Below are 72,089 nucleotides of genomic sequence, written 5' to 3' on the forward strand. Positions count from 1 at the left end.
AGAGTCCAGTGTAGTTTCAATCTGCTTTTTCTACCTTGTTTCAGGAATAAGCAAGTCCTGGTGGTACCACTGGGTTTCTAACCAGCTAAGTCTTCTTCTTGGTATTGGACCCCAGAGCTAGGGTGCCCAGTATGTGGTTTGAACCTCTCACTCCACCGGGAGGATCCCTCTCCTCTTCTGTGTTCCTTCCCAGGGAGCACAGGTCCCGACCTGACTGCTTTGCTTCCCTTCCTACCTGATTCCGTGTGGATCTTTCTTATAGCCTTGGTCGTATGTCTTTCTACCAGTCTCCAGTTAGTTTTCAGTGAGAATTGCTCCAAATGTAGATGTATTTTTGTTATATTCATGGAGAGAGTCCTCCTACTCTGCCATCTTGATCTCCATGAGTTTCAAATTATTTAAATATCTAGCTTAATAGAAAACAGCTGGGTTCTCATATCTGCTCTGCATATATTCTCTGGAAAACTCAACTGTACACTAATGAGCCTTTAAAAGGCTAATAATATTCTGATATTATTGTAAAGATAGTTTTGACCTTATAGACTCCCTGAAATTATCTTGGGGACTCCACACTTTGAGATCCAGTGCCCTAGAAAGAAAACCTCCCTTCTCCTGCTAGGATGAGAATGAGTTGATGGTCTATCTATACAATCTGGGGAAAGGGTCTTGGGAGTCTAAGTACTATTTATACAGAGGTTCATCCAGTCTTCCTGTTCTAGGGTTCACCTTTCATCTCTGTCCTCTATCCCCTCACCTTGGTAGCTGGTGTATTTAATTCCTGAGATTTACTGGAGCATTGATTGTCTTGTTTTCATTTGCACCCTCCTTTACAAACTTTAAAACTCCACTAAGTCAATGTAGTGGTTTTAAAGCATGTCTGAAAGTACTTTAACACTCTTCCCAATGAAAGATCTGGAGAGGTCTATGCTTTCCCTTCTTCAGTATGAGTGGGTAGACCTCAATGACTGGTTGACTAGTAGAGTGGTCAAACAAGCTAAGAGACTTCCAAAGCTAGATCAAAAAAGATGATAAACCTTCTACTTGGTTCTACTAGGACACTTGTCTTTTGATCCTGAGTTGCCACGTAAAAGGACTATCCTGCCATGCTCTGAGGAAGCATGTAGAAAATTCATATGCAGGTATTCCAGCAGACAGCCCAAGCTGAGGTCCCAGCAAACAGTCAGCATTAACTCCCAGACATGAGTCACAAAGCCTCCAGATAGTTCAAGTCCACAGTTGTTGAATCATCCCAGGTTTTGAGTCTTCCCAGCTGAGGTTTCTGTCATTATGATGAAACAAGTCCTCCTTGTATGTTCTTTCCAAATTCCTTACTTGCAGAATTCATGAGCATAAAAAACTAGTTGTTTTAAGTTGCTAAGTTTTGAGGTAGTTTGTAACACTACCATAGATAACCAGAGTAGTCAGCGACCACTCACTCTTCTGTTCTCCATCTTCTAGAATTTTTCATCATCACTTAACCATTGTCTTTTTATGTTCTCTTTGCCCTTTTGTCTTTTTTGATGGTTTAACTCCTTTATTCCTTTACTGTTATTTTAGGGATTTTGGCAGCTGTGGAGAGGAGTACATGTTTAATTTACTGTCTTTTAGCAGATAGCTTTTTCAAGAGTCTTCTATCCCATTAAGGTGTATTTCAGGATTGTTTTCATTTTAAATATTGCTTGGCTGTAAATTGGTATCTCTGTGAGTGTGTACACCTGTGAACTCATGGAATATATTTATTTGACCTTTTGAAGTAAAAGTTAGAAGAATGAGTATGACATGAAAACAGTGTGTTTACTGTCAACCATGCCCATGGTATGTTCCCCCACATTCTTGGTACTCGAGGATGGTATATTGAATTGCTGGACAAACAGTTACAGAAATACTCAAAACCTCTGGCAAAATGTAACCACTCAGTAATATTTTTGTGGGCTGAATTGTGTCTCCTCAAAATTCGTATGAAGACGTCCTAACCCCAATACCTCAGAAAGTGACTTTATTTGGAAAGAGAGCTTTTAAAGAGGTGATTAAGTTAAAATGAGGCCATTAGGGGCTTAAATCCAATCTTACTTGTGTTCTTAAAAGAAGAAACTTGGACATAGAAACATTGAGGATGGGCACACACAGAGAAGAGACCATGTGAAAATGTATCTGCAAGCCAAGGAGAGAGGCCTCAGAGGAACCCAGACCTGTTGGCATTTTGATCTTGGACTTCTGGCCTCCAGAACTATGAGAAAATTAATTTCTTCTGCTGAAGCTACCTTGTCTGTGGTGTTTTATTATGGTAGCACATAACGAAATTCTCAAACTAATACGAGTGTTAAGCATTTCTGCTTTCTCTGTGGGTTCCCACACCTGACAGATAACAGAGGATCAAATCAAATCAAACCAGCTTAAATCAGGCCCAGTGTTGTCTGTCGAGCCCTTTGGGCAGGGTGATGTGTAAGAGCACCTCCCAAGCAGTGCTGGAGGGAATCAGTCTGGAACTATCTGCTGCCCATCCAGGTAAGACTGGGCTGAGGGGGCTAATGCATTCAATTTGATCTTGTCTCTTTTCCTTAGTTCAGGAAGAGATTAAGCACCCCAACAGACTCCGTAAGCAGAAATATCTAACTTGTTTTTGCCAGTATCCAAGGCACTTCGCTTTTTAAAAAAAAAAAAAAAAAGCCATCAAGATTTTGTTTCTTGAGAGTCACTTAGTATACTACTGAGGAACTAGCACTTCTGAATTAAAATAAAAATCCGGAGTGTGACTAGAGAAAACCCACAGAAGGAGAAGGATAAGAAAGACCCAAGGAGCTCTGATCCTTTCCCTCACAGGGCTCTTCTATCCCCTTCCAGGAGCTACCACCTCTACATGCATGGGCGCTCTGCCAAGAAGTCTTCCTGTGACTCCAGTTTGTCAGCACAGTAAGCTTTTATTCAGTCCTCATGTTTGGATTTAATACCACTTTGTGAAGCCTTCTCAGCTCAGGCACACCATCACCTCATCCAGCCCTTTCTTGGAAGGATCAGTTAGATACTTTTATCATTGATAATATGGGTATGATTGTTTAAAGACAATGTGTATTCAAAATGTAACTACTTTTTAAAAAACTGAATTTAGTATTTAACTTCAGCACCATTCAGTTCATTTTGAATTAATTTCTTTTTACAGGGAGGTCGTCCCTAAGTTTTGGACTATCTCCCATAACCCACAGGAAAGGGACATCTTATTTTTGGCTGTCATTGGTCTACAATGGTGTTTGCCTGTCTCAGCCATACTGGCGCATTCCTACCTGTCTCAGTCATTAAATTCTATCCTTGATACCATCCATGAAATACAGACTTCCCCAAACGGATTCAGTTGCATGTTCTAGAAGATACTCTCTGTTCCCTCAATCTGACTCACATCCAAGCTTCTTCAGGTCCTTGGGCTTTTTCTGCTACACTGAGCCTCCCTAGAGTCTGGTAGAGGGAGAATTTTTGATACTCTTCCAAACCACACTGGGTCACGAGAACTCAGCAGGGCTTTCTGAAGCTCTCTCTCTCTCTGGTCACTGTTTCTGCTCCACCACTGCAGTATGTCATTAATTTCTAGGACTTCATTTAGGAAGCAAGGTTCAGATTTTTTCTGCTCTCATATCCCTCAAATTATGGTGGGTTCTTTCAGTTGAGAGAGGGCAGTTATCAGGGGCATTCACTAGTCTCTGATTCTCTTGCCTCCCTTCTGACTACTCAGGCAGCCCAGAGAGCCTCCTTTCTGTGTGGAAAATTCTGCCATAAGTAGTTTCTATGTATTTCTGATCTGGACTTAGAAATACTAAAGCCAATAATTTGAATCCTTGGTTCCCCTGGGTTGTCTGTGACAGTCCCTCTTGTGTCCCTTCACTCCCTGAAACACTGGATACAAATTGTGGCTTCTTTCTTCTGTCAGGTATAGTGTGTGTGTGTGTGTGTGTGTGTTTTCCTTATTTTTAAAATAGATTTTGTTTTTGGAGACATCAGTGTGCTCTTTGTGCTCTTTCCTCCTGGCTGCCTATAATTCATATATGACAAGGAGCAGCCACAAGGTGTCCTTGAGCATGTAAGTCAGATTCTGAGGAAGGCAGAGCAGGAAACTACAAGGAATCGAGATCCCAAATAATTCATGGAGCAAAAATCCCTGCCCTGGACTGCCTAACCCCAGACAGACAGCCCTGACTCTGGACTCCGTTATGTGAGAGATACACCCTTTGTGTTTAATCCCCTTTGTGTTTAAGCTACTATTATTTTTTCTTTATATGTAGCTAAACCTGCTTCTCACTAATACTGCTACCCTGATTCATTTCAAACTTGAGTCTATGGGTATTGAGTAGACACGAAGGTAGCAGGACATCATCACTCTTGCCAAGGAACTCACAAGCTGGTGTGAGGGGCAGAAACCTGCAAAACTCACTGTGTCACAAGGTAAAGTACAGGAGGTGTGGGAGAGATGTGCAGAACACTGGAGGGGTTCAGAGGAGAAAGAGGTGCATCAACTTTATGGAGCAAATGTGGGCAGAGACTCAGCAAAAGACGAATCTTGTAGGGAAAGAATAGCTTTATTTGAGTGCTGGAGACAGGAAGGGAAGGGCTTTCGCAGCAGGATGAATAGCATGAACAAAGGTGATTTGTGTAGTATCTGTTCAAGAAATGCCGTGTTATGTAGATTAGTGACATTCTTACATAGAGAAGAGTAAGGAGAGGTGAAGTTAGAGAGTTAGGTTGAGGCTACTTCTTAGGGGGCATTGAATGTCCAGGTTAAGGTATTGAAAAATAGTAATAAGCTTTTCTCTTTTATTTCCATGTACTTGATTTTCTCTGTACTCAGCCAGAGCATACAACTTCCTTGGGAGAAGAGACATTAGAATTCTTAAGGTTGAAATGCAAATGAAAAGCAAGTTTTAATATTTAGCTTATGAAATCCAAAATAGGATTTAGCAACAAGACAATAAGCTTGAAAGCCAAGTTCTTTTCCTAAAAGGAGGACAGCTTTCTGAATTCTTTTATCAGGCTGAGAACAGAGCCCAGAGGCTGCAGATCACAGGGTTTTGCTACAAGGTTTAAAAGATGCCCCTGTCCCATTTGTTGTCTAGGCCTGAAGGCTTGCTGCCCAAATAAGAATCAAGAATGTGGTAGAATCGGGCTTCCTAACCTGTGTTAACCAGTGGGTTAGAGGCATCTCCTGACCCTTGGTTTTCGGGAACACCTTGCATGACCTGAGGGGGCCTTACCCCTTGGCTGGTAGCTGTGGCTCCTGGCTAGTTAGCATCAGAACATGAAAAATTTTGTCTGGGGCCTGAGCAAAATAGAATCAAGCACTCTCCCTGTGCTTGGCTTAGGAGATGCTCTGCATTTGAGCATGAACTTCATCAGCCAGTTGATGGGCAGGGTGTGTTGCTGCCCATTGTGAACACATTATAGCCTCTGATGCTGAAGGGAAATGCAGAGGTGTTGGGGAGCTCATCTTCCAGGTGCTGAGGAGCATGGATGTGACCTGAGGGCCTGAGGTCAGGGTTCAGAGGTGGGGAGTCCTGTTACAGACTCCCAGTAGACCCGGTTATGGCTAATTTCTATATGTCGGATATTTTTGCCCAAGTGCAGCAGATGTACCATTTTATGGTGCCCAAGCTATAGGGGGAGTGACTGCTTTAATAATGCATGTGCCTTCTGCAAATTAACTTTACCATTAGTTTGAATACTTGGAGTGGGAAAAAGTTTGATTGGACTTGAGGTGCTTTTGCATTATCACCCTAGATTTCAATGTTTTTGTCCATGAAAGGAAAAAAAAGAACTGATAGAGTCTTTTTTTTTAATGTCATTATTTCAACTATTATGTTTTATAAAATTCCAAAATTTTGAATGGTTGTAAAATATTTGATGTAGAAAATTATTTTAAATTTTATCACTCTTTTGTGAGATAAACGTTCTCATCAATGTCAACTTTCTAGAATTTGGAGGGGTCGTCACTAAAGACTTGATCAGAAATTGCTTGTGGCTATTTTAGGGATAGAAGCTGACATAAAATTTATGCACATAAAGTCAAGTTCAAGTTTCTCTTAAAAGACTGGAAAATATTTGTGTTTTTATACAAATTCAAATTTTAATAACTTAATACTTGGCGATTTTATTCATTACAATTATATATTCTAAAAACAATGTAATGAATTTTTTTCAGCAAGACACATATAGATGTCCCCAAATATCCTCCAGTTTACTCCAGTGTGCAGAACAAATAATCAAGTTTTATGTCTGTTATGAAAGGAACCAGAGCATTGACAAAGAGAAAGAAAAGTCTGACGTCCCTCTGTCCTCTCCACAGGGGTTAGGAAAGAAGGGAAACCAGGAAGGTCAGGCATCTGACCTTACAGAACTATCCAGAGAGCTTTGTGGAAGCCCAAATGACTGGTTCTACTAGTAACTTTCTCAGTTATGCTATGGGACACGGCAAGATTTAAAAGCAGCCTTGCAGCATGGAAAGTTTAGATGGTGCCCCAGCAGCAGTGGTGGGAATGGACAAGCCTGTAGCAGCCCTTCTGGTTTCCTGTGGATTTGGAGTGGTAAGCAAGGGATGTAGGAATTCCTTTTTGCCCCAGGAAGGGGATATGAATGTACCAACTGTGATGGGACCTGACAGAGGCCGGGGTACAGAGATTACCATCTGTAGGGCCATCTTGACTGCGGACAAACAGCTGGGACCACAGGCCTAGAGGTGGAAGATCTCATATCACCTCCAAACAGCCAGATATGGCCAGTTGTGTTACTGCGCAAGGGCTTGCTGCCTGATGCACATAGAAGCCAACACTATGGCACTGGCTTTGAGAAAAGAAAGATCTTTGAGGTTGACCAGCAAGGAGACGGGAGGCAGGGTCAAATCTAATTCCCTAATCTGGGGCTAGGTCAGACTTTTATGAGTTAGGGAAGGATGGGTTAGAATAAGGATGTGCTGGCAGGACTGATTTTGACTGGAAGGACTTTAAACAAGACGATTTATGGTAAGATATGAAAAAGGACTTTAACACCAGGTCTTCCTGAATCACAGACCCTCCTTCTGAAGTTCCAGCTTTCCAGTTCTGCTTGTATCCCAGTGCTTGGTTCCATGGTGGGGAGAAACTTTGGTTCCAGGTGTTATTTCAGGTCAAAATTTCCTCTTCTGTGCATGCTCTAGTTACCTGACTCACAGTTTAGGCTCAGTGCCCCTGCAGGATAACTTGGACATTCTGTTATTATTTTGTTATTATTATTTTCAGCATTCTGACATGTTATTCTATCATAAATAGAGTGAGTGTGAACTAGACTATGTTGATATTGCACCTCTGGGATCACGCATTCCAGCCACTCAGCAGCAAGGATCACTGGATTCAGAGGATGTCATGACGGTCCCAGGCCCCCTCCTTGCTCTTGCCAGGAGGGCACAGTAAGTCCCTTTTATCTATACAGTGACCACCTCAGGAAAGTTGGAAGTGAGGGAACAAAATCTGAAAGACTGAAAGTTGGTTAAAAGATCTGAGTCATCCAAAAGAGATCAAGGAAACTAGCTGTGCTATAAGGCTAACTCTGAATAGACTGGATATTTAAATGTAATCATTTAAACTGACTGTTTAATACTAAAGGGCTTAAAATATTACTAACTGCAAATCTAAGTTATCCATGCTACTCACCTAGGTGGAAGCTTGATGAGGAAGATAGGTCAGTCTTACAGAAAGGAAAAAATACTCAGCTCTCTGGCCACTTCTGAATGCAATGTGAGTAAATGAATATCTCCCCTACCCAGATAAAAGGTTTCAGCTTCATCTGGTAGGCAGTGGGTGACTTTAAGCTTTTGTTGGCAGTAGCCGCTCTCTCTGAACTGCAGACTAGCAATACACCTTCTCTTCCCTTCTTGTTCACCTGAGCCTCCCACCTCTTCTAAGATGGACACACACTTCTCCTGGAATAATACCCTACCTTTGCTCCTCCCAACTACCCGAATTAAACTCTTTTTAATAAAAATGATAAGTTTTCCTGTTAGGAGATAATTTGGCCTAATATGCTCATTAGACTTTTTATTTTAGTTCTCACTATCAATCTTTTCTTCCTAAGTTCTAAACTGTACTAAAATGCATTAGGTAACAGAACAGTGATGAATCCCCTTACATAAAGTGGCTATAAGTAGAGATCGTTTTTAAAAAGCTGGCATTGAGACATCACTGAAAACATCCTCCTAGATCTGCGGAAAGGATTTTGGAAATGGCATGTGATACATTAATTCTAACTTACTGCTTCCCACATACCATAGAATAATCTTTTTTTTTTAAGCTGAAAATATTGGATGATTATTTCAAATGTGAAACTTTTTCAGTCATAAAACATGCATTGTGAAATGCCTGTCATATGTATCTCTTCAACTGGTAATCTCTAAGATAAAGACAAATAAACATAAAAGCAGAAAAATGAATGTTGTGAAGGAGCCAGGCCTCTCCCTGACGATGCTGGTGTGTCTGGGCCTCTCCTGGCACTGACATGACACTTAGGATTCTACCTCTTGACTCTTCTACCTGCTCTGCTCTCCTTCTCCCTGGGATGCATCTTAATGTGTGCCCTTTCTCTTGGAACACTCATATTTTATTACATATTGTATGGTAGTCATGTAGTAAATATCTTTGTGATCTAAAAAATGTGCTATATTTTTCTTCTTTTAAAAAAGGAAAGAGTGCAGTTAAGATGCTCAAACTTGAATTATATACAGGAAAATGTGACAATTACTCATGAAAGCATAACTTCTCTACCATTTTTTTTGCCCTAAATTTCACCACTAATTGAAATGTTATAAGGAATAGCTGGTTCATAAAATGTGATTAAATGAAGAGACACAGATGCTTAGTTTTTAAATAAAAAATGTCAGCCCCTTAATGTATGAGAGAATCCTAATTTATAAGGTCCTCCTGTTTTAGCAGCCTGCCCATCTCATTTGTCTCCTGGGTTTTCTTTATTCTGAGGACACAACAATGCTGTTATTTTAGGGGAGAGACCTCTGGTGTGGTAGCAGTGATGAGACTAGGGTGAAATCTCATATTGATGATACAATGCTTTCCTTCATTCGGACATTCTTATCCTTGACTGGAAAAGGGACAATATGTTCACCACTTGAATTAGTTATAAGGCTTTTTTTCTCTGAAAAAAAAAAAAAAAGGGAAACATTAAAGTTTTAGATGGTAATTATTCTTTGACTCTGGACATGAGTCTTTGGAGAAATTCTCTTTGGCGAATGCAGTTCACTCGCCCGCAGTGGAAACAACCATCAAAAGCTTTCATAAAAAAGCTAATAGTGTGGAGTAATAACTACTTTGCCAGGGCATTGGGGGAATTAATCAGAGAAGTTCTGTAAGGTGGTTTAGAGACGAAAAGTGCAATATAAATGCTAAGTAGCCACATATTTTTCTGGGAAGAGGTGCAGCAAATGTAATCAGGGCTCTGCTCCAGCTCAGCAGCTCATGGCCAGCTCCACACTTCATAGTTAATATTGACAAAATCATGCACAAAACTTGCAACAGAACAGCTCTTTTTCCTCTCTACCACAACATAAACAATTTCCACAAAACTTAGGGCAATTCAAGCCTCTGAAAGATGTTGCAGAATTGTGAAGGAAAAAAACAGTCATGTGATATTTATATAGTAGGTGCTCAGTAAATATTTGTTGATTTGATTTGATTTTCGCATTGCTTTTTAGGACTCCTTTATTTGTGTGCTTTTCTATTCCCTCAGGATGATACTAACACTAGATGGCACTACGTTACCGCAGAAGACTGGCCCTGGTGGTGGTGGTGGTGGTAGGGGAATGAATCTCTAATTTTGTAATTAGCCAAGAATGTAGATAAGCAGAGGTTTAATTTGTCATTTCCTTCTCATTTTACTTGATAAGAAATCATGACCTTTTTAATTTGGAGGACAGTGGGGTGCCTGGGGACCTACTGTATTATTTTACCTCTGCATAAGGCAAATTCAATTTGATTTAATTCTCACTTTGAGGCATGGAACGCCAGGCTGCTGCCAGCCCTGTTTCACAGTGTGTGGCGTTGGTAATGGGCTATGACAGCATCCCTCCTGCTGCTAACTCTGTGTCACATGAGCAGTCGGAAGGTGACTGGAGATTTGGAGAAATGGAGGTGCATGATTGATTCTCACGATGAGAATGTGCTTTCTAGTCTTTCCTTGTCTGAAAGCTAATGACTGTTTAATTTTCATTAGAATAAAAGTATTGTGTTCTCATAGTCCTTGGAAATTCCCATAATGAGCTAAAATGTTCCTTTGCCCTTTAAAAAACAGTTTGTAATGATGCAGATTGTTAATATGATTTTTAAAATAATTGAACAGGTAAGCCTTAAGGTAATGTCAAAGAGCAAGTGCTAGCAGACAAAATTACTGTCTTCCACAATAAACAGACTTATTTTTGTGGGAACAGATACTATTTGCTTCAGCTTCCCACTGTTTATAGGTGTTGTGAAGAGATGTGTTTTAATTTGTTAATTACAATATGATCAGTTTGGTGTTTAAAATATTCAAAAGGGGTTAAATCCTTTAAAGAACCCAGAGAACAAAGGAAATGAGTTCTTCACCAGAATAAGGCCTTTAAATGATTGTATTACTATGGGATACACAGTTATATTTATGCCTTATTAAGGCCGTCTAGGGGTACTCAAGAAACGAGGAAGGGGGAATTCTAGAAAAGAAGGCAGAGAAACTACTCAAGAGGCTAGAAGTAGCTTGATCCAAGAGAAGGGACGAGGTTTGGGTATATGTTAATGCCACAGTTCTAAAACTGTGTGCGGGGACATTCCAGGGGACTGCAGCAAACTCATGGGGATGTCCTGGGACATGGTGATTTTTGAGAGAAACAGAGCAACATCTGTCAGAGACCAAGCAAATTACTTGAGAGTTTCGCTACTAGATTGCTCTTACATTCCTTTGGATGACATATTTTTGCAAAGATGGGTTTTCGGAGGTTGATGGGATAAAAAGCAAGTATGGTTTAAAAATCAACGTGGAATAGTGAGGATGGCAGTATCTGATCTGATTCCAACACCTGAGGAGTCGTGCAGGGTCCAAAAGGCACATGCACTTTGTTTGTAGGTCATTGTGGTTAACAAGTAAATGAAACTTTTTTTCCCCTTCATTTCATGTGCATTATCTTTTTGAATGGCTACTCAATTGTTAGGACATAAATACTCATTTGTTTTTTTGGATCTAACTACTTTGTAAAAGGTACTGTTGGGTATTATTTTGGCATAAGGGTGCTGTGAAAAAATTATTCAGAACCTAAGGGTGCCATGACCTTTTGGAAAGTTTGGGAAGTTCTGGGCTATCATTGTAATGACTCCCCTGTCTTCCTTGAGGAGTGGCTGGCATGCCCCTGCCTCAGAGCCTTTGCTTTCACTGTTGTCTCCATGTGGAACCTGCTCCCCCCAGATACCTGGTGGACTGAATTCACCACTTGCAGTAAGTCTTCGCTTAAATCTCACCTGCTTCTCTAGGCCTCCACTCCCCATCTTTCATCCCACACCCCGTCTGCCCTCCCCAGCGCTCACCTGCCCTTCCCTTATCCTGCTTTCGAACTTCATGTACATCACTTTCTAAGGTACTGAATTATTTAATTATTTATTATTTTCATTGTTTACTGTTCATTCCTCTTGCTAAATTGCAAGTGTCATCTGGGAAAAGTTCTTTGTTATTGTATTTATTGATGAGTACATTTTAAAAAGTGTTTAGAGGAGTGCCTGGGCACATAGGTTTCTTTGTCAATATTTGTTGAATGAGTGAAAAATTGTCAGTGGCATCTCATGCCCTAAATCCATATTTCTGTGTATGTTTATTATACATAAAAGTGTACAAAAATTATACAGATAACAATACCTTAGGAACGCTTCCTTGCTCAGAGTTTTTTTATGGTTCGTGTACTGGAAGAACAGTTTACTGACTCACTGTTGCTGTTATTGTTGCCTAAGTAAATCCTTATGTTTTTGTTTTATAGAATGAGGAAGCAAATGAATCAAAAGATTCTATTTTTGCTTTTCCTAGTTCTCCATTCTTTAAGATTAATTTAATATATACCAAATCTGTACTTATGAAATCCTTTCCATCATCTTCTAGTAGAGGTGATCTTTAGTTTTGTGAAGGAATTAAAAAGTATTTGTGAGCATTCACTTAAAGCTTGAGACCTCTCGGAAGTCAAGAAAACCTCACAGAGTTAGGCACCAGACTCCCCATAGTGAGAGTTGGAATCATTCCAAAGACAAGAGGGAAGGAGTTTGTTAAACTTGGTTGATTCAAAGTAAAGAGATCCCACGTTGACCCAGTGTATTCGTTTTCTATACTGCGAGGACAAGTTACCACAAACTTAGTGGCTTAAAATAATTCACATTTATTATCTCATAGTTACAGTGGGAGAGAAGTCTGCGTACAGGTTAGCTGGGCCCTTTGGTTAGGCTCCTGCAAAGCTGCAGTCAAGGTGATGGCCAGGCTGCACTCTCAGCTGGAGGCTTCCCCAGGAAGAATCTGCTCCAAACTCATTCAAGTTGCTGGCGGAATTCATTTCCTGAGGCTGAATGACTGAGGACCCCTGCTTCTTCGTGGCTGTTGGCTGGAGGCCCTCTTCAGCCACTTGCAGTTATCAGCCACGTGACTTTCTCTACAGCCAGCATCTAATGTGGCTGGCTGCTTCTCTAAGGCCAGCAAGAGAGTCTCTCCATCTGCTAAAATGAAGTCATACAATATAACAAAGTCATGAGAGTGACAGCCCATCACCTTTGCTTTATTTTATTGGTTAGAAACTAGTCGTGGGTCTCACTCACACTCGAGAGGAAGAGATTTTACAAAAGCATTAATGTCAAGAAATGGGAATTCCTGAGGTCTGCCGGCTACACTGGGGTAGCAGAAAAGGAACAGTCTTCATGGGGCTCATGGAACTCTTCTATAAGAATCCTGACCCCTATTTGCCTCCTCAGCTACATTTTAGACTAACTCCCTTTTCCTCGCCTATATTCTCCATAAGAGCTATAGAAAGGCCAATCAACTGTGCTCCTGATGTGACCTCAGAGTGAGGGAGCCGTTCAGCCTGAGCTGCTGTCTGTGGCCTTGGAGAGCCACGCCCACCCTTCACCCCGCCCTGGCCACCATCGATACCGATACCGTTGCCAGCCCCCTTATCTGACAGAGGCGGTCCTGCTTTAGACTCTCTGCTGCAGAAGCTCTGGATCTGCTAAAAAATAAAGGTTCGAACATACATTTCCCTCCGTGAGCATTAGGCTTAATTATCTTACATTTATTTTTTGGAAGTTTAGTTGTCACACTTGTGATCTAATGAATGTGATCTTTGAATTAATAATAATAGGTTATGTCTAGCAAAGCATGTTTAGATATATCTAGATTATGGGACCTCACACAATACATACTTTTAAAAATTACAAATATGAAAAAAAACCTATAAGAAACTGTACAGCTTAACGCTGTTCTTAACTAATTTGAAATGATACTCTACTTATTGTTAACGTAGGGAGTGGGAAGATGCTCTCTTAGATCAAAGATAGATTGCAGTCACAGCAGTGGTGAACAGCAAGGTGAAGTCATCACGCAGCTACACTGGATCACCCGTGAAAAGACACTAAATCTTTCACACCTCTCTCCTTCCTTGCTCTCAGATTTTCTGAGCAGTTTCATCCATGAAACAGGCATCAGTCCCAGGAAAAGTGTGTGTTTGTGCTGGGGAGGTTGTTTTGTTCTCACTGACTTAAAAAAAGTTTAGACAAAACTATGACTCTTATTTATTATGCAGGGAGATATTAAATGCATATTAAATAACTATATTTTACTTAATTTGACCATAAACCGTCACTAAAATACAGTGTGCGTTTTATTAAATATTGGTAACCAACTAGTTTTAAAAAATAAGAATAGAGTTTGCCATTTTGGCAAGAGAATTCAAGATTGCTTTCTCGCATTAATCTCTACAAAATAGTTCCATTCACTTGATAAATTCTACTAATTATAAAACTGAATTATAAAAAGAAAAGAAAAATGCAAAATATTGACAGATTAATTTATTATATTTACAGTGAATATATATAGTTTCAGTAATAAGAAAAATTAAATGTTATAATAAAGAAATTAATCTATCAAAAGACATGTGCAAGCTATGTAGAAGTAGGAAAAAAGCCATTTTTTGAGGTAAAATGTTGAAGTAAAATTACTTTGAAGTCATATTTCATTGCAGAAGAATACTGGAATGTTTTTCACGGGAATCATAAATCCATGGAAACTGAGGAGTCTCATTTTTGCTTTGGTAAAGAGAGCTGCGTGAAGCTTTGCCTACAGGCATGAATCTACATTTATAAAAAGCTGTAAAAAGTTTCACTAAAACCCTGTTTTAATCATCTCACCTTTCCATGGATTTCCTTGTAATATGAATGAACCCTGTACCTATGGAGAGCCTCAGTAGGTAGTCACCCAACTCTATGGTCAGGATTCAACTATTCTAATAAGTAGATAAACATTTGAAAAATATTTGTGACACACGGCTACTGTCTTGGGTGCCATAGAGAAAACACATGTTTTTTCTCCATGGCCTCATAATACAAAATATCATGACATCTATCCTACCTTTCGTTGTCAGAATTCAGTATTCAGAACATATGTGCACATTCTCTTTAGAGGAATGTTTAGTTTACTCTGAAGGTTTTGTCGGCTTGATGTAGACACTATAGGAAAGAACAAATTCTTAAAGCCTTTGTGCCCAGGCTGGGGGTGCTTCCCAAAGCAGGTCAGTGACTGTCTGTGAGAGAGGAGTAGAGTTTAATGAGAGGCAGGCTGATGGCCACCCCCGGTGTGGGGAACCACACTGAGAAGGTCCAGCAACCAGAACAAATTTAAGTCTCCCTCAGAGGCTTGGAGAGCTTGTTAAAATAAAGATTGCTACCCCCAGTTTCTGATTCAGTAGATCTTGCTGTGGGGTCTGAGATTTGGCATCCCTAATGATTTGGCATCATCCAGATGATGCTAATGCAGCTGTTTTGAGGACCACATTTTGAGAAATAGTGAGCTAGAGGGTCAAACCACCCTGGTTTGGTTAGAAACTGGCTGCTTCAGAGAGAATAGGAGGTGAGGAAAATCAGAAGAAACACCTAAAATGAGCGTGAGGATCCTGGGACTTGATGTGAAATGCTTTTTTAAGGAGCCCGTGGCTGACAGTGACCGTGGGGACAATCACTCCCTCCCCTTACATGCTGGCAAGAAAACAAGTAATTGCTCACATGGGGAAATTCTCATTGTGCTACAGGTTTGGAGTCAGCCAAGACTTGAGTCTGAATTCCTGCTCCACCTCACAATGCCAGGGCAGGTTATTTAACCTCTTTAAAGTCACAGAGGAGGTTCTCAAAAGCAACAGTATGATAGATATTCATCTCTCCAATTCAGAGGGACCCCAGTGAGTGTGACTGCAGCCTGTCGTCCCTCTGCCCACCCCTGCTACCAGGGGAGGGGACACATAACCTGACTTGGTCATGTTGGGAGGCAAGACTCTACCTCTATCCATCCTCAGTTTTCAGTTGGGACTCTAAAGAAAATGGATTAACAAGAGACAAACAGTTGATTAGCGCATGCAGTACATGTCCTTTGCGAAGAGCAACTCAGATGGTGGCTTAGAGTGCCAGCTTATATAGCATCTTTACCAAAGAACAATAAATTTGTGGAGAAGTGACAGGACAAAAGAAAGTGATTTTAGGCTTCCAAGGGCTGAAAACTGTGGGAAGGTAAATATATGGAAGGAAACTACCTAGTAAGATTTATTTGCAGGTTCCCCTGATAGGATAAGCTCTTGGTTGTTGAGAGTTTGTCTCCAGTAAAAGCAGAGTTTATATCCTCCTTTTAGGCAGAAAAGGAGGAGGGAGAGAGCGAACTTTCTCTGCATTTGCTGCTGCTTAATTGCCTTCAGATCAAAAAAACATTTTGTATCAAAGAGGCATATTTTGGGGTGACATAGTCTGGTTTCCTTCAGCCACATAGATGTTCTGCTAGGAAGGAGGAGATAGAATCAATGGGGGAGACAAAAACGAAAAAATGGTTAGAATTTGTTGATGGTGGTTGTCCCATCAGTGTCCCTTTGCATTAGTGGCAGTGTCCAGTAGTGGTAGCATTGTTTCTACTGCCAGAATGGCTCAATGCCTCCACCTCATCTGAGACTTTGCCCAAATGTCAACTTCATGTGCTGTCTTCCCTAACTGTTCTTACTTAAAAGAGCAATCCCTCCATCCGACTCAGAACTCTTTCTCCTCATCCCAGCTTTAGTTTTTCTTTTAGCATCATCTACCATGCTGTATATTTTTCTTATTTGTTTTTTGTCTGGCTCTCCCATTAGAAGTTGAGTTTCATGAAAGAAGAGATTTTGGCCCTTGTTCACTATTGTACCCTAGTGCTCAGAATAATAGGTGACACGTAGTATTTGATAAGTATTTACTGAATAAATGAACACTGTAGACCTGTATTACTCTCCAGTAGATCCACTCTTTGCCTAAGAGAGCTAAAATTTATTTGTTGCTTGCAGTTACTGACTGTGGCTAGCATAAACAACTGTTATTATAAAGGGTTTTTTTTTTTTTTGTAGTTTTTAGTTACTTTAAAAATCTTTTCATTTACATATTGGGATTACTGCTATACTTCCATAAAGAAAAATTATCAGCCCAGAATTTTCCTTATTAACCAAGATTTGGTGAGATGCAAATATGAAATAGCTTTCTTTCTTGTCTCCATTTTTTTTTCTTTTTGCCATCAAATATGTGCTGTTAAGTCTTTTCCATCATCTTGAACAGATCTCATTGCTTTGTGGATACTTTGGGGCATGAAATTCCAGTCCAGTTTAATTGAATCAAGTTAAAATTTCAGCCTAATATCCAGTAGAGAACTCTTCTCCGCCAGGCTTGGCTTGGGACTCACAAGACCTGTGCAGGTTAGGGGACTGCACTGGTGGGAGGCGTGGCTTGCTTCTTGTCTCCTTCTATACTTCCTTCCCTCTGTTGGGGCTCCTCCTTCCTCCAGGTTCAGGAGGAAGAAGGGGGGAAGGGCCACATGTCTCCTATACAAAAGTGCTGTGCTTCTCTTTCAAATGTGGGGTTCTTAGTACCTATTGTCCTCAGTTCTGGGCTTTAGTTAAAATTTTGAGATGAGAGAACGAGTATTTCAGTATCTCACTACAGGCTGATAGCAGCATGTCTCCAAGTCACAGTGTAAGATGTATTGTGTCTGGGCTGCTTTAACGTAGCTAGTCCCCTCCTGGCATGTAGGATCCAGGCAGCCTCAGTCAGAAAAGATGCCTTTGTCCATCTCCTTCCTCCAGATTCTTACAGAGGACTCTTATTCTTTGGGACAATATAGCTCTTATTCATCTTCTATAAATGTAAACCTTATCAGAATCATAACAACACATTTTCATGATATCTGTAATTTCAGAATCTTAAAAATAAAGCTAATGCTTTGTATCTGATTGAACCATAAGATGGCCATTCTTGTAGGTTACAAATGACTGAATATTGTCAATTTTGTGTAATTCAGTCAATTATGTTAGTGGACTTCATCCCTAATTTGAATGCAATCATAAAGCTTTAGCATTAAGCAGTAGTGACTGTGACAGTGACTGAGACATTGTGTTATTTACAAGAGAGGCAGACTCAGATTTTATCTCTGTTTACTGTGAGTCAGTCTTATCTGAAGAACACTGGGGGATATAAAGGGAGTTAATCTCTTAGGTGTGCCTCGTATGTTCTGCAGTTACAGAATGTTTACAGATGCATGATCTCATTTGCTCAAATCTGTTCTCTAATTAGGCTAAATACTAAAACATTCAAATGATAAATACCTTGAAATGATAGTAGCATTTCATACTATGGGTTCAAGGATATTATTGTATAGTTTTGGGGCTTTATGACTTCTGAGGCAGGTCATCATAGTGGAGTTGAGAGTTTAGTGTTGGCTTGAAGATGAAAATCTTTTGTGGGTAACAGTAAAAGGAATTAGTTAATAATAATTTAAAATGCTCAGACCTATTTGTCAATATCTACAAATAAGGTGGTCTCCCTCCTTATTCTAGTAATGCCAACCTGGGGAAATACATTGGTGTGGATTTTTCAAGAAAAATTAAGCTCTTTCATAAAGTGAATTAAAACTTTGTGTCCATGTGAATTTGGAGCATGTGTCATAGAGTAGCAGCTCTTTTAGGTTGAACACTCTAATATATTCATTGTAATTGTTTTAGCTGTTCGCTTTCTTGCAGAGAGGAAAGCATGAAAACCCTGATGTTGTGTCCTTTATTCTCCTCATCCTGAAAGAAGCCATGATGTCATGTTGATCAGTTTGCTATGAATCCCTTCTATTTGCCCTTGGTAATGACTTTTTCTGACCCTCCTTATTGAGTCTCTCAGAGGAGCTGTCTCAGGTTTCTTGCAACTCTGCCTCAGCCTTGGCTCTGCTCTAGTCTTTCAACAGAATGACCCCTAAAAGTCCTGGGAAATGCTAGGGGAAAGAGGTCAAGGGATGTTGGGTGGGGTCCGAGCCAGAGATTTATAACAACTTAAAAGAAACAAAAGCATTACATTTAATTATATACCTCCTGGTATACATCTGTCTTTTGGATGTGACATGACATAATTAATGTGTAAATACCAACTTGAGTGCTTGGCACAGAGCAAGCAGTTAATAACTGTTGTTGTTTTTATGTCTGTCTTTAACTAATAACCTTTGACCTGCAAAGATGGTTTAAAAAAATATTAGGTAACTCAGTTTCAGCCATTATGATGTTGTAATGAATTATGCTGACCTAATGTCCTTGCTTTATGTGGTAGCTCAGATAGTATAGCCAAAGTATAAATGTGAGATGACTCTAAATCAAAGATAATAATTCAAAGGACAAGACTGTTGTCACACCACTAGGATGGAAGTGACTTTTCCAGCTATACCTTAACTTGGATTAATTTTCATAAATAAGCCACATCACATGATCTCAATATTAGTGGCAAGGATACATCTTGATGGAGCTCCCTACCAACTTGCTAATGTTTGCAGCTTCTGAAAGCTATTGTCTCAGTTTCACTGCTGCTAAGGTTGCTACTGTTTCCCTGGACTTATAGATAATGTTCTGCTGAAATCCAAGAAATAACTTTTGATAGGTTTCCAACTTGGCTTAATACAATGCATGCCCTATTGTGCAGACTGTGGCCATTTTCAAAGGGTTATCGTGACACTGACCGAGCAACAAAGACTGACTTCTGTGGCAAAAAATGAGCTAATATTTGTTTAGTGCTTTGCAGGCTGCAGATGACTTCTCATAGATCCTTACATCAACCCCATGAAGTAGACCCAGCAAGTATTTTTATCTGTCTTTTATCCATAGAGTTGAAGACTACTGTTTGAGGATGTTATTGTTTTCCCTTCGGGTGAAATGTGCACATTCAGCTTTTGAGTGAATTGATATGGTGGCTAGTTCCAAATTAAATGGCTAAACTTTGCCTTTTTAAACATCCACCTCCTTAGGCAACTACTGTGTATAGTTGAGATGGCTGTCATGGTATGAATGTTTTATGCATTGATGCTTTGCGCTTTGAACCAGTTTCTTCCAACAAGCTATCCTATTGCCCCCTTGGAATGACAAAACTTCTTCACAAATTTTACATTAAACACAGAACTTTTTACTGACATCAACTATGATATTACTGTAATCTCAAGGCAGGCATGGTGATTTCTGGTCAACAATTCTGGAGAAAGGTCTTGTCAAAATTATAGTAGAATCACTTACTTAGTATTGTTTTTTTTTTTTTTTTTTTCTTTTAATTCTTTTAAGTCCCTGACAAGAAGAGTGAGTACCTGGTAAATATTTGCTGAAACAAATGAGGGAATGAATTGTGGAAGGCATCATTATATACTAATTTATATTCCACATTTGAAATTGACCATCCTATATCCTGTGCATAGACCAAACTGGACCGTTGACCAAGTTCTGGATGTTACCTAAACCTTCTTGCTCCCCTGCCTTTGGTCAGTCCATTTCCTCCACCTTGATTGCCCTTTCCATCTCTATCAAAAATCTACTTATCCACTGGCCTGCATCAAATGCCATTTTCTTCCTGAAGCCTTCTTGGCTTCTCTGTCACCACAGATGGAAATAACTGTATCTCAGCTGCTTCTCCTCGCACATTGCTTATGTCTCTTTAGGTCCAGAGCATATTTTCTTGTATAACAGTAAAACATACACACACACACACACAGAGAACATCTTTCTTTTTAGAATTTAAGTTATCTGAGAACAGACTGTTACATTTATCTTTGTAACTCAGACATACATATACACACATACATGTATATATTTTAGCATAATGTCATGTATACTAGTTTCTCAGTCTTCTTTTGTTGAATGAATAAAGTTTACAGGGAATTAACTTTTCTTCCTATATTGTGAAACCTATAAATCCCCCATCTTTTGTGAAACTTTTCAACAAAAATGCTGACAAATAGAAAATGCATTCAGATTTGATTTTCAATGAAATTTTGAAGCCACTGATGGAAACATTAATGAGTAGTACAATGGACAAGGCTCTCTGGGAGAACTAAATTTGTAGACATTGAGCAGATAAACCTAGTTTGATTAGTTGGGGATGAACAGAATCACAAAGAACTATGAATATTTAGTCTAAAAACCTAAGGAGATAGCATTTTTCTTCTGACAAGAGCGAAATGTTTATTAAAAATTTTTTTCTAGTTTAGAATTCAGCATGTGGCTCTTACATAGTCTCAAAAGTATTGAACTCCCAAAGTCAAAGCAGCAACAACAAAAACAACCTTAGAATATTATTTCTAGTTCAGGTGATAGAGGGAACTAAATATAATCAACAGAGGCTTGGTCTGGGGTGGGGGTGGAACTGGAGCCTCAAAGAAGCTGGAGCAAAGGTGTGGAATGCTGCAGTTATTTCTCTTGTACTGTTATTCCAGGCAGTTTCCAATTTGGGCTGATTATTTATAGATGAAGCTGCAGTGTGACAGGCAATTCCCTGAGTGGATCCTCAGGCAGTGAGGTTGGGATGCAATAGGCATGACACTGCAGATTTCCTAGAGCAGCGGGAAGGAGCTGCAGGGCAGCCATGAACAATACTCCCCCCAATCCTTCTCCTTGTTTTTTTCCTTTTAATACTATTTTCCCGGAGGGTTTGCAAAACATTTACTCATTTAAAAAGGTGTTATGGTAAATTCCCCAGCTGAAGATTCATTCCCGGCAGAGACAAGTGTTATAGCCCGAAGAAATCTGGGTTACTGATTTGGAAACCAAATAGTTCAGGATGAGTGAATGGATAAGAGTAAAGAGGCTGCACCTAAAGGGAATCCCTTCTGTCTGCAGCTATCCTGCTGGAGGATATTAGGATGCAAGCAGGGGCAGCCCATGGGTTTGGGTTGCCAGGTAACCCGGGTATCCACAGATTTCCATTTTACTTTATTTCTGATTCGGGAAAGCCGCTGTTTTTTATGCAAAAAGATTAAAGAACACCGCCCCCCCCCGCCCCCACTCCACACACACAAACACACACTCAATCGCATTCACCTGTTGGTGGCTACCGCGTTTCAAAAGACACATTTGTTTTTAAAATCTAAGCTGTTACAAAAGCATCGGGAAACAGAAGGAAGAAAATCAGAGTTCGGTAACGTGAAGGGTGGCAGAATCCCTGCTTGGCATTCAGGCAGCTAGGGGAAAACCCCAAGCTTTACCAGGGCGTGGGGGGTGGGGGTAGTGGCGGGGGGGGGTGCGGTGTTGGGGGGGATCTTCTCAGTCCTAGCCTGCGTGGATTAATACTGCAGCTTCAATTCAGGCTCTTCTGTTCCTTTGCTGTGAATTTCCCTGTCCCTTGAAAACACCCAAGTCTTACTAGGGAGATTCTTCCTGATTGCTTGATTTTATTTAATTTTTGAAATTTATTCTGAACACATCCTTTTCTAAAAGAAAAATCAGCTTTTTTACTGGTTAATTTAGAAATATAGTAAAACAAACAGGATATTGTCTTCGCTTCTCTCTAACAGAAAAGGGATGTGTAGATTTAAAGCTTAAAATCTTAGGTTAAGCGTTTTTCTTCCTATTTGATGGAAAAGAAGCCAAACTGAGTGGTTTTTGAAATTCTGTGGAGCAAAGGCTAAGCCTGCAGCTCAAGTTGTGGTTAGAAATGAGCTCTTCAGATAGTACTTATGTCTTTGGGTTGTGACTGGATGTGCATGTGTGTGGTGTATACAGTTGGGGTTCCATTGTACACAAGTGCCCTCTGTGAGGACACCTTACAGGAAGCTCTTCCTTACTATGGCAATCAGCATGAGGCCAAGCTATTAAAGGTGATGCTAATATTTCTCCTATAAGGCTGACAACAGTCCAGGAAACATGACAGAGAGAAGTTTCTACAGCTCTGGTTGTTGAGTATGAGTGGGGCTGGAAAGACAGATCTTCCATCTGCTGTCTTTTAACACAGCCTGTCTGGGAAGTTTGTCCTTTAAAATTTCAGTCATTTTTTTCCCAAGCTCTGATGGGATGAAGGCCAAAACAAAATGAGCCTCGGTCTGACTAGCTGCCTTTAGTCCTTGGGATAATTACCCTTGACAGATCAATGAGATCATTTTCTGTCACAGAAAACCAGATATTTAGAAGATTCAGCTGAACTGAGCAGAGCACAACAGCTTAGCGTTTAGTGAAATTCTTCAAGGTGCTAATAACCATCTGTTAAGGTAATTTTGGTTGGATTAGCAAAGCCTGCTAACAGACAAGGAGTGTCACCAATGGCTGGGTGTTTTGAGATGTCTTTAGCCATTGGTCCTTTAATGTTAGGGATGCTTCTTCGGTTAGTTATAAATTACTCAAGGGGAACTGCAATTTCATGGCTCTAATATGGGACAAATTACAGTATATTACAAAATGTTATTTCTTCCTCAACATTTCTCTAGAGATGAAATCTGGCTAAGAACAACATGAAGGGTAATGTAGACAGGGAAAAGATGTCACAAGAAAGCAAAACGTCTTGAAACGGTATTCAGGTGGGGGTGGCCACATCACATAGTCCTCTAGGTAAAGGGGATGATAAGCAGTAATTATGGCTACTTCTGTGTGTGTGTATGTATTTATGTATGTGTGTGTGTGTATATATATATATAGAGAGAGAGAAAACATAATATATATAAATATGTTACCAGGAAGAGGGGAACAAAACTTACCTTGGTTCTTCGTCACCCGAAAAAAAAAAAGGATTTTTAACAAGGGACAGAAAGCATGATATAAACAGAAGATTTTATTAATGAGGTAAAAAGGTTGTAAAATACAGTACACCCCTGAGAATTGGGGGTGGGCCAACCCAAGAGAGAATAAAATGGCACCGCTTTGTTTTTTCCTGTTCTTACATTCTGGTTTAGGGGGCTTTTTCGTGGCTGATTGATTGATTGGTTGGTTCACGGCTCAGGTTCTTTGAGTGCTCAGGCTGATTGACAACTCACGTTCCTTGTGCTGAGGCATGCTCACCCCTTTTATGAATGTTTTTACCCATGATGCACACAGAGAAACCTATGGAAGGGGGCTCATACTGCAGTGTTAATTACACTATACTGAGCCTTGGGTCAAGTTAAGCTGGTCCTTCTCTCTACTGTGCAGCTGGAATGTTCTATTCTAGCCAGCTTCTTTGCTGGCCCTCATTTAGAGAAAGTAAAAAAATTTTGGAGCTCCTTGTCCTGAGCGCAGGTATACTATTATTTTTCTGGGTTGCTCCTATCCCCTTCCATTCCCCCTGCTGGGTGCTCATTTTTATCTAACTGCCTAACATAGATACTTATGGGCACAAATATGAAGATCTAAGCACGTATATACACCCTCACCTCATTTTTAGCATGCATGGACACCACTACATTCTCCTCAATTCCTTTTCAGATTTTGGATTCCATTGAAATCAGGGAACTGGAGTAACTGGCATGTCTGCCTGTGGAGTAGCCAAGTTGGTTAGGATACACAGTTTTTTTTAAGCGAAGTATGGTTTATTTACAGTGTTTGAGGTGTACAGCAAAGTGATCTAGTTATAGATACCTATATTTATATGTATATTCTGTTTCAGATTCTTTTCCATTATAGGTTATTTCAAAATACTGATTATATTTCCCTGTGCTATACAGTAGGTCCTTATTGTTTATTTTATATATAATGATGTGTCTGTTAATCCCACATTCCATGTTTATCCTCCCTGCCCTTACCCCTTTTGTAACCATAACTTTGTTTTCTATGCCTGTGAGTCTGTTTCTGTTTTGTAAATAAGTTCATTTGTATCACTTTTTTTTTGAGATTCCACATATAAGTGATATCATATGGTATTCCTTTTTCTCTGTCTAATTTACTTCACTTAGTAGGATAATCTCTAGGTCCATCCATGTTGCTGCAGATGGGGTTATTCAATTCTTTTTTATGGCTGAGAAATATTAGGATATACTTTTAAGCGCATGGGCCGTCCTCAGTAGAGGTGCGGTTTATTGGCTGGTGAGAGAGGAGGAGAGGTGGGGAGAAGAGCATCGCGAGATCTGAGGTCGAGGACGGGTTCGTCTCACAGGAAGCAGACAGGCTGGCCCGCAAGTTGTGGAAATGCCGGGGTCAGAGCGAGCAGATTCAGAGACTAAAGAGTGACTTCCGAGCAGACCGACTCCACTTGCCCACTGTGGCTTCAGGGACCCCCTGAGGAACGGCTTTTTAGGTTAATGAAGAGGTCCTCCCCTCTTTCTCCAGCACCTCACCGTCACCTTGATGGCCACACTCCGCTTTCTCTCCTGCCGGCCGCTCGCGTTCTGTGCTGAGGGCAAAAGAAAGGGTGAATAACTTTCGTTCCAAGGTGAGTACATTGGCGGTTCAATTCAAAGCGCCCCCCTTCACTTCCCCCTTTAGGGGCTCAAATCAGCAGAGAAATGGCTTTGTTTAGAGTTTATTCTTAATTCCTCAGAAGCTGAGTGTACAGCTTCACAGTACGTGAATGTGGTGTGCTGGCTGTCAAAGCCAGTTAGGGTGCGACTCCCAGGGATGCTCCCAAGGTTGTGTCTGTTCTGCCAGTGATAGGATTTATATTTTGGAATGTTTTTGTCTTATTTATATGTATTACACTGTTTATGCAGCTAAGTTGCAAAAATGGTATTTGCTCTGTAGTGATTTACAATTTCTTGCCCCGTTTTAAAGCAGCCTCTGGTTTTGATGTCATGTGATTCTTAAAATCATGTGGACAAGAAGGAAAAAAGATATTTACAGCAATTTTATTTGGTTTGCGCTCCTGTCTGGTTTCCTTAGCAAGCTCTTGGTTCACCCTGTGCATGGGATAGAGATAGATGCTGAAGAAAAATGCCAATGGGCTGCAAGTTGTCCTTGTTCCCCAGTGACTTGGATGAATGTCAGAGAGCTCTTTCCTGTTGGAAAAAAAAAATCGCTCAATCCAAAAGCTTTCAGGAGCATTTTTAACCACGCTCCATCCTTTCTGGGAAATCATGTACCACAGGTGCCTAGAAGCAGAGAGGAAACAGTAGGGCTAATGAAACACCCATCTCCTCTCTTCATGTGCGTACAATGTGCTTTTGGGGAATTGATTCCACATGTGTGCTCTTTCACAGATGCCAATGGGTCGCACCCCTCAGGGAAGATCAGGAGACTGAGGAAGAGTTTGAGAAATATTTCCTAGGGAGCCTAATACATCTCAGAAATCACAGAATTGTTGTGTCAGAAATTATCTTTTAAAAAATCCTTCATAAAGTAGAAAAGAAGCGTATTTTGAGCTTCCCTGTTTAGAGGTCATTTGAAACTGCAGAAACAAACATTTATGGTCTAAATATGTCAATTGGAGTAAAAAATGTTCCCATTTCTTATAAATCCGGCATAATTATAGGAAATGAGAGCACATACTTTAGGGTCTTCGGCCCCTAAATGAGGCTTTGCAGGTTATTAAAAGTAGAAAGAAATATGGTAAGTCTCTTTCTAGTTACTCAGTGCACAGAATTATATTTGCAAGGACAGCTGGTCAGTGGTTGACTTACTAATCAGCTTTTCCCATGGATCCTTAATATTTCTTCCTCCACTTCTCTTCCTTCAAAAGCAATGAAGTTAGATGTTGGAGGAGTACATATGAGGAAGGTCTTTATTATTATTATATTTTAAGCTTAGAAAAGGTAGGTATTAATTTTTAATAAAAATCATATTGTGTTTAACCAAAAAAATTTTGCGGTCTTATGACTGTGCCATCTGAAGTCTCAAGACTTCAAAGTCTTGACTTGAGTACACACAGTAATTAGGAGATATTACTAGGTTAAGTAGAAGCTGTGTCTCTTAATGATTCAAAATTGTTCAGGGGGTACAATTGCTAGAGAAGAGGGAGTTCGAGGAGAGGATTTGTCTCTAAAAGCTGCTCTCCCGTGAAGGTCATGCTATTGTTACAGTGAGATGTGCTTGTGTTCTTGTTAGGAATGTTCTTTATGCCTGCTTTGTATCAGCCTTGTTAAGTGAACAGTGATGTATTTATTAAAATAATTTCTGCTCATTGGCTAAATTAAAGCTAAATACTAAACCAGTTTTGACCCTGACATTATTGGTTACTTAGTCTCCTTGAGGTTCAGTCCTGTCCAGTACTCATTCTAGTTATTGGGCTGATGTCTCTGGGTGCCCTGTGCTGGATCCTCTTTGTCTGCCTGCTCTTGCTGTATAGCTGGACCTTCACACTTTGCACCACTTACGTCCTGATGGCTAGAAACCACATTCCCAGCCCAGACCTTTCTCCTGAGCTTCTGATCCACAAATATGACTGAGGCCTCACCAGCCTCTCAGACTCAGTATTCCCAAAGTGAATTCGTATTCTCCCATCTTCAAATCTGCTCTCATTTCAGTGGAAATAGGGGTACCACTTTTGGCTTTTCCCTCTCCCTCATCTGACAAACTCAGTCAGTCATCTAATCCTGTAGATTCTGGCTCCATTACTCTTTCAGACCTATCGCCCCCTCTTCAGTTTTGCCACTTCTACCGTTGACTCCTTGATCTGCTTCTGACCCAGGCTACTTAGTTTGGTTCAATATTCCTGGCCAACCTGTAAGGGGAGCATGAACATTCCTCTTGACTCATCGTTGGTTTCTTCCAAGCAGTGAAAGCAACTAGTAAACTAAGCTGGGCCTTGTGGATATGGTTTGCTATCTGTGGGTTGTGTTGGAATCCTCTGGAGAACTGACAAAGCCACAATGTCCCAGAACTTCTCTAACACATTGACATTTCGCATCTGGGACCTTCCTCTGGGCAGTCCAACAGAATTCCCTGCCAGTATATGAAGTTCTGCTCCCAACTTCTTGTGTTTTCATATTTAATAATAATCCTTATTTAGCATCTACCCAACTGTTCCTTGGGTATAACCTCTAAACACCCAAAAGTCCAGATGGCTTCCTTTCAAATGCTTTGCTCTGGGACTAAAACTTGGTAAAAAGTAGATGCTCCCTTTTCATTATATTTCTCTAATGTTGGTTGCAACTGACCCATCTTTTTTTTTTCCTGTCTTCTTTCTCTTCCTCTTCTTCCCCCTCTTCCCTTACCGTTCCTCTTCCCTCTCCTTTCTTCTCCTCCTCCTTCTTTTTCTTTTTCTCCTTTCCCTTCCCATACTCCTCCTCACTTTGTTTTGTTTTTGGTTATTACTCATTTCTGAGGTACTTTTAGTTTTGCTTTTTATTTTAACGCTCATCCTTCTCTCACTTATTGTCCTCTGTTAAATACTGCATACTCCGTAATTTTCTGTTGAATTTGCCTCCATTTTTATCTTCCGTTAAGGCTACCTCATAACCTGAGATTCTCTTCTTTCAGTGATGTTAATAATTGGTCTTCCTAACTTGAGTTTTGCACACCCCAACTTCTTTGTTTGTTTTGTTTGTTTGTTTGTTTGTTTTAAGGAAAAGTAATCTTTCCAAAATGCGGAGCTGATTAGGAGGCTCTTTGTCTAGTATAGAAGCCCCTTTGTCCCTGGGCCCTCCAGTCTGTCTCTCCCACTCTCTTTCTTGCATTGACCGTCGCTGAAACTTAACGTTTCAGCTCTAAAGAATTATCTGTGGATCCTTTAATAGCTGGTTTGATCCTTCTGGAGTCCCTGATGCTCATGATTTCCTACTCTCTGTAAGGCTCTTTGCCATCCTCCACTGCATCCAGTTGCCTTAAATACACCTACTCAGTTTTCAAAAGTCATCTCAAGTGTGAACTCAAAAATCTTTTGTTTTAAAGACTTTCCTGCTTTTGCTTTTCCCACTCTCCCTTATAAGTCCCCACTATGCCCTGTATATTCTTCTCAAGAAGATTAGGTAACACCATTGAGCCTAGTAGACTCTAACCCTACATGGTCCCTGCTATTTTCCAGGCTCCATTCTGAGCACTTTACACAAACACTTGCTTAGTCTGTCTCCCTTTATGGGCAGGAAATGTCTTAATAATATTTTTAAATTATTAGCTTTCAATTATACAAATAAGACATGTAATCAGAGGAGAAATACTGATTCCTACCACGAATTCTAACTACTTGTCATACACTCTGTTTACCATCTGCTTTTGTTTCTCAGACCCATTTCTCTAAAGCTCCCTGTCTCTCACGTTTTCAGGGGCTACTTTTCTGTCATTATTTGTTTTCTTTCTTGCATCTTCTGCTGCAGTGGTGAAGAGCTCATATTGCCAGTTTTCAAATCGTGGCTTTGCAACTAATTAAGAATGTGTCTTTGGGCAAATTAATTGACTACTCCATGCCTCAGTAACTTTATCTCTGAAATAGCGATACTTTGATAATTAAATGAGCAATACAAGAAAGTATGTGGACCAGTCCCTGGCACAGTGTAAATGCTGAATAAATATAATCAGATTTATTAAAAACCATTTGCAACATCATATAAAATGCCTTATTATCATGTATAACAAATACCCCTTGTGCTGTTGTCTCCATCCGGCTACTGCCCTATTTTCATCTCTGCTTCCCAACAAAATTACTCGAAAGAGTTGCCTGTGCTTGCTGTCTTGCTCTCATTTTTCTTCTTAACTCATTAGAATGGGGCTTTTAGCGAAACCACTCTACTGAAGCAGCTCCTATCACGCTTACCATGGTTACTAGTGATTTATACCATGTCAGAGTCAATTGTCAGTTCTCTCTCATTGTCCTAATTGACCTCTCAACAGCAATTGACATGGTTGATGACTCCCTCCTTGAAAAGGTTTCTTCTTTAGGCTTCAGGGGCTCGGTACACCTGATTTTCCCCCACCTTTTGGGCCCTCCCTCAGTTTTGTTGCTGGCTCCTGTCCTCTTCTCTACCAGATCCCTGAAAATGAGTCCTCCCAGGCTCAGTCTTAGGTCCTGTTCTTTTCTTCATCTATATTCTCTTCCTATCTGATCTGACTTGGTCCCACAGCTTCAGATAACACCTGTATGTTGATGAATCCTCAAATTTATATTTCCAACCCAAATCTCTTCCCTGGGCTCCTCACTCAGATATTGAACTGGTTACTACTAGGCGTTACTACTATGAGGGATGCCTTAATAGGTAACTAAGATGCAACATGCCCAAAATAGAACTATTAACTCCTCTTCTCCAAAGTTGTCCCTTCTGACCCCACCCCAGGTGAATGGCACACCATCCATGCTAGCTTTAGCCTAGGATTCATCCTGGATTGCTTTCTTACTTTTATTCCCTATTAGTGGAAGTGCCCATACTCTCTTTGCGTTATTTCTACAGTCCCTGAGTCTAGTTTTCATTCCTCCTTTAGTCTTCCTGATGAATCATTCTAAAGCATAAATCATATCATGCGATCCTTGCTGAAAACACCCTAAAACTTCCATTAAGCTTAGAATCAAAGCCAGTCTCCTTGACATGGCCTAGAAGGCCTCACATGATCTTGCTCTTTCCTGGATCTGGTACCTCATCTTCTACTTTCTTCCTTGATCTCTTCACCGTAGCCATTGGCTGTCTTTGACCTTGAGCATGCTGAGCCCATTCCAGTATCTGTGCCTTTGCGCTAGTCTTTCCTTCTATGGTGATACTCTTTCCCCAGATCTTTTCATGGGTCCTGCCTTCTTGTCATGCAAGTTATCAGTTAAAGTATAGAAATAGAGATCAACGAAACTGCCTATATTTATTTACAATTCTTAATTAAAAATAGCTCTTTTGCTAATCTGTATTTTTAAAAATAACTTGTTATAAAGTAGAGATTTAACTTAATTTTTCCCCACAGTTTAGCCAATTATTCCAACACTATTTATTTAATAGGCAAGTATTTTCTCCACTGATTTGAAATGCCAATAGTGGACACCTAGACTGCTTTTACTGGCATTTCTTTTGAAAGAATTGGTAAGTGTACTTAACCCAGATCTGGACTTCACAGAATAGCCAGCAAGTCCTATGGTTTGTGGCCAAGGTTTATATTTAGCTGAAAATTCCTGTCTCCAAGAAATTTTAATTTTATGCTGGCATGTACTGTCCAAAGGAATTTATTTGTGAACAACTATGACTATCTTGTGAACATTGTGAGAAATGTCCAAGTTAAATAACTGCTAACTACCTCCTTATCTGTAAAATATTTTTCTAGCCCCTTTAGCTCTAGAACTTACGATTCTAAGCTTGGGCTTTTAAAATCTTTTCCCATGTATTTTGAATGAACTCTGCCCACATATACTGATAATTCTATGTGTACATACTGCATTCTTTGTTTTAGAGATTAGAGTATAGAAATTCAACCATTTCTAGGTATTTCTTTTTCTGGAAAAGCATTTGTCACCATTAAAGACTTAGTGTTTGAGGCTCTGAACTTTCCCTTATACCCATCTTTGTTCCCTTTTTAGATCAGCTGCTACATTTCTTTTTTAATATATGACCAGACAAAATGTTGATAATAGTGGGTACCCTGGGAGTATGCTAGAGTTGTGCAAGCTTTACTCTTTTGCTCCTTTTAATGCTGAAAATTTCTGATCTTTGGAAGAAAATTGAAATGTGAGAATGTTAATGTTTGCTCAAGGTCTTTTTTTTTTTTTTCCAAATAGCTGTGCTAAATTTGTACCTTATTTGGACAATTTCCTTATTGAAAGGCTCAGAATGCTCTACTATGTGACTCCTCTTTTGCCCTCTAAGAAAAACGTCTTAACATTTTAAATGGAAATAGCAAGGCTATTATGTGGGAAGTGTGGTTGTAGAGCAGAATATCATTTTGATAACAGAAAGCAAGAAAACTCCTGAACAGAGCCTGGCTTCCCTATTCTCAGTGCTAAATAAATGATGCATTTTTCAAAGCCTGTATCTTTGGATTCAAACCTAGGTTTTGGTAAAGAAGGAAGACATTTCAACTCTATTATTGGCCTTCAGATTGTCTCTGTTTCTCACCAATTCTGAAATTGCAGTCAATTAGGTACTTTTTCTTGTGACAGATTGGAAACCAGAAGGGAGCTTTATGAATTCAAACAGGGAAATTTGAGCTAAAAATGTCTTTAAAGCACTCCTTTGCACATTTTCTCTTTAGAATTTGCAGGGTACATTAATGTTTTATATAAGTAATTATAAGTTTTGTGGGGTTTTTTGCCATGAGGTGTGTTTTATTTTCATTAGTCATCCAAATAATTTTCTGTAATATCCAAAGGAAAACTGGAGAATTTGGCAGTCCAAGTGGAGGATCCCTCAGAGACCTGCAGGCCAGTGGCATCGTCATGGAGTGCCCGGGTTCACAGTGCAGCTTGTCACTCATGTCCATCTTGCAGGTGGCTCTTGGTTCACATCACGACTAGGGTCTTCAGATGATGGGGGTGGAGAATTCTCCAGGTTCTTAGGAAATTTCACTTCGCTTACTTCTCCTGCCCGATGGTCTCTGGTCTCTGGTTGGCAGGGTGTTCTTCTCCTGTGTCTCGGTCTTCTTCAGCTTGGCCTTGTTGAAGCTGGCCATTTCCCCATGCCTGGCTTTTCTGACATTTTCTGTTCCGAGCTGAGGTCCCGATGCTCCTGCTCGCTTTACTGCAGCAAGAGACCTATGCAGTCTTTTAGGCTTAGCTTTATGTAAAGTTAATGAAAGGCATGCTTTATTTTGAATTCCTAACTTTTAAAAATTTTAAGTATTTTAACCACTTGTATTCTGTTACAAAATTGGTAGACATTGGAATGGGACTTCTTAAACCTGGATTCCCACATTTTCTCCTTGACTATCAGTCATGTGTTTTTAGACTTGATTCTATGTTGATGATCTATGATAGTACCATCTACATTTCTCATTCTAAGTCCGTGGGGTGGAAATAATATATTTCTTGTTATGGCTGGGCATAGTTTTTTGATCTCTGATAGGCAGAAGTCCCATTTCAGTATCTTCATTTTGAAAAAGATATCAAATCCAGTAAGTATCAATCTGGGAAAATAGTGCTTATATTTGAAACATTTAGTGGATGTGGGATATGGTGGACACCTTTGGTGCCCTACTCAGATCCCCTTTATCTATGAATTTAAATCTCTGGTTCAGAATCAGCTTCTAGAAAACCTGATCTATGTTGTTTGGTACCAGAATAGGGGCCCTAGGAAGCAGACTTTAAGGGATTCTGAAGTTGAATCAGTTCCTAGGTGACTAGTAGAGTCCCCATCACTGGTGGTAGGTGAGGTACTGATAGTCCCTGGGAGGTAGCAGCAGTTTAATTGTTAAGCCTTTTACTTGTGGTGAACTGGGATGAGATATAGGTAAAAGGAGATGCACTGGATTATGTAATATCTCTGGCATTTGAGAAGTTTAGGAGCAATCATACTGTAAGGACTGAATTGGGTGCCTGTTGCTGAATGCCCTTCATGCTCATGGCAATCAGTCACCAACTCAAATGAAAGTGTGAGAGTCAGAGGGCTTCCTTGGCAGCATTTTAAGGCATGGCAGCATTAGAGACCAGGCATGAGACTTAATTGTAAGAGTTATAGAACTTTAGAGAAGGTTGAGTTCTCAACCTAGGCAAATCTTCTATGACAAAGTCAGTTCCCTATTAGGGAGGGAGTAGGAGAGTAGGACTCTGAGATTTGGGATGGAGATAACTGGGTAGATATACTTGAGTGCCTGGAATTCCCAGTTTCCTTTGAACTCTTGGAGCTGCGTTAGTTTCCTTTGTTGGAAGACAGTGTCCTTCTGCTTGCTTGGAAACTTTGAATATGATAAGAGTACCTATAGGATAATGCTGGCCCTCTCAGAATCTGCCCCTGTCTCTCTTCCTATCCACCAGAACAGTAACTAAGGTCAAGTGTCAGCATGACCCATTGACGGTCATGGAGGAGAAGTGTTATTTGCAAAAGAAGCTGCAGAACTGGTCAAGAACCAGGAGAGTGTGCTGAGGTGCTGGATTAAGAAAGATGGAATTTAAAGCTAAATAAAGGAGATTTTTTAAAACTAGGAGATGTTCTCTTTTGAGGCAGGATTTAACACCCTGGCAAAGATCCTGGGGTTAGTTCTATTACTCTGCTCAGGTGTATCTTGAAAGCTTCAAAAAAAAAATGATAACCCCCACTAAGTTGGATAGAAATGCCAGAATTACTGTGACCAACCATGGAGAAGTTGCAATGAAGCCCCTCCCCTGGCTCACACCTGTGACTTCATGGAAGGTCCCCTACAATCAGCTGGTAAAGGTGGGAAAACCTGAGCTTGGTTTCTGGATGACTAGGCCTGATATATTGGTGAAAGTGAAAATGTACTAATGTTGCACTTCATCCTCATTCAGGGGTGGTTTGGAAAGATTGATATGAGAAAATACTACCCATGGGCAGAGTGTAGGACAGTGCACTTGGTCATCTGCTGTGTGGAAGGAGAAGTGGCATAAGGTAAGGTCATACATGGATTCATGAGCTATGGCCAGTGGCTTAGTTGATTGGTCAGGGTATAAGCAAGATTGAATGGTAGGAGAGAAGGAATTTTTGTAGAGGCATGTGGATGGACATATGGGAGTAAACATGAAGTGTGAATATCTTTGTATTACATACTAACTGACAACAGAAGGCATCTACAGGGAAGAATCAGTACCAACCAAGTGGGTAGAATGACTCAACCAGTTGATATAAGCCAACCTCTATTCTCAGCTACTCTGGTGCTCGTACACTGAATGAATATATGCTCATATGAATGAAGTAATTATGGTGGGAGATACGAAGGCTGTGATGGACCCGTTAGCATGAGGTCTCTCCATTTGGACTTACCTAGCTGCTGCTGAGTAGTTGACCTATCCACAAGAGTCTGATGCTGAACTCCCGATTCGCCAGTATTCCTCTAGGTGAGCACTCAGGCACTTGATGGCAAATTGACTAAATCGAACCCCTTCTACCTTGGGAAGAGCAACAGCTCATCTTGACTGGGATAGATATTCTGATTATTTGTATTTTCCATCTTCAAGCCTTCAGTCAGAACCACTACCAAGGGTTTACCAAATGTTTGACTCAACAACAAGGGATCCTGCATAACATCATGTAAAACCAAGGGATATACTATATAGAGACAAAGGTGTGCAGGAAGCATGTGGTCATGAAATCCACTGATCATACTTCATTGCACATCATTCAGAAGCTGCTGGACTGAAGTGTCACTTGCATCTTCCAGGAAACAGAGGCTGACATAGAGCAGGACTGCAAGAGGGTATTGGAAGTGGGTATAATGCCTTTAAAATAATTAAAGTGGCAAGAAGCAGAATTGGGCAGGGAAAGCTTTCAGACCATGATGCCATTTGACATTTATGGGGAAAAAAAAAAGAGAGGAAGGAGGAATGGGGAGAGTAAGCCAGACCACAATGTATATCTGCCAAAATCAATGGGGCCCAGAGCAATGGTTACCCTCTGAAGTCCCACACTGGGCAGAGATGCTTAGTCATTGGCTGGGGGCAGCTGACAAGAGTGTGGCCTTGACTCAAAAGCTGAGGCAAGAGCTTGAAGGTGCTAACAGCTGGAGGCTGTCACCTAAATGTATTTTAAACAGCAAGTTTTTTCTTGAAGGGTGGTTTGAGTGACACAGTTCCATGGCTTCCATAGTCTATACTTTGTGCCCTCTGGATCCAGTTGTGCAGGGAGCAGCTCCTTCAGGGTTCCAGTGGCCTCTGTTCATGAGGGAAACTTAGAAGAGGGAAGTTAGGGATGGTCTTCATCCCTCATTGCTGCAGTTGATCTTGGGGCTGCAAATGGTACTCATGGTTGACCTCGTACGCTAGCCATTCTAAATTTCCTTGGTTTCAGTTATCATTTCTGCTGGTTTTGGTGCCTTACCTGGAAGTGTGACCCAAACTCTCATTCCTGAGGGGTCTGAGGCCCCAGTAATTCTACCCTTCTCAGATTGGGGCTGTGACACTTGTCTGCTTACAGTCAAAATTGGAGAAAGGAGTGGCAAGAGATGTCCAAGTGGATCACTTGAATTCCACACCTGTTCCTCCTTGTCCCCACCTCCACCTGCTAGTCAGGTCACACCTCTGGTGTGATGGTGACCATTCTTTTTGTCTGTCCTGATCCCTGGTCACAGGAGTTTGAAGTACCCAGGTTGCAGTCTTAGCTTGTAGTTCAATGAGCCCTTTGTTTTGTTCCCTCACAAGAGTGTTCCTCCCCTCCCCCCTAATTTTTGGGCAAGGACTGTGAGCCTGCAGAGCTCAGAGCTGTGGGAACAGGAAGCACAAAATGCCCCAGTGAGACTTTGGGAATGAAGGCAAGTAGGGCTATTTCTGTTTCTATGCTTTGGTCCTGGATCCATGTATTCTTTTTAGCGGAAAATAGAGGTCTCTGATTCAGTGTGTCTGCATCCTAAAGGATGATGCCAATTCTCGCAGAGTATTGCCTCTGAGCTGGCAGTCCTGTCCAGGGGATACTTACACAGTGGAGGGCAGGGGTGAATCTCATGGTTGAATACCATAGATTTAAAGAAAAGATTGCATTCTGAGAATATGGCTTCCAGTTTCTCTTCTCAGAATGGACTGATCCTCAGGACATCTATAGCCAGAGAGGAGATGGAAAGTTTTGTTTGGATAATCAATGTCTGTATATTGATATTTAGAAGTACCTTGATAAATGTCCACTTCTCTGTTGGTGGAGAGATCTCTTTTAAAATCAGATTATCTGATATGTCTGAACATTTAAAAAATAATACTGGTAGGCATTTGACAGATATGATGGGCATATGGAGAAGAGTCAAACATAGTACATAGAAAACCAAGAAAATAGGTTTTTAAAAATACCACTTGCCAACTTTTAAATTTATTTGTTGTATTTATTGTCTCCTACTGGGCTGTCAGAGCCAAGGAGCCCGAGAACTTTGTTGGTTCACAACTCTTTCAGATGCTTAGAGTGGACCTAAGATGCTTCAGGAAGTTGAAGAAACAACAGTTTAATAGTTGAACAAAAAAACCAAACCATGTTTAGGTCTGGGAAAATTTATGTAATAAATGAAATCAAACCATATTATAATGTGATTTAATAGTCATATACTACAATGTTATAAATTATAATATATGATTTTATATTTGTATTCTAATAATACAGCGTGTAACATAAATTTTAATATAACTAATTTTAATTACAGAATGATTTATGAAATTTGTATAATAAATGAAATAATGAAATAATACTACAGTACTTAACTCTATAGTAAGATTTTTTACATTATTCCAATAATATGATGCCTACTCTAGAGTGAAATCTCAGTTATCATGTTACTGTGTTTGGAGTTTTGTGGAAAGGTGGTAGGAATTTGAGAGAGCTAAATCATCTGCCATATTTGGAAGTCAAGATACAGTATCTAAAATTTTTAAGTGATTAAATGGTAGAGTGAATATATTATTTAGAAATTGAAAGCAAAAGCCAGAAGAAACACTTCAAGGAGTTGAAAGTGTTCCACCCAGGGAAGTTGAATGGACATTTGGGAGAAGTGAGAGAAGTGAGTGTGACTTTTATTATGAGCCTTTAGCATATTTGATTCTTCAACTCTGTGTTACTTGGATAAAAATACCAATTAATTAAATCAGCCTTCTGAACAGCTCATTTGAGGAAGGTACTGTGTAGGTGTTGTGATCATCTCAGGCTTAATCCTAGATGTATTAGTGACAGTGGACATTGGAATGGTCTGTGCCCCTATATCCTTCACAGAACGAATCTTCTGGGTGTCTGAGTGCATAAGGCAGGGGTGAGTACTGAGGTGGGGGGTTTTGAAAGGTCAGCAGAAGGCTGAACATTTGACAGTGGCCTGGGAGCTGAGAAGGGTGTTTCCAGTAACCATAAAAATGCTGAGATATGTTCATAGAATGTATATCCACAATTCTTTCTGTGGCACAGAGTCTAGTTTTCAACTTCTTAACACCCTCTGATGTCTTAGAGTGTGGTAAGCATCATAGATATTTGTTGAATGGAGTTGAATTATTTAATAAATGCTGAGGAGTAAAATCTACCTGGAGCTTCTTTTGTCTTTCCAATATCACTTTGACCTCTTTAAAAATTAATTTAGTTACAGTAATAATAAAATATATAGTATATAGTAATATATAAAATATAGTAATAATATAGTAATAATAAAATATATTTCATTAATCTAATACAATCTAATCATATAACAGTAATGGAAAATGAAGGCAGTCTTTTCAACAGGGCACAGTAGATATGTAGCTTAATATATTTATTTTTTAAAGCATTTCTTTATGGGTTACTTATTTGCAGGCAATATGATAATACAGCTTTGAAATTACAGGCATACCGTGTTTTATTGCACCTCATTTTTTTTATTGCACTTCACAGATAATTGTGTTTTTTTACAAATTGAAGTCTTGTGGCAACCCTGCATCAAACAAACCTATTGGTGCCATTTTTCCAACAGCATTTGCTCACTTCGTGTCTCTGTCACAATTTGGTAATTCTCAAGGTATTTCAAACTTTTTCATTATTATTATATTCATTATGATAATCTGTGATCAGTGATCTTTGATGTTACTATTGTAATTGTTTGGGACACCCTGAACTATGTCCATATAAGATGGTGGACTTAATCCATAAATGTTGTGTATGTTTTGACTGCTCCGCTTACCAGCCATTCCCCATCTCTCTCCCTCTCCTTGGGGCTCCATATTCCCTGAGACATAATAATATTGAAATTATGCCAATTAATAACCCTACATTGGCCTTTAAGTGTTCAAGTGGAATGAATATTCACACGTCTCTCACTTTAAATCAAAAGCTAGAAATGATTAAGTTTAGTGGGGAAAGCATGCTGAAAGCCAGGACCGTATGAAAGCTGGGCCTCTGGTACCAAACAGTTGGCCAAGTTGTGACTGCAAAGAAAAAGTTCTGAAGGAAATGAAAATTGCTACTGCGGTGAGCACACAAATGATGAAAAAGCAAAACAGCCTTTGCTGATGTGGAGAAAGTTTCAGTGGTCTGGATAGGTCAAACCAGCCACAACATTCCCTCAAGCCAAAGCCTAGCATAGAGCAAAGCCCTAACTCTCTTCAGTTCTGTGAAGGCTGACAGAGGTGAGGAGGCTGCAGAAGAAAAGTTTGAAGCTAGCAGAGGTGGTTTCATGAGGTTTAGGGAAAGAAGCTGTCTTCATAACTCAAAAGTACAAGGTGAAGCGGCAGGTGCTGATGTAGAAGCTGTGGAAAGTTATCCAGAAGATCTAGATAAGATAATGGGGTGGCTACACTAAATAGATTTTCCTTAGAAAACAGCCTTCTCTTGAAAGAAGATGCCATCTATCACTTTTATAGCTAGAGAGGAGAGGTCAATGTCTAGTTTCAGTGCTGCAAAGAACAGGCTGACTCTCCTCTTAGGGGGCTAATGCAGAAGGTGACTTGAAGTTGAAGCCAGTGCTCATCGACCATTTTGAAAGTCCTAGAGCCCTTAAGAATTTTGCTAAAGTTTGTCTTCCTGTGCTTTATACATTGAACAACAAAGCCAGGTAACAGTGCATCTATTTACAACATTGTTTACTGATAATTTTAAGCCCACTGTTGAGACCTACTGCTCAGAAAAAAAAGATTCCTTTCAAAATAATGCTGCTCATTGACAGTGCACCTGGTCTCCCAAGAGCTCCGATGGAGGTGTCCAGTGAGATTAATGTTATTTTCATGCCTGCTAACACAACATTCATTCATTCTTCAGCCCACATATTAAGGAGTAATTTAGAATTTCAAGTTTCATTTTTTTAGAAGTACATTTCATAAGGCGGTAATTGCTATAGTGAGTCCTCTGATGGATCTGGGCAAAAGTAAGTCAAAAACATTTTGGAAAGAATTTGCCAATTTAGATGCTGTTACAGTCATTTGTGATGCATAGGTAGAGGTCAAAATACCAACATTAACAGAACTTTGGAAGAATTGATTCCAACTCTCATGGATGTCTTTGAGGGGTTCAAGATTTCAGTGGAGGAAATAACTGCAGATGTGGTGGAAACAGCAAGAGAACTAGACTTAGAAGTGGAGCCTGAAAATGTGACTGGATTGCTGCCATCTCAGGCCAAAACTTTAAAGGATGAAGAGTTGCTTCTCATGATGAGCAAAGAAACAGTTTTCTTGAGAAAGAATCTGCTCCTGGTGAAGATGCTGGGAAGATTGTTAAAATGACAACAAAGACTTTAGAATACTACATGGACTTAGTTTATAAAGCAGAGGCAGAGTTTGGGAGGATTGAGTCCAATTTTAAAAGCAGTTCTCCCGTGGGCAAAATGCTATCAAACAGTATTGCGTGCTGCACACAAGTCGTTTGTGAAAGGAAGAGTCCATCAACGTGGCAGACTTCATTGTTGTCTTATTCTGAGAAGTTGTCACAGTCACCCCAACTTTCTGCAGCCACAACCTTGATCAGTTAGCAGCCATCAACATCGAGGCAGGACCCTCCACCAGCAAAAAGATGTTGACTCACTGAAGGCTCAGATTATGGTTGGCAATTTTTTTAGCAAGGAAGTATTTTTAAAATAAAGGTATGTACATTTTGTTGTTTTTAGACAAAATGCTATTGCATACTTAATAGACTACACTATAGGATAAACATAACTTCTATATGTACTGGGAAACCAAAAAATTTATGTGGCTCCATTTTTTGGGATATTCACTTTATTCCGATGGTCTGGAACTGAAACTGAATTACCTCCGATACATGTCTATACATTTTCCTCAACAAGTTCAAAACACTTTCTACACATAATTCTCACAACAGAGTGAGAGGTATTATGTCCCAGGATTTCTTATGCACATTTTATTTATGGGAATTATAAAGGCAGAGTATGGCATTCACCTAAGTAGGGGGTACTGTGGTCAGATGCTGGTGGAGTTTAGAGCTGAAGGTTGGCTTTCATTCTCCACATCCTTGCTCTACCCACTGAAGAACTTTGCAAGGCCTCTACCCATGTCTTCTATTAGTTCCTGAGCAAGTGATCTGTAATATTACTGCTTTCTAGAATTCTCTCCTGATTTTCAGCTGCCCATTTGTTTTTTATTCTCTCTAATCTTTTTCCCTTTGCATTGTTTTCTTGGCCTATTTACCTTTTTTACACTTTCTTCTTTTTATTCTCTAGTCTAAAGGATGTATTTTATTCAGATTTTTGATCAACTAAGAATTTCCATTTGGATTAGTTCCAGAGTCATGAAATTGTTAAGTGAATTGTCAATAGTTATAGTGCTCTGACGTTATTATTCAGAGAAAGGATAAAGAATAGTAGCTGGGTAGATGACTCCAGAGTGAGAAATGGGGGTACTGAGTTGTGAAAAAAAAAATGTGGCATTTGGGACACTCTGAGGACAGAAGAGGAATGATGAAGCTAGGTGCTTTGGGGGAAAAATACATCAGAAACCTAGCAGGAAACCCATATGAGAAAGACTCAGCTTCCTTTGGATCCAAGGGCAGAGAGAAACAATTCTTGCAGTAAAGCATGAACCTCCTCAAGGAATGACAGATCAGGAATGACAGATCTGCCCAGTCCTAATTTATAACTGAGAGTTCCCTGAGTTGCAACAAAGTAGATTGTATAATTTAAACTGCTTGATTTAAATAACTGATCTTGCTTGCTTTACTGCTAGAGAATACAGGTAAAAGTGGAAAGGGATAGTGCCATGGATTATGGGGAAGCCGTTCTTGGATGGATAGTTTCTCTACCTTCTGTGCTGTAGCAGTCGAAAAACACTGAAGTTGCAAATTCCTTGGAGAGTTAAAGATGAATCATGCAGGGAAGTAGCCTGAACTTCCTGAGATGTATGCTGTCTCAAGAAACTATTAATTCTGAACTATAATTGGCAGAAGATGATTTTGAATAGCGCCGAATTTGATTATCCTTTCTTGGCTACTGCAGATAACAGTTTTCAAGTTGACTGGTGTGAACAGGAGCCAAGAAGGAGGGTAGGATGCATGTGGAACTTGACACCCACCGTGACTGCTGTTTGGTGGAGATCCTTCTGTTTGAGGATTCTGCTGCATCAGCTGTTCAATATATACTTTTACAAAAGAGGTGTAACATGACAATAGTCTAATAAATCTTATTTCTCAAGGGATTGATGTTCCTGAATAGAGTAAGAATTTTTCCAAAATAATACCTGAATATGATCCCTTTAGAAGATTTACAAATGTGACATTAACAGAGAATGTAGAATTTCTTCTAACACCCAGAGTTAAGATTAGCTTCCGTTTTACAACTGACTCTGTTTATATGAATATATTAATTTGTGTTTATGTATGGAAACAAAAATCTGTGCTACTGAGAAATGCCAGGGCACATGTTCTATTTTTTTTAAAACGGATTAGCTGGAAAGGTCCTGGGGAGAGACACCAGGATGAGGGTCAAGGCAGAGATCAAAAAATATACAAACACCTGCATGTGTACTGTCAGTGCTCTGCTCAAATCTCCTCAGAGTCAGTTCCATTCCCTGTGTACTGTTTCCTTTGCGCTTTCTCTCTGGAAGGGCTGTCCTCAGGCTACTGAATATAGCTTTACCTTGGTGCAAAGAGAGCAGGGAGTGCCTGGGAATTTAGTTGCCCCAGAGCCAGCTCTTAACCAGTGACAAACAGGTGTGAGGTAATACTGAATCTCCCTTGCCCTTGATGGGACAGTGGCCTGCGCTAGCTCTGGAGTTGCCCTGTGGGATTGAGTGGAAACTACATTCTCTGAGACTTGGCTTGAAATCTAACCCAGGCATGGCTCCCTTCCCTGTCCTGTCTGCTTTCTCTGCTTCCCTATTGTTTGTTTCAGGATACTTCCTAATAAATCAGTTTCACATGAATCTGCATCTCAAGGTCTGCCTATGGGGAACCCAACCGTAGGTATTTGCCCTATGCAGTTAGAATTGGGATGATGTAGAGTGGTGAATTGTTGTATTGTAATTCTTAATGTTTTCATTCTATTTCTACTCATTCCATTCCTGACTTTCCTTTTACCACCATCCCTGCTTCCTTTTCCTACAAAAATTGCCCAGTGTCCTTCTGTAGGGTTTTAGGATAGGTATGCATTGTTAAAGATTCATATTGTATTTAAGGAAACATCCAGTTTTACCAATTAGTAGGTTACTTGCTAATACATGAGAGACGAGTTATTTTTACACTTGGGAAGGGAATTCCTCTTTAGCATTCAGATGCATGTATCTGCTTTGTAAACAAATTACTTTCTATAACATAATTTATTTCGGTGTGTTGGAAGCAGCACTAAAAATATATCTGGCATCTGCATAAATCTATAAGTAGAAGAGGGTAAAAGAAAAATGAGAGGTTGGAGAAGGCAGCTGATGTTTATTGAGAATCTACCATGTGCAGGCACTGTATACATGGTCTGGAAAAAGACAGGTTAAGGAACTTGCCCCAGGGTCACACCATTAGTGAACAGCAAGACAGGAATTTGAACCCAAACAGAACAGAATAGAAATGAGAGAAATTAAGCTCTTTTGTAGTTTTAGGGAAACCTGTACTCTTACCTATTATGATTATTCTGTTTCTGCTCTCTTCTTGCAAGCACATCAGTCTTGGTTTAATTGCTGCTGATTCGTTTTTTCCCATCCTCACATCCAAGGGCCTGTATCAGCTTTCAGTGGACTGCTGCCACCCACTCTGCTCACTCCCTTTTGCATAGAAGGACCAGCATCATCTTTTCACAGTGCTGTGGTGTCTGCGCAGTGCAGCTGTTGTTCCCAGTTCCTTTCTCCATAGAATCATTTTTTTTATTATAGTCTTACAGACTCTTCATCAGTTGAAGGAGAGTCTTCCTTTTGCCAAATTGCTGTCATTGCCTATTTGCTTTGGCACACACTTTTGGCTTAGGAGGATAAACCAGTTTGCTTTTGAGCAACACACAAGCCAGGCATTGGCCTTGGACACCATCTAAATCCTTTCCCTCCTGACTCTGCTGATTCCTATGCTCTTTCCACATGGTATCCACCAGGCCTGAGTACCTGAATCCTTACCAGTATGGGGAGGGCTGTGGTCTTCTCCATCCATCCAGGTCCTCACCTGACTATGGAATACCCCGCCTAACCCCACTCAGACCCACATCTGTCCATGGCCCAATTCTCTATTTTCCCATTGTGAATATTCAAGGTTATTTCTTCTCCTCACACCATCACTTGGTTAAACCTCTGATTTCCTTGTGGCTTTCTGCGATTTTGCTAATTTTGTATCTTTTTTAAGTAAAATATCAGAGTTCAGCACTTAGAACTGGGAGCAACTTTTGAGGTCCTCTAATCCAGTTCTTTCAGTTTAATTTATCCAATACATGATGTGAAGCATCTCATAATTTCAAAAGTCCTATAATTTTCAGTTCAGGAAGCTTTGAAGATAGCAGGACAAAACAAAACCAAAGGTCACATGTAATATTACTGTCCGATGAAAGCTGTTACTAATATTTTGATGTACATGTTGAAATACTCTTAGGCCTGCCATTTGAAATTATAGTACGAACATTTTATGTTCTTGTATGCTTTTAAGATATTTTAATTAAGCATGTAATAAATAAGTGCATACTCATTGTTAAAAATTCTAACAGTATAGATAAATTGAAATTTCCCCTTGGCCCCTCTTCCCTGTTCACCTCCCCTGTCTGTTTTCTCCTCAGATATAATCACTGTTATCAGTTTATTGTGTATCCTTTCATATCTATTTCTTTGTATTTACATGCACATATATACATACAGAAATAATTAGTTTTACTTTATGTATATATATGTTTATTTCCTTTAACTGTCATGATCTGTGCACTGGTCTGAAAGTTGTATTCTTCACTTAATAGTATGCTCTAGACATCTGTCCATGTCTATCTATCATGTCAGTTAGGATCTTGACAGAAAATAAATGGTTCCACTCAAATTGAGTAATTTTAAGAGTTTGATAACCTGAACTTTACGATCAGGGTGTAGGGAAACTGAGGGGACAGTGCAGTACCCTGAGATTAGTAGTAATGAGGATACTATTGTCACTTGTAGACTTGGGTGAGGTTGTTACAAGGGTTGAGGGAGATTGGGTGTGGGGAGGGAGGGAGAGAGAGAGCTTAAGAGAGAGAGAGGGAGAGAGAACACGCAGGAAAGGTGTGTGGAATGGGCTGTTTGGCAGGACCAAGATCTTTAGTGGTGGGAGACAGTCAGTCAGCACCATTTCCACAGGAAGGGAGCCAGGGAAATAAGAATTTTTTTCCTAGGAACGCTCCTTCCCTCTCTACTAGGGATTCAATGTTTGTATATCCCCAGAATTCATGTGGTGAATCCCTAACCCCCAGTGTGTTGGTATTTGGAGATGGGGCCTTTGGAAAGTAATTAGGGTTAGAGGAAGTCATGGAGGTGGGGTCCTCACTCACGGTGGGATGAGTGCCCTCGTAAGAAGAGACGAGAGAGCTTGTGCATTCTCACTCCACACATGTGCACTGAGAAAAGGCCATGCTAGCTAGCACACAGTGAGAAGGCAGCTGTCCGCAAGCCAGAAAAAGAGCTCTCACCAGAAACCAAACCCTGCCGGCCTTTGACCTCAGACTTTCCAGCTTCCAAAACTACATGAAAATACATGTCTGTTGTTTAAGTCACCCAATTTATGGCATTTTGTTACGCAGCTCTTCTGGTCTTGGGGGATGGTCCTTATTGGCTTAATCCAGAGGGAAGCTGAAGAGCAGGAGACTTGATGTGTCCCTCTATGTCAGGCTCCCAAGGCACAGTGTAGGCTCACTCATGTAGATGAAATTCTTAAATTTCCAGGGCCTCTAGATGACAGGCATTGGCATTGTTCTAGGGGCAAGGGAATAAGGTTAAAAAAAAAAAAAAAAAGCTACTGTCCTTCAGGAGCTCATATCCATTCTACTGGAGGTGGTGTTCCATGCAGCACAGAAGGTTTCTTAGCTTGCATGTACGAGAGTTTGTTAATGACTTGTTACTGGTGGGAATTTATGCCACTTTAACTTATCCTTATTTAAACAGTGCTGCATGAATATTCATGTTTGTGCAGCTTTCTGTACATGTGATGATATTTGTGTCTGGTAGATACTAAGAAGTAGAATTGCTGGATTAAAGGAAGTATTCGTATTTAACGTAAAATAGGCTGGTCTAAATTATGCTTCGACTAATGCGGTATGAGTAATTCCCCCGTCCTCAACTACAGTTATTGTCATTCTCTCAAAGTTTACCAGTCTGATGCTGGGTCGGGTGAGGGGTGAGGTTTGGGTGACAGGCATAGTCAGCAATTGAGTTTAAATTTTGCTGATTACTAGTAAGAATTAGAACCTTGTAATGTATTTATGGCTGTTTGTATTTCCTGTTTTGTTAATTTCCTTGACTGTTCATATCCTGTGGCTAATTTTTTAAGATTTATTGTCTTTTGAAAATTTATCTCAAAGAGTTCTTTATATATTTTAAGTTGTTCTTACTCTAAAGTTCTTGTTCTGTTTGCTTTAGTAACACTGTTTACTCAGGCCTTAAGTGGTGCTTATCCTTGGGGCCTCTTAGTCATGGTGCTGATTTTCCTCAAACGTCAGGCAATGTTTGGTTGAGTTCATCTTATAATTAAGATTCCCTCTTGGCTCCCCTGTGAACGTTCATCTCTTTATGACACCTTCTCTCCGATGACTGGAGGACTGTTTTAGTGGGTAGACCATGCTGGTAGCTACTCGGCTGGGAATGCAGCCCCCCTGTTTTTCCTCACTAGCCACACTGACGGCTGCCCAGGGACCCTTCTCTCTCTGTGTCCAGCTGCTGTGAGCGGGGCCTTCCTAGGAGTCACTCCCACCTCCCGCGGCTGTCTCTTTCTTGTATGTGCTATGGCTGGGGCTTCCTTCTCCTCCCATTTGCCTTCTGTCTTTCAGGGAGTCCTCAGAAATTCATGTGCCCAAGAATACCCCTTTTTATTTTTCAGGGCTATTACAGAACTCAAATATATTTTTTGGTTTTTGTCATTACCAGAGATGTGTGGTCGGAGGGAGAAGGCTGGAGCAGGCACTAGCTCAGGGGTTGCCAAACTTTTTCAGTAAAGGGCCAAGTAGTAAGCTGAGGCTTTGCAGACCAGATGATGTCTGTCACAAGTACTCAGTTTTGCCTTTGTGGTGCAGAAGCAGCCACAGACGATAAGTGATGGATGGATGTGGCCCTGTTCCAATCATTCCGATTCACAAAACAGGCGTTAGACAGACTCTGACCCTCAGGCACACTGGCAGACACCTGACCTAATCACTTCTCTCTTTTGTAATAGATGAAGACTGAGGCCTAGAGGAGGTCAAGGGATTTTCCCAAAGCTACCCTACTAGTGACTGAAAGAGCTAGATCGATTGTCTGTCTGCTTATTCATCTGTGATCTTTCCTCCGCTTTGCTCTTTTTGCAGCATTAAAGAGACTCCTAAACATAGCTGAGTTCCCGCAGGGCCTTGGAAACCTTACTTTCAACTTTTTGCATTTTGTTCTGTCACTTGATGGCAAATCAAGCCCAGGCCAAGTTGCCCAGCTGTGGAGCTGCAGGGAAGTCAGAGAGCTGAGGGGCTGCTTGGGTTGTTGGCGTTAGGACTGAGAGGATTGCTGTCCACATTTCAGTCTTTTCCTTTTGTCAGTCGTAGAGAAATTTCACAAGATTAATGGAGCATAAAGTATTTGAGCTCTTCAGAGACAAAGTTCTTTGTTATGATGTGATTTGTGTTATGATTCCTACTCATCTTGGGTGAAACTCATAGGATTAAGCTATGTTAAGTAATTCAGGATGGAGGCCAATGTGAACTTCCATGCTATGTGTCTTGACACATCTGGTATAGGAAGGACTACAAGTGTCTTTGATGAGTTAAGAGTGTTACTTTAGATAAGGAACTTGTTTGGTAGCATCTGCAGAAAGACTTCACTGGAACAGAAGGAGCAGCAGATAGAGGCAAGACCCCCTGGTGCATAACTGTTACACCCTGAAATGAGACCACTGAGCCCAGTGACTTGAAGGCTCTTTGCTTAGGACTGACTCCAGGCTGCTGAGAGCTGTTCCAGATGGGTGCTGTTGGAGGCTCTGTTGGAGCAGAAGCCACTTCCTGCTCACACTTGTGAGGGGACCTATAGCCGGACTGGGGACGGCTGCTTGTGCTGAGATGCATCCTTCCCATACTTCTCCTTGCAGTTGTATGTTGTCCCCTTTCTATCTTTCCTGCTCTGAGTAACCCGTGTTGTGTGCTAATTGTGTGCAATAAACCAAGTGATTCGTGAAATGAATATGGGCTCTGTTTCATATATCTCTAGTCTGGTGATTCTTACCTGGCCTTACCACTGGGCCCCGCAACAAACACATTCTAACTTAACCATGAATATTATGCCTCAGTTTTAGCCAGTGGAACCCACCAGGGATAGAACTTGACAGGGTGAAAGCCATTTCTCTTTTGTCTAACTTTGGGACAATAAGAAAGGGATTACGCTTGGAGTTTTGGATTGAGGTGAAGTCTGTGTTCTGCTACTTACAAGCTGTGTGAATTTACAAACATTCTTAAACTCTCTGTCATTCAACTCATCCTAAAATGAGAATTATCATGCCTTTCTCATAGGGTAGCTTTGAAGATTGAGTGATACAATGTATAAGAAGGTAAGTTGTATATTGAAAAGCATTGTAAAAACTGAAGTTATTAGTATATGGTTGGAGAACAGAAGCCTTGATATAGATAATAAATTAGTGCCAGTTGTGATTTATTTGAAATGCAGGAAATGGGGGAATAAAACTGAAACAGTAAACTCTGAACATGTTAGCTAGCAAACCCATATAACATTTAATAGGAAACTAAATGTTAATTTATTTCTATTTAAATTTTATTATTCCTGGGAGCTTTATTTCAAGTTAGTACATCTACTTCTAATCTTCTTACAATTATCTAGGAGAATAAATTAAAGCTTCTTTCCACTGGGAATGTTAAAATGAAATGTTCCATTTAAAAATGTACTTGTACAAGACATGGTACTGCTTTGATCTGAGGTAGTGAAATGAATTTCACCTGTTTGTCTTATAAAGTCATTCTTCATGTTCCTTCTTTGATTCAAAGCGAGGCGGTAGAACATCATCATCTGAGTGTGGAGTTTACATCTAGATTGCGTGGCTTGAATTCCAGCTCTGATGTTTACCAGCTATGTCACTTTGAACAACTAACTTTTCCTGTTTCTCACCTTCTTCATCCATAAAGTTGGGATAATAATAATAAAAGCTATAAACTGTTTTTTATAGCTTATCTTAAGAATTAAATGTGTTAGTGCATTTAAAGTATTTAGAGCAGTGCTTGGCATATAGTAAGGGCTCACTGAATATTAGTTGCTATTACTTATTTCCAACAGTATGCTAAGCATGATGTTGAGGATCTAAGAGACCGGATCCATGTATTAAGAGAGCAAAATGAGCTTATCTGGGATTTCAAAAGAATATTCTACTCGGAGTGATATGGGGAGAAAGATTTAAAGGTGAACAGAGGCAAAATGGGGAAATGTTTAAGGAATAAAACTGTTGCTTAATTTTAAGAAAACCTTCTCAGTAACCCTTCAAGGCATGTGTTAGGCTTTCCTTTTCCTTTTATGGCTAAGTGTGCCAAAGTTGCGCAAATGATGAATGGTGAAGCCTAGTTTTAACCTTAAAAATCTGTCTTCCACTGGGGTAGGTCATTGCCAGGCCTGCTCTTTGGAAATATCTGTCAGTCCTATGGCAGAGCAAGGAATAAAACTTGGCAATAGCTACGCTGTATAAAGTGCTTTGTCAATGCTAATAGCTGTGTTATGTTACTGTCATGCAGTGATGCATTTTAAACCTGAACCTGGATATTAGCTCACTTGACACATAGTAATAAGATAAACTCTTGAGTGCTGGTGCTGATCTGTCCTGCCTACATCCTGTGCAAGTTCTAAGGACTAAAATGAGACAAAGATGGTAAATATGCATTTCTTGGCCCTTATGGAACCCACGAGAACTTCCTGTGCTCCATGAAGGATGCTGAAAACACTGAAACTCAGATGCACCTTCTTGGGGAGCAGTGGAGCTGCGAGGGAGTTGCATCCATACATGACATCATAAATCCTTGATCTCGCATGTATCGTTGCATCATTTTTTCTCTTGCTCAGTGATAAAACAAAGTGAAAGGAATGAAGCTCATGTCCAGTGTTTGCTCTCAGCAGTCCTTGCATCCTGAACCACCTTTGGGCTGGCTTACTTTCCTGCTTTTGTGCCTAGTACTGCACTATTACTGAGTGCAGACCTTTCCAAGACTCTTCATGATGGTGGGGAATTCACTACCACAAAGCTGTGATTGTCACCACTGGCAAGGCATCTGGAACCACCACCTCACTGTGGGGAAGTGGAAATGACTCTGCAGAAAACCTGACACTCTCCACAGTTTTTTCCCTTTGGAGTTTTCTCTGTGGACTGTTCTTAATGATCTGAGACTGCTACCCTCAAACCTGGGTCCAAATATGAAAAGAACTGACATTTTCGTTCCTTTAGTCTCTTAGCATAGCTGAAACCAACTAAAATTTTCTAAAAATATTAGTACTTACAAATTAAGAAAGGTCAGCTCCAGTTATGGCAGGATGAAGGTCATGGTGATTTCTTCTGCAAAAACAAGTACAAAACTGAAAAAAGTTGTCCATAATAGCCATTTAAGGGCGCTATAAATTGACCAAAAGCAGACAAGAAATTGAGAACAGTTTATCCTTGAAAATGAGAGAATTTCACATAAGAACAGCAGGCTTATGTGGCCTTCCTATGTGAGGTTCCTCCCATAACCCTAGGGTTGTAAGATAAAATACAGGATGCCCAGTTAAATTTGAATTTTAGATAAACAACAGATAATTATCTTAGTTTAAATTCATCTAAAATATTGCATGGGACATACTTACACCAAAAAATTACTCATTATTTATTTAAATTTCAAATTTAACTGGACATCTTGTATTATTATTATTTTATTTTTATTTTTATTTTTTTTGCTGAATCATGCAGCCTCCCATCTCTGTCCAACTCCCCATCTCCCAACCCCAGCGGCTGAAGCAGCAAGAATATGGGGTTGGATGGGAAAACCAGTAACTTTGCTGCCAGAGGGGGTAGATTTGATTTGGGGTGGAAGGTGGGGGTTAAAGCCTGTGGCTTTGTGAGCTAAAAGTGATGAACTTAATTGGGAACAGGAAAAATCATCTGCTTTATTGACCTGAAATTGCAATTCTTATTAGGTTGAGTGTTAGACCAGCCAGAAACTTAATGATTAGATCCTGAAATTAAGATCAGCTCTTCAAACATCCCTGGCTGAATGAAAAACTACACAGATGCATGGAAGAGACTTGAGAGAGCTGAGGGGAAAATAAATCCCATGAAAGAGCTAAGTGACTGCAAATTTGAATACATTCCCAGGCTACATACATCAGTCATCAGAGGGTGAAAGCTTTATGGGCTTAAGATGTTTGAGTCTAACCTGCACTCAGAACATTGACTGACCCACTAAGACGTATTAACACAGGGGAAACCACGAAGAAAAAGTGTAAAAGTAAAAATTAATATTAAAAAATATGTCCAGAAACATCAGTGATTGCACACCACAGGGGAGACAGATTTTACAGTTTAAGTCTTGCAAGTTTCAAAGAAAAAAAATCCCAAGAAAAATGAAACAGAGTTGTTACAATGTATTATATAAAACATCCAATTTTCAACCAAAAATTATGAGACATACAAGGAAACAGGAAAGTATAATCGGTATTCAGGAAAAAAGCAGTCAATAGAAACTGACTCGCACTGGGCCCAAAGGTTTTAAAGAAGCTTATAACATTCAAAACATTAAAATATGTTTAATTGTATTAAAAAAAAAACCCTGGAAATGACAGCAAATAATAAATCTCAATAGAGAAATGAAAACTTAAAAAAAAAATAAAAGCATCAGTGTAGCATTGAAAAGTGAAAGACCTGAATAAAACACAGTAGATGGGCTCAAAAGAGGATTTGAGATGGCAGAAAAAAGAATAATCCTGAAGATAGAAATTATCCAATTTAAAGAATAGAGAGAAGAAATAAGATTGAAGAACAGAGCCTCAGAGACCTGTGGGACAATGTCCAGTGTCCCAGCATACCTGGAATGGGAGCCATGGAGGGAGAGAAGAAAGAGAAAGGGAATGAAAATATTTGAAGAAACAGTTGTGCAAAACCATCAAATTTGACAAAAACCTGTAATCTACACATTCAAGAAGCTCAGTAAACTCAGAGGATAAACACAAAGAGAAACACACCAAGTAACATCATGATATAACTGCTGAAAGACAAAGTTTTGAAAGCAGCCAGAGAAAAATGACTCATTTACAGAAGAACACCATTGACAATAGTGTCCAATTTATTAGAATATTATGAAGTCCAGCAGGCAGTGGAATGACAAAATGCAGAAAGGAAAAAAGTTATCATTCAACAATTCCATATCCAACAAAACTATTCTTCAGAAAAATGCAAGTGATTCCAGATTAACAGAAACTGAGAGTATACCTGCAAAATAAGAAATCCTGAAGGAATTCTTCATAATGAGAGGAAATAACAGTAGGCAGTAACCGAGATCCACCGGAAGGAATGAAGAGCCCCAAAAATGATAAAGATATGAGTCAATATAAAAGACTGTATATATATATTTTTTCTCTTCTAATTTTTTAAAGAGCATACTACTGTTTAAAGCAATAAATGTAAGACTGTGTTAGATTTGTAACAAAAAGATTTAATATATTTGATGATAACAGCATAAAAGATGGAGGAAGAAATGAAGCTATATTGGATCAAATTTGCTATATTTTACCAAAATGAAGTCAATGTTAACCCAGAGTAGAATGTGATGAGTTAGTGATGCATAGTAATTCTTAGATGAACACCTAATTTAAAAAAAAGAAAAGGTTAAAAATCAATAAAGGAATTAAAACAGTATACTAGAAAAATATATTTAACACAAGGAAGGCATTAAAAAGGGACAGAATACATAGGACATGGCACATAGAAAACAAATGGCAGAACTACGTTTAACTATGTCAATAATTCCAATAAACGGCAGACATGGTATGACTGGATGAAAAAGCAAGATTCTACTATGTGCTGACTGTAAGAGACACATTTTTATTTAAAGACACAAAATTGGTTGAAAGAAAAGGGATAGAAAAGATATATTTTGCCAACAGTAACCATAAGAGAGTGGCTATATTAATTTCAGGCAAAATGGACTATTAGAGACAATTAGGAATATTTTTTAATAATAAAGAATATATCAGGAAGATATAACATTTATAAATTACTATGCATCTAACAATAGAATCTCAAAATACATGAAACAGCAAGACAGAATTGAAAGGAGAATTTAACAGTTCAGTAATTATAGTTGGATGTTTTAATAGTCCTTTAAAAATATTTAGTAGGACTGCTAGACAGAAAGATCAGTAAGAATATGGGGAAAGTCACTGTCAAACAACTGGACCTATCTGACACATATAGAATACACCCAATAACAGCAGAATATGCATTCTTGTTGTGTGTGTCTCATCATTTTTGATTGAATTACTGGATATTTTATATAAAAAGAACAGTAGAGCCTGAGGTATCACTGTCTTCAAGTCTCTCTGGTGGTGGACTGCTGCTGCCTTGTACTTAATATAAACTCTAGGGCGCGGGAGGGATTCTCTCAGTGTTCCCGATTTACCTTTAACTTTAGGCAGCCCTGAAAGCCTGAGCCACAAAATGGTCTCTTTCTATGCTCTTATCCTTCCCATGCAGTGTACTGCCCTTGCTGTTTATTTGGTGGGAGGCTGAAACTGGGGGTGGGCTATTCTCTTAGGTCTTTTGGTCCAGCTGTGCTTAGCCAGATCCTGGGTGCATGGATCTCAGGAGTGGGGCTGTTTCATCATTCTTGTCCCCTATATGACACCTCAAGCTCTGCCTGGTATCTGTGGAGAGTTGGGGGCAGGAGAGAGTTCCCTGGTCCTCTCCCAGTGAGAGCTGACTTCTGGACCTCTGCTTTGTGCCAACACAGAATCCTGGACCCTGGGGGAGTTCCTGCCCCCTCCCCAGTGGCAGCAGCTATAGCTTTACTCCTCCCTCAGCAGCAGTGGCCCAGATTGCTCTTGATCAAACAAATGGTTGCCCTGTATCTCCGAACCCCAGCCGTAGTGGTAGATTGCTCACCCTTGTGCATGGTTGGTGGTGGGGTTGAGAGGGACTTCCTGACCTGGGAGTAGGGGGAAAGGCAAGCAATACTGGCTTCTACCCAGGCCCAGAAGCAATGAGTCTTTGCCTGGGATCGGTGGAGCACTTCCTGCCCCTCCCCCAGGGACCTACAGTCCGAGGTTTCCACTTTCAGAAGAGTCTCCTTCCAGAAGGGAAAGTGGGTGGGGCCTGAGCTGGGGTGGAGGCAGGGAGGGGATGGGACAGGGTTGGGTGGAAAGAGCTTTGAGAGAATGGGACTTCCTTGTATCAGGAGCAACCAGGGATCTCAGTATCACTCTAGCCCACATTTGAAGGAATGAAAAATTCCTTAAATTTTATGTTTCCTGATTATCCTCTTTTAAGGTGGTCACCTCTTCATGCTGTACTTTGCCACAGGTGAAGCAGTTGGTGCATCTGGTGTCTTCTCAGAGGGGTCAGCTCGGTGAAACTTAGTTCACCCTACTGCCTTGCTGCCTTGGCTCTCAGATGAGCTCAGGGCAAATCATTATTTTATTAATTATCCAACTTTGTCTTGCTTTCAAGGTAAGAATCCCTTTTTTTTTTTTTTTTTTTTTTTGCTGCTTTTAAAGTCTAAAGGAAAAAGAAACAGGATCCCCTTTTAATTAGTCTCTACCTTTTCTGCCTTTCTTCTTGACTCTCCTGTTCCATCAAAAGGTAGCAATTCCTCACACTTTCTGGGAAGACATCATTAGGGTTCTGTGCACCCCAAAAGAAACTCATGCCTTCAAGATAGCTTATCTCTTCTTAAGAGTTGAGTGAAGAACTAAATCTTCTAAAGTTCATACTCTCAAGTTTAAAATTTTAGTGTTTTAATACTATGTAAACAATTGCTTTTAAAAAGGAAGTCATGAAAAAATGGGGGACATGGTTGTCGATCTTGACTGGCTTTTGCTTTGAGTAATTTTAGATTGTTTATAGTTGCTTAAATTTTACCACCTTGTATTGTATAGAAAATATGTTTTTAAATGTTAGAACTTTTTGCATAACTTGATTACATGCACATCAAGCATTTGGAGAAGAGTGGATGAAACAGCATTCAGAAGAGACTTTGGCCTGTAGATGGAATTTTATTTGATCTTAATTTCAAATGACTTTTAAAATGAAATGAAAAGTTTCAGTTTTCCACTTTTCAGTTCCTTTGGCAAGATATGATGAAAAGAAATCCAAGAGGAGTGCATTGAGTGGGATGATGGAAGAACACTAATGAGTGAGATGCCAAGAACACTAATGACTGAAGAATGGAAAAAATAGGAAACTGTTTTAAGGTAGAGCAGTTCAAATATTGAGAAAAAGATCTTATTCAGTTTGATGAGAGGGAAATTTTGGTGATTTTATTTCTCTTAGTAAGGAATGGGTTAACTTAAGAAATCTGTATTTCATCTGGAAATACAGTCCTGCTTAGCAGATAAAGCAAGTGTTTCATATGAACCTCCTACCTGTTTGTAAAGCTTTAAATGTCTAGAGAAAGAATGGCAAACCAAGAAACAAGTGAAAAACTCAAAAAATTAATCCCAAGAAGAAAGTATTTGGTTGAAATGCCTACAAAAACTTAATGGTTGTCTGAAGCACCATAGCACAGTAGGGCAGTTTTGTTCCTGCAAATAAGAAATTTTTATTCAAAATCACTTCTAAAAACTCTAGATTTTCAGTTTTGTATGTGTGAGGCCAAATTACATTTGCATAGGACTCTTGTCTGGATGATGACTATTGAAAGTTGAAAGAGACTTTATTTAGAAATAGAAGGACCTTATTTTTAAAATTATATGTCTCCTTTACTCCCTAGGTTTTACAGAATCATCTAATACTTTTACCTACAAATTTTCTAGAATCCTACTAGAATAGCATTATTGTTTTTTGTGTGTGATGTGTAAAAATTATGTGAAATTCAAATTTCAGCATCATAAATAACTTTCATTGGAACACAGCCCCTCATTTGTTACATACCATCTAGGTCTGCATTGCTCTACAGCAGCAAAGTAGTCTCAGAGACCATGTGGCCCACAAAACCTAAAATATTTACTCTCATTTTCTAGAACGTTTACTGACCCCTTACTACAGATCAGTATGTCTCAAATGTTAATGTATATCCCAGTCACCCAGGGATCTTATTAAACTGCAGATTCTAAGAATCTTAACAAGTGGTTTCCTGATAAGGAGTTAGTGAGAAGCCCTGGGAAGGAGAGAGAGTCTGCACCACCTTCTCTCCTTGGAGGCTGCAGGCCTTTCCCTTCTCATTTTATTCCCTTACTGGTCACCTGTACCCAGAGGAATGTGGTCAACCAGACAGATCCAGGCTGAGTGCAGCCACGTGGAGAGAAGGGCGGCCAGCACGATCCCCTGTCAGCCCAGCTAGCTGAGAGCACTGGGGCAGGAGGGAGTAGGCAGTGAGTGTGAGGAGGGAGCTGTGTCCTACTCTGACATGTGCCCCCACCTGCTCAGTATGGCGTCTTCTCCTCCTGTCCCCTGCCTGGCCTAAAAGCCCATCATTAGTCTCCGTAGTTATAGAATAGGATTCCTTTTGGTCTCTACACAGGCTGGCATGGTGAGAACCCCTGACTCTCTTCTCTTTCACAGTCTTCTTTGCTTTATCCTTTCCCTCTATTCTTTCAAACTTCTGTCTTCTCACTCTGCTTCTTACCCTGTATTCTCTTTCCAGGCGACGGCACCTGTTTCCATGGCGTCGATTGCTATTTTTGTGTTGAGAACTTCCATAATGATTGACCAGGCTTTCTTCTGAGTATTGGTTTGCCTGCTTGAGATTCCTCCTTGGATGTGTCAAATTTAATATTCAGGTTTAATCAATTCAAATTGAATATTCCCCTAAATGAGTTCATCAGCTGAAGACCACTTCTCCTCCAGTGTTCTCTCTCACAGTAAATGACTGGCCACAGACTTGGCAGCGGGCTTTGCTTATCCCTCTTTCTTAGCCTCCTCGATCTATTATTGTTACTACCTCCTAGAGATCATTGAAATCCATCCACTTCTTTTCTTTCTCACTGTCACCATTCTAATCTAAGTCAACATTGTTTGTCACCCATTTTTCTGCAGTAGTTTTGTGTTGAATTCCCTGTATCTAATTTTGTCCCACTAAAATCAGTTGTCTTCACTGTGGCCAGGGTAATCTGCTTAAAATGAAAACTCGATCATTTCACTTCTTTAGGATAAAGTCTGAACTCCTTGTGATCTGCAGGTCCTGCATACCTGGTCCCATCCCAACTCTCTGGCCTCTCTTATTACATATTCCCTTCCTGTGTTCCTGCTGTATTAGATTTTCTTTCCTGTTCTTTTCAGCCAAGTGCTTTAAACATATGTTGCTTATAATCTCATATCATGACACTGTAGCTAATCCATTTGAACACTCATATTACCATGGCTCCCCAGTAGGACACTTCCCAAGGGTACACTGTGCAAACCGAGGTTAGGTGCAGAGTTTCTGAGCAGGAGATAAGCTTTCTCCTTAGACATATGATATGTTATAGGGTTGGAGGAAAGAACAGCACCATCAGAGAATTTCCAGATCCATGTGGCCCTCACGTTGCAGAGGAAATGGATCCCCAGCTCTAGCCACACTTCTAAATGAGGCTTTGAGGCAATATGCATTATCAGACACAATTCCATTACATAGATTTTCCCTTCAGGGATTTCTGGGGATTTTGTGGTTCTTCCCAAGGATTAGAGTTGTTGTCTCAAGGTGTCTCAGCTTCAGTAATCCTGGTGATTCCATTCTAATGGAATCCAGTGGTATACCCAATGTAAAGGTGGCAGTTTATTGAGAAATTACTGTGGCAGTAAATATTAATTATAATCCTAGATTTTAATAAAATGCAAATTTTATTGAATAATTACTATGTAATTCTTATCCAGCTATACAAAATAGATGCCATTATTAACCCCATTTTCAGATGAGGCAATTGAGGTTAGGTAACTTAGCTGTTATGTAGAGGAGCCTGGATTTGAAAAATTTATTGAGAAATAATTTAGTTTCCTGAGTGTAGGCTTACACTATAGAGCAATGAGAAATTTAGCCTCTGTCTCGCACATCACCCCCAGGACCCCCAGCCCATCCCAGGCTAGGCCTGCCTTTCCTTGTGCTCTGAACTCCGTATCTCTGTCCCCGCAACCCCTGTCCCCTTGACACCCTATAACATCTTGTAGTTCACAGTCCATGTTTCAGGGTGAAAGTAGAACGCTCTTACCCTGAGATGGCCCAAATGGACTAAGCATGGATTTGTTTTTGAAGGCTTTTAGCCCATTTTGAAGATTAACCTGGATTAATTGGATAGGGAGGGGATTGAAGGCTTAGCACTTCAAGGGTTGAAGGGAGAAGCATCTATTCAGGAGATGTGAGGACTCCCCCCAAGTGGGAATGGAGACAGGTGGAAATCTTTGAGGGCTTAGTGCCTCCACGGTGGGAGGATTGATGGCTCATATCATCTCCACGTTAGCCTATGGTCCCCAGAGCCAAACGTGGCCTCAAGCCCCCAAATTTAAAAGGATCCTAGCTAGGGCCAGCAGCAGGTCACTGGTGATCACACAGGACAACCCAACATCTCATAAACCCTGGAGTGTTGAAAGGTACAAGGTGTGTACAGAGAGACTTGAATAACTGGTGTATTCATCTTCAAGTCCTTCGTGTGGGGTGGGAGCTGAAGTAAACACAGTTTGGTCATATCTACACGTTTATAATAAAGAGATGTGATATTATTTGCATATTGACAGCCCAGGAACAACTTGCCCTTGTTTCAGCAGGCCTTGGTTACTCTCTATCTTGCATGTCACCCTGATGAAAATCTCAGCCTTGATAGGAAAGGTGGTGAGCTGTCAATTGCTGAGTGATCTTATATAATGGGAGAGGAGATCTTGTAAATCCTTCCTGAGAAAGTGTTCTCTGAAGGACCAGACCTTTGGTATAGCCATTATCTGTCTAGGCTCTGGAGTCATTGCTAAAGGTAACACTGTTTTCTCAAAGGCAAAAGTCACTAAATTGAGCTGAAAATACTTCATGCCAGTTATCAATAAAGTGAGAAAATACAGCGTTTGAATTTACCTGTCATACAACAGAATGTGATAGGAACAACTGTGAAATCTTGTTTTTATTTAGCTTTATCCAGCTCACATGTAATTTCCATCAGACTGAGAGCATTCCCAATGTAATTTCCTTTTGTTGAATTATCTCAGATCAATAACTGTACCTTTTAAAATATGTCTAAAGGAAAGTTAAACGTTCTTCAGTTTAGCACATTAAAAAAAAGTCACTTTTCACAGGGAAATTTAAATAATAGATGGATTAAAAAAATTACCTTAGGTCTTTGTTTTTTATCAGTTGAAGCTCTTCATGTAAATGTGAAATCTTGAACATCTTTGTAAAGTTTAATTTTCCAAAAGGTAAAATCATAATTCCCAGGCAAAAATGAAATGAACATGTGTCATTGATTTTATTGAACTCATTCATTAACGAAGGAACCAGTTAGATGTTAGCAGTTGAGAGAACATTTAAGAAGCCAGGACATTTATAGGCAACTTAATAAAGTATTATGATAAGATTGCTGAGTTGGTTATAAAACTGTTTAATGTATAACAGGCCATAAATCTTGAGGGTTATCTGTTCTACTGAATAGAAGTCTCTACAAGTTAATAAGTTCATGAAGTCTAGAACCTTTAATCTGTAGTAAATAGTAGATTCCTATATATAATTCTTGGGTGGTCATTTCCCCCATATGATTCTGAAAGTGTGTGCCTTGCCTTATTTCCCTTTCTCTTATTTCCAACTTCCAGATACAGTTTCTGATATATTATTTCAAAAGGACTATTGACTCAGCTAATTTCTATAACTGCAGGTCTTTTCTGTGACCTGAAGAGGTGATCCGCCATGTACACTTTTCTTAGACTTTCCTGGCATCCCCAGCCAAGTTACTGCCTACACAGTTAGAAAGGACAAGGATGCTTCCTTGGCCACAGAATAGGGCAAAGCTGATGGCAGACAGCCTCCATAGCAGGACACCCTCACAAATATTGAGAGTTCTAAGGTCTCACTTGAGTAAACAGGTGAATAATGTAAGCGCAAAGCCTCCAGCTCTTACTTTTGACTGAGTTTCCAACTCTGTCTGAATGAGAAGCTAATAGGGTTTTTACCAGATAGTTTATTGAATAAACCCTAATTATATTGCATAGAGGTCAGAAGACCAGGCAGAAGATGCAGGGAAATCAGAGTTTTGCGATTGATCTACCTCTTAATAACTCTGTCACCTTGGCCATCTACTTAACCTCTCAGGGCCTCAGTCTTTTTCTGAAGGTTTTTGTGAAGGTCATGAAAAAGAGTGACTGTAAATGCTCATGCAAGTGCCTTGGACATAGTTGTTGTTCAGTAATAGAAAATAAACAACAAATTATGATTAACCATTGTAGATCAGATGCTGTACTAGGCAGGTCTTAAGCATTTAGAGATGATATGGTCCTGAAGATAAGTGCTCCTATCAGGGAGAGAAATAGACCTGTGCTCAACAGTTATCACACGAAGTGTTTGTTGCTTTATAGAGGACCTATAAGGGCTGTGGACAGATATGTGACAAAGCCATCAGTTCCGCCTAGCAGGGGTGCTATACTAAAGAACGTACAGGGAGATGACCTGCAAGATGGGCTTTGAAGGAGCAGGAGCAGGGGTCAGCAAGTTTTTCTGTAAACGGTTAGGTAGTAAATATTTTGGCTTTGCGGGCCTTGCACATGTTTCTGTCACTACTTATCCCTGACACTGCAGCACAAAAACAGCCACAGACAATATACAAACAAATGGGTGTGGCTGTGTTCCAGTAAACCTTCATTTACAAAATCAGGCAGTGTCTGGATTTGGTGTGTAGGCTTTAGTTTGACAGCTTCTGTCTTAGAGGATGAGCTAAAGGGTACAGCCTACTGCAGTCCCCCCTTATCTGTGGGGAATATAATCCAAGACCTCCAGGGGGGTGCCTGAAACCATGGATATTGCTAGGCCCTATGTACACTCTTTTCCCTACACTAATGGGCAGGCAGCATATACAGTGTGGATACACTGAACACAGAGATGATTCACGAACTAGGCAGGATGGAATGGGAGAGGGAGAGATTTCATTATGCTGCCCAGAATAGCAAGCAATTGAAAACTTATGAATTGTTTACTTCTGGAATTTTCCATTGAGTATTTTCAGGCTACAGTTGACCATGGGTAACTGAAACCATGGAAGGTGAAATGGGTGGGGGGAAGTGGGGAGCAACTACTTTATTTTCTGTAGGTTGGGGATGGGGTGGGGTGACTTGTTTTGTGATCTGATGGTGAAGTTCTCAAAAGGGAAACTGACAGAAGGTGGGAGTAGGAGTTTTCACGACCTTGAATTTTAAGTGAGGCAACTTTGGCGATGTTCTTGCCTCAAATATTCTTGGGTTGTCAATAGTGGAGTACAGCTAGAACCACACCAAGACTGTCCATGGACCTGGAAGGGCAGGACTCAAAAAGTAGTATCCTGAGTTCTGGTGGAAGAAAGACTTGTTATTCATGGGTCTGCTGGAGGGGCTGACTATTAATCAAGCAAAAAATCAAGCATCAGAGCTGGGGTGGCCATTAGGAGGCAAAACTCCTAGAAGTGTGTGTACTGGAAGCAGCAACCAGAGGGGTGGTCAGGGCAACCGGAGGCGTGGCCTGGAGAGTCAAGTGCAGGTGCAAGACATTGAGTCCTGAGCAGAGGGTCTGGTGAGGCTGTCCTTTAGGTGGGCGTGGTGCACTTGGCCTGGGGCTAGGGGTGGGTGGGTTGTGATAATTGCTATGGTTCTAGATAGATCCCAGTTTGGGATCCATAATTTAGGTTCCAGAGAGATAGGATCATCAATTTGTTTTATAAAACATATGAGCAGCATTCACTAAGTGTGAGTAATGCACGTTAGAACTCTGAAGAGTTCCAGTATTAATTAAGATATAAAAGAAGGAGATACATAGCCGGAGGAAAACACAATGTTATATGACAGCAAGAATAAATTTAGCCTTTTGAAAAATACCACATTCTCAGAAGAAGTAGACCAGGTAAAGAGAACTTTGAGGGTTTCAGTTGCTTAATATAAGCCAATAGTACCAGGTGCCCACTAATGTGATCTTTGTTTATCCTGTGTGTAGTGTTGAGATTATGAGAGGTCATAAATCTTCTGAAGCCTGCCCTGGTCAAGGCACATGTGGAGTATTTTTTTTTTTTATTCTGGATGCTATATCCTAAAAGATAAAGATGAATAGAATTATGTCAAGGGAAGGGTAGCCAGGAAGGTGAAAAAAATATATCAGTGAATATATCAGTGATGTGTTGTAAGTTTAGTTGCCATATAATTTGTTGTCCGTACTGGGATATGTTTGAGAGTAAAAGGGGTCTGTTGAGAAAAATTACCCAAAACTTGGAAATAAAGCAAGAGAACAATCATGTGTCCTTTCAGCATTGTACTGGGGTATTATTTATCAGGGCTGCCCAAGGATTATTTGATTTTCTAGAAGGGTATACCTTCTGACTTAGCTCTTTACTGTTTGATTAGAGCCCAGACACTGGGTCTACTTTGTAATAGAAAAGATAATCCCCAAATTTATCATTCAGTGTCTCTTAGGGTATTAACCAACTCAACTAGCAAACTTATTCTCCATCTCTCTTCCAATTCTTCTACGATGTTAACAGATAACATCATTAAGTAATGATTTAAATAAAATATTTAACACATTCATTCTATATTTGTTTGAATGCATATTTAAACTTTCTGAACTTTATACGTTGACAAGATATATTTATTATTCTGGGAAAGCAATGTTAAATGAGGGCTATCCCGGGAAAACCAGACTGTATGATCACTCTAGGTAGAAGTGTTTCAAGGAATTTAGAATATTTATTCTGAAGATGATAGGATATAGGATGCTCAAAAGGGGATTTGAGTGGTAAAACATTGTGGGTTTTGTGTATTTTGAAAACACTAAAAATGAGAATGCAGCCTAGACATAGGTACCCGAAGAGGTGGAAAGGCAGTTGGCGGCAGCGTCGTGGTTCTTTGGGTGCTGAAGCAGTCCAGGAGCGAGGCTCGAGCATAGGCCTTTGGGAGTGGGTCTGTAACAGCCCTTTTCTGTGATTCAGCCACTTGTCGCTAGTAGGAGCCTGGACCTGCAGGATGGCATGGCCAAGGAAGCCAACTCTCCCAGAGAGGCTGAGGGGGGATTAGGCATTTTACCCACAGTTGCACAGGCTGGAATTCAGACCTCAGTTTATAGATATCCAGGCCCAAGATCATTCCATCACATCCCAACTGAATTCTTTCTGTTTCAATTTTACATGGTTGAGTTTTGGTATGTACGTCTGTACTATGCTATGTTTTGCATTTTATACTCATCACATTTTCTGAGCATTGATGAAGTCTATATAGTTGACAGTCTGAATGACTAAATTCAGTTCATCATGTTAAGACATCTTTAATACATGTAATCATTATAAGTAGGGAACGTTTTTAGCTTTCTAAAGGAAATTGCTAATAAGAATATGAAATATTGTCACTCTAATATCAGAATATGTACCAGAATATACATATATATGTATAGGTGTGTTAACATATATTTGATTAAAGAACATTTAGAACTGTTAAGTTCAAATTTTAAATGAATGAGAAACCTAAAAAGAGTCCTTTAGCTAAAAGTGTTGTATATTGGTCTAAACCACTTAAACATACCCCAAGAGATACATCATTCCTTCCTGTAACAACCTTCGGTTAGACTTTAAGGAAAAGCAATTAAAAATGGCTCAGTAAACTCTGAAAGGACTCCATTTTATGGATGATTGCATCACTAAATAAGAAACCATTACCTGTGAAATAGTCTAATTGAATTCTTGATGCCATAGGTCAGCTTTATTGTTTTTCAAAACAAAGCTATGTTTAAAATAGATTGAAGCTTTAAAATGGTTAAATTCCCAAATAGTTTTGCTTTTTTGTATAGTGAACATAAAACATTTAGAAAACTATTAAAATGTTTGTGAACTCAGACTAATAACAAAATACATTAAAATCTTTGAGATGATAGGTTAGTAGAGTCTTAAATCATTTGCTTTATGATACACTGGAAATTGTATCCTTAACTCTTCTCAATATGTTCACCAGCATCTGCTTTTTTTTTGTATTTTTATTTTGTTTAACATTTTTTATTGAGTTAGAGTCATTTTACAATGTTGTTTCAAATTCCAGTGTAGAGCACAACTTTTCAGTTATACATGAACATACATATATTCATTGTCACATTTATTTTTGCTGTGAGCTACAAGATCTTGTATATATTTCCCTGTGCTATACAGTATAATCTTGTTTATCTATTCTACATACGCCTGTCAGTATCTACAAATTTTGAACTCCCAGTCTGTCCCTTCCCACCCCTCGCCCCCTTGGCAACCACAAATTTGTGTTCTATGTCTATGAGTCTGTTTCTGTTTTGTATTTATGTTCTTTTTTTTTTTTTTTTTAGATTCCACATATGAGCGATCTCATATGGTATTTTTCTTTCTCTTTCTGGCTTATTTCACTTAGAATGACATTCTCCAGGGACATCCATGTTGCTGCAAATGGCGTTATTTTGTCAGTTTTTATGGCCGAATAGTATTCCATTGTATAAATATACCACATCTTTATTCAGTTATCTGTTGATGGACATTTAGGCTCTTTCCATGTCTTGCACCAGCATCTGCTTTTTAAGTTGTTATTGGTTCCCTTCAGCTGTCAGAGTGCTTCAGATTCTATTCTTTCTTACTAGGAGACATAAAAGATACGAATTTCTTAAAGTATCAATTCTCAAACTTTTTTTAACTTTTAAAACCTTCCAATGGAAATTGGACTCATTGATAATAGGGAATTAGTAATGAACAAAATGGCACAAAAATTCATGCATAATATATTTAATTAAAGGGTTTGTTCTTTGGTAGAATTTGTGTTGTAAAAAATGAAAGTATTTGAAATTATAGGCGATTCTCCTGTAGTGACAAAGAAAGGACGTGCATCCTTGGATTAGTTTTCAGTTCAGAAGGAAGACCCTCATCTCTTCTAGCAGGTCGCAGACTGTGCTTTTTGAGTCACTAGTTTAAAGCAACGGAAATAATCCTAATGTCAGACTTGTTCAGCACTGAAGAATGATAGAACTGAGACGGGAAGACAGTTTGCTGTCCCAGAAGGATAGTGGCAATTTCCTGGACATTGATGGGAAGCCTAGGATAAAAGAATGCAAATGAATACAGTATTAAAGACTTGGCTTTTAAATATTAATGAGCCTGAATGGTTTTCTTTCTATCCTGCCAAGACTTATCTGTGCATGTGTATTTGGGGAGGAGGGGCAGGCATGAGAGGAGAAAGATGGAAGGAGAGATGAGGGGGGGATAAAGGATTTCCAGTGACACAATTAAATCATTTGTCAATAATAATCATTCTGTTCTCTCTTTTTAAAATTGATATTTATACCTTTCACTTTTTAACATATTTCAGATGTAAATAACAGTGGACTGAGCATTTTTTCCTAATCTCTGTTGAGGAAACGCCTTTGAGTTTTTAACCATGAATAAAAAATTGCTTTTGCTTTGAGGTAAATATTTCTTATCAGATGAAGGTATCATTGTTTATGCAGTCATTTGATAATTATTTATTGAATGCTTCCAACATTGTTGGTACTCTGCTAGGTGCTTGAACTATCTTTCTGTGTCTAGTTCACTAATAGGCTTTTAACATAGATATTTTTAAAACCAGCACTGAATGCTGAGTTTTATTAAATATCTTTTCTGTACTTGTTTCAAAAGACTTAAAGTTTTTTTTTTTTAAGTTCCAGTATGTGAACAATTACTTAAATACATCTCCTCATATTAGAAGTAATTAGAAGTATTGTACATAGATACAAATGTACCTAAGTAATGTACAAATCTCACACAGGAAATATAGTTAATAGTATTGTAACAACTTTGTATGCTTATGGATGGTAACTGGTCTTATTGTGGTGACCACTTCATAATGTATAAAAATCCCTCTGTTGAATATATGTAGCTAATATAATATTGTATGTTAATTATAACTCATTAAAAAAAAACCCAAAATACACCTTGTCATATTCAACACTTTGATATTCTTGTAATAAATTGATTTGGCCATATTTTAAAAAATATCCTAGATTTGATTTGGTATATTTTTATTTGGACTTAATGAATTTTTTTGAATTACTGAATTATAAGTATGCCAACTTCATTTTATTTTTATTGAGGTATAATTGACATATAATATATGAATTTCAGATGTACAGCAACATAATGATTTGATATAGATACTGCAAAATGATGACCACAGTAAGTCTAGTTAATATCCATCACCACACATAGTTATAATTTTGTGTGTGTGTGTGTGATGAGAACCTTAAAGATCTACTCTTTTATCAACTTTGGAATATACAAAGCAGTGTTATTAGCTCCGGTCACCATGCTGTACATTACATCCTCAGGACTTCACTTATTTTATAACTGGAAATTTGTACCTTTTGACTCCTTCCATCCATTTTGCCCACATCCCAACCTCATCTCTGGCAACCACCAATCTCTGTGTCTGTGAGTTCCATTTTGGCTTTTGTTTGTTTGTTTTTAGATTCCCCATATAAATGAGATCATAAGGAATTTGTCTTTGACATTTCACTTAGCATAATTCCCTCAAGGTCCATCCATGTTGTTGCAAATGGCAGAGTTTCCTTCTTTCTCATGACTGCATAATATTCCATTGTATATATATGCTCTATTTTCTTTATCCATTCATTTATTGATGAATGCTTAAGTCATTTTCATGTGTTGGCTATTTTAAGTAATGCTGCGATAAATGCCAACTTTATTTTAAATGATTGAATCCATTATTTATAAGAGAGTCAAATGTAATTTTTTTTTGGTACTCTTGTCAGATTTTGTATCAGGAATTGATACTTCTGTATTATTCACTGGAGAGTTTTTCACCTTTTCTATGTTCTGGAATAATTTATTGGCAACAGCATTATCTATTAGAAGAAATAAAGAGCTTACCTATAAAATTGAATTTAGTGTCTCTTTGTAGAGACAATTTTAGAACATCCTTTTAGTATTTCTGTATTATTGATATACCTTTTTGAGGCAATTTTGGTAATTTCTGTTTTTCTAGGAAATTATTCAATTCAGTGACAATTTTCTTATTTACCCTCTGCATCTGGCCAGAGCCAGAGAAGAGGGAATTTAAGAGTCATATAGTAGGCTAGGCTTAGAAATGGAATTTATTACTTTTGCCAGTTGGGTTAAATATTCTATGAGACTTTCTTTTGAACTTAATACTCAGTACATTAATTATTACTAACTTTGGTATTACAAACTACTTACAAATAGTGGTATAATAGTATATATCTTGCTGTTCTGCAACTTGGGTTTTGCATCCCTCCCTACCAATATATCACGGGAATCTTTCTTTGATAGTCCGTGTAAAGCATGATTTCTTAAATTTGGCACTATTGACATTTGGAGCTTGATAATTCTCTGCTGTAGAAGACTATCCTGTGATTATAGGGTGTTATTACAATCCCTAGCTTCTACCCACTAGGTGTCTGTAGTGCATCCCCTCCCCAGTTGTAACAACCAAAAATGTCTCTAGATAAACAGTCCTTGGATGGAGGGGTAAAATTGCCCCCAGTTGAGAACCACTGAGGTAGGACCACTCTACTCTTTTTAAAATAGCTGCATAGAACTTTATTTATAAATGTACTATAATTAATGAATAACCTACTGATGAATCTTTAGTTTGCTTTTAATTTTCCACTATTACAAATATTTTTAAATTAATATTCTTTCACTCTTTTGTAAATATTTTTAGGGGATAAATTCTAGTGCTGGAATTGTATACACGATTTTCAGTTTAATACTCCCAGATACCATCAAAAGAAGTTATCTCAGTAAACACTCTCATTGGCCAAGTATTAGTGTCTTTTTTCCTTATACTGTCTCTGAAATAGATGATTAATTTTCCCAATTTTAGTTCATCTTACTGCTTTAATTTGCATTTCTTTGCTTAATGTATGTTGATTAAACTTTTGTATCTTTTCTTGTAGTATATCTGTTGTGTCCTTTGTGCCTTTTCATATTGGATTATTAATCTGTTTATTTTTGACTTGTAGGAATACTTATGTGAGTATTAATACTCTCATTTGTTGATTTTTTTCCTCAGATTGTTGCCTTTTATTCTTATCAAATTTATTTTTGCATAAATAATTTTAATTTTTATGTGGTCAGATTGGTATTAGTCTTTAATTACTTTCCTGCAATGCTAGGAAAAACTGTTCATACCCTGAGATGATTAAAATATTTAGTCATTTTCTTCTAGTACTTTTCTGTTTTTATTATTTACATTTAAATCTTTGATCCTTCTGGAATTTGTTACAAGTTGTTATATAAAAAGAGCTTAATTTTTCCCTTAAATGGTTGCTCTGTTTTCCATAGCATTTATTTAATACTTTGTCTTTTTCTTTCTGCTTAAAATGTTACCTTTACCATAAACTAAATTCCCAAATACCTATTCTCTTCCGTTTATTTATCCATTTCAAATCCATACTGTTTTAGTTACCAAATCTTCATAGTAAATTTTGATATTTGGGGGGGTTTCTCTTTTGTTCTTTTCCAAAATTGACAAGGATATTCTTGTACATTTTCTCTTCTGTGAATTTTGAAATCCATTTTTTGTGTTGGGTTTTTATTTGGAGTGTACCGGTTTTATATATATTATTTGGGGGAGATTTGAAAGGTTTGCAGTATTCCCTTCCCTTCCATTAGCATGGTTTCTCTCTTCATTTATTCAGGTCTTCTTTTAAGAGCTTTAGTAAAATTTTTCTTCAGTAGTTTTGTTTAGTTGGTTACATCTCCAAAAACAGGCTACTGTTTTTCTTTAAATGACTGGTTATTTTCAGTTTTACATTTATTTTTATGCCGATTCAGATAGGCAACGGATGTTTGTATGTTCAACCCAAACATGGATCCCTCATTTGAGTTAATGGATTAGGTTTTGTGGTAGCGAGTAGGTGCTGTTTCCTAGGTGGACTTCTGGCTGGTGTGTGTGTAAGGCCCCCTAGGATTGCCAAGTGAAGATGACTTTACAGGTGGGACATATGTTTCACTCCTGGGAAGAGCTGAATCAGATCTAACTAGAAATAGACCAGCCAAGCACTCCTTTCCCTTTGTTTAGATTTAGGAAGTAGTTGTCAGCATTCTGGCTGAGGGCAGGTGCTGCAGACAGCTGTTCTCTTTCCACAGGGCAGAGGATGGGCTGCCTGACCCAGCTGTCAAAGGCAGTCCTTTACTTAATTAGCTTCAATGCTGCCCCGCAGCCCATCTGGCTTCTGTTCCTGCTGATTCTGAGTCTAGGGATTTCCTGGTAGGAATAACCCCTACTTCTGTTGAAGCCTTATAAATGTGCTTACTTTGCACTTTGGTTTTCTCTGCTTTCGTTTATCTGTCATTATGATCTATTCTGTTTATAATCATCCTGAAAGCCATCAACATTTCTGATAAAAACACTTTTTACTTTCACTATTGGTATGATCTATCATTATTAGTATGGATTTATTGCCATTTAAATGAAATTTGTGTGTGTGTTTATGTATAATTGGGGAGGGAGCATCTAAGTCAGAAATCTGGAATTTTAAAAAAATCTGTTTTGTAATAAGCTACTTTTCCTATACAAGAAAGTAACTGAATTTTGTAGGTTATGTATGTAACTAGGCACCTTTCTGAATGTTCTCTTTATTTCTAATGACTTTATTAGTTTATTTATTTGTGGTCTAGGAGTTGCTTTCCACTAATTTAGTCATCTTGATCTGCAGACTCAAGACTTTCTTCTTCTCAGGATCATTTTCTTCTGAAAATGCTTCCACCTCATCTGTTCCATTGCCCTTGTCTGGAAAAAAAATGTACATATAAATGCATACCTATATTTTGTATCTTCTGTTCTTTCATTATTTTGATCCCTTTTCATATTCTGAGTTCTGGGTACATAGCAGACATATATTGAAAAAATATATACGCAGCATCTTTTCTAAGCAGCAACTCATGTGAAGTCTTGACTATTTTTCATAATCAGTAAAATTCTAAACATGCCGGTAATTGATTCCTAGGTAATTTGAAAATGTCACAGTAATACTTTTTAACATTATCTTTTAATTTCCCTTTTCCATCATATTCACTTAAAAATAATTTATTGTTTCAATTATTCATTCTTCTCAGCTTTGTTAAAAGGAAGCCAAGAGGATATGTATTAGTTGCTGATAAGGTTGTGCAGAAGAGAGAAAATGGGGCAGAGTAGGCCCATCTCTTCTCCAGTCCTACCATTACATGGGTCTTTGCCAGACCAGAGTGTATATATATGAAGTACTTTACTGAGGGGTTAGACACACCCAAAGGGGCACTGCATGGTAGGAAGGACAACAGTTGAATTATTAATTGGTCTAAGTGTTTTTAAAAATTTTTTATTTTTATTTAAATTTTTTTTCTGTTGAAGTATAGTCAGTTGCAATTTGTCAGTCTCTGGTGTACAGCACAATGTTCCAGTCATACATGTACATACATATATTCATTTTCATATTCTTTTTCATTAAAGGTTATTATAAGATACCGAACGTAGTTCCCTGTGCTATACAGAGGAAATTTGTTTTTTATCTATTTCTAATGTAGTGGTTAATATTTATAAATCTCAAATTCCCAAATTCATCCCTCCCCCCACTTCCCTCTGGTAACCATAAGATTGTTTAGTATGTCCGTGAGTCTGTTTCTGTTTTGTAGATGAGTTCATTAGCATCTTCTTGTTTATTTTATTAGATCCCGCATATGAGTGATATCATATGGTATTACACAAGGGAGCATATTTTCAGGCTTCTGGCTTTCATATGCTCGGTGTCCATTCCATGTTTTTTCTATCACTTACCTCACTTGTCTTGCATAGGACCTTCTCCTGTAACACACATTTCTCAGTTAAGCAACTTCAGTATCCCTGAGGAATTTCCACCCTTTTCTAAAGAACCTTTATGTCTTGAGGTTTTCTGGTGCTGCCTTTAACTGGAGAGGATAGGTTGAGCATGGGTGTTCATCTCTGGGTGGTGATGCAGAATCCAGAGGTCATGGGCTCCAATTCCAGGAGGGAGCGTGAGGATGTTCTCCCATTCTATTCAGTTTGACTTCACCCCCTCTGTTTGTGAGTGTATTAGTCAGGGTCCAGTTAGGCAAACAGCAGGACACCAAGCACTTTAACAGAAAAAAGAAATATGGGGAATTGGTATTAGAGACTGGAAGGCAGTAATGGATGGGTGATAGGAGATAGGAACTAATTCAGATGAGAACTACACAACAACAACAACAACAACAACAACAAAAACCCCCAGCCAATCCAAAAATGGGTGGAAGACCTAAACAAGAAATTCTCCACTTTAGACATACAAATGGCCAGTTTCATGGGCCTATAGACACATAAGAAAATGCTCAATATCGCTAATTATCAGAGAAATGCAAATGAAAACTACAATGAGGTATCACCTCACACCAGTCAGAATGACCATCATTGAAAAGTCCACAAATGGTAAATGCTGAAGACGGTGTGGAGAAAAGGGAATCCTCATACACTACTGGTGGGAATGTAATGTGGTGCAGCTGTTGTGGAAAACAGTATGGAGAGTCCTTAAAAGACTAAAAATAGACTTAACGTATGATCCAGCAGTCCCACTCCTGGGCATATATCTGGAGAAAGCTCAAATTTGAAAAGATACGTGCACCCCAATGTTCATAGCATCATCATTTACAATAGCCAAGATGTGGAAGCAACCCAAATGTCCATCGACAGATGACTGGATAAAGAAGTTGTGGTATATGTAGACAATGAAATATGGAATACTACTCAGCCAAAAAAGAATAAAACAATGCCATTTGTAGCAACATAGATGGAGCTGGAGATCGTCATTCTAAGTGAAGTCAGCTAGAAAGAGAAAAATACCATATGATATCACTTATATGTGGAATCTGAAAAAAAAAAAAAAAGACACAAATGAACTTATTTACGAAACAGAAACAGACTCCCAGACATAGAAATCAAACTTATGGTTACTAGATGGGGAAGGAGGTGCAAAAAATTGGAAGTTCAAGATTTGCAGATACTAACTACTATATATAAAATAGATAAACAATAAGTTTATGCTGCATAGCATAGGGAACTATATTCAGTATCTTATAGTAAGCTATAATGAAAAAACATGAAAACAAAACAAAACAAAAAAGAGAACTGCACAAAGCTGCTGTCACTCTAGGGTAGGGGAAATGGAAGAGGGTGAGGTTGACAGGACCCTGAAGGTTGGCAGCTGGGTCAGTTGGGGCCCTGCAGAGCTAGGACCCAGAACTTGACAT

General features: G+C 39.3%; 1 long non-coding RNA gene across 1 annotated transcript; it reads left to right on the forward strand.

Annotated features, from left to right (window-relative positions):
• The first annotated feature begins 17,969 nt into the window (after positions 1-17,969).
• On the forward strand, positions 17,970-31,994 carry LOC116662668. The gene is made up of 3 exons (XR_004318647.1): positions 17,970-17,980; positions 18,209-18,213; positions 31,815-31,994. It is a non-coding gene; the product is annotated as an uncharacterized LOC116662668 (long non-coding RNA).
• The last annotated feature ends 40,095 nt before the right edge of the window (positions 31,995-72,089 follow it).

This window comes from Camelus ferus, chromosome 3, assembly GCF_009834535.1.
Source record: "Camelus ferus isolate YT-003-E chromosome 3, BCGSAC_Cfer_1.0, whole genome shotgun sequence".
In the NCBI taxonomy this organism is placed as follows: domain Eukaryota; kingdom Metazoa; phylum Chordata; class Mammalia; order Artiodactyla; family Camelidae; genus Camelus; species Camelus ferus.